Source organism: Helianthus annuus, chromosome 15 (assembly GCF_002127325.2).
Source record: "Helianthus annuus cultivar XRQ/B chromosome 15, HanXRQr2.0-SUNRISE, whole genome shotgun sequence".
NCBI lineage: Eukaryota > Viridiplantae > Streptophyta > Magnoliopsida > Asterales > Asteraceae > Helianthus > Helianthus annuus.
Genome location: NC_035447.2, coordinates 102,716,953 through 102,788,231, shown reverse-complemented (window position 1 = coordinate 102,788,231; position 71,279 = coordinate 102,716,953). Strand labels below are relative to the sequence as shown.

The 71,279-nt window shown below is 37.8% G+C and overlaps 5 protein-coding genes and 3 long non-coding RNA genes across 11 annotated transcripts; 6 read left to right on the top strand and 2 right to left on the bottom strand.

The window, feature by feature from the left end:
* Nucleotides 1-11,954: 11,954 nt before the first annotated feature.
* On the top strand, nt 11,955-14,760 carry LOC110895563 (histone-lysine N-methyltransferase NSD3). 2 transcript variants are annotated; one of them, XM_022142886.2, is made up of 7 exons: nt 11,955-12,045; nt 13,119-13,284; nt 13,535-13,629; nt 13,727-13,769; nt 13,865-13,921; nt 13,991-14,048; nt 14,139-14,760. In XM_022142886.2, exons 2-7 carry the CDS (start codon nt 13,135-13,137, stop codon nt 14,513-14,515), a joined length of 780 nt encoding a protein of 259 aa, XP_021998578.1. In that variant the 5' UTR covers nt 11,955-12,045; nt 13,119-13,134; the 3' UTR covers nt 14,516-14,760. The 2 variants fall into 2 exon arrangements, with proteins under 2 accessions (XP_021998578.1, XP_021998579.1); XM_022142887.2 differs by having other exon boundaries at nt 11,957-12,041.
* Nucleotides 14,761-17,418: 2,658 nt separating this feature from the next.
* Nucleotides 17,419-19,517, bottom strand: LOC110896967. Its single transcript, XR_002568322.2, has 5 exons — nt 19,044-19,517; nt 18,697-18,829; nt 18,511-18,588; nt 18,089-18,276; nt 17,419-17,722 (listed from the first exon to the last, which is right to left on the bottom strand). It is a non-coding gene; the product is annotated as an uncharacterized LOC110896967 (long non-coding RNA).
* Nucleotides 19,518-23,564: 4,047 nt separating this feature from the next.
* On the bottom strand, nt 23,565-24,535 carry LOC118487648. The gene is made up of 3 exons (XR_004882381.1): nt 24,263-24,535; nt 24,008-24,151; nt 23,565-23,895 (listed from the first exon to the last, which is right to left on the bottom strand). It is a non-coding gene; the product is annotated as an uncharacterized LOC118487648 (long non-coding RNA).
* Nucleotides 24,162-27,485, top strand: LOC110896968. Of its 2 annotated transcripts, XM_022143956.2 has the most exons (5): nt 24,162-24,313; nt 26,016-26,179; nt 26,268-26,705; nt 27,124-27,180; nt 27,295-27,485. In XM_022143956.2, the coding sequence occupies exons 2-5, from the start codon at nt 26,103-26,105 to the stop codon at nt 27,338-27,340; spliced, it is 618 nt and encodes a 205-aa protein (XP_021999648.1). In that variant the 5' UTR covers nt 24,162-24,313; nt 26,016-26,102; the 3' UTR covers nt 27,341-27,485. The 2 variants fall into 2 exon arrangements, with proteins under 2 accessions (XP_021999648.1, XP_035840629.1); XM_035984736.1 differs by lacking the exon at nt 24,162-24,313 and having other exon boundaries at nt 26,007-26,179.
* A 1,087-nt stretch (nt 27,486-28,572) lies between these two features.
* LOC110895564 lies at nt 28,573-34,026 on the top strand. 2 transcript variants are annotated; one of them, XR_002567244.2, is made up of 10 exons: nt 28,573-28,679; nt 30,490-30,638; nt 30,704-30,798; nt 31,209-31,251; nt 31,340-31,396; nt 31,474-31,531; nt 31,612-31,658; nt 31,774-31,911; nt 33,561-33,640; nt 33,750-34,026. XR_002567244.2 is itself a non-coding variant. In XM_022142888.1 (9 exons), the coding sequence occupies exons 2-9, from the start codon at nt 30,504-30,506 to the stop codon at nt 33,879-33,881; spliced, it is 705 nt and encodes a 234-aa protein (XP_021998580.1). In that variant the 5' UTR covers nt 28,574-28,679; nt 30,490-30,503; the 3' UTR covers nt 33,882-34,026. The 2 variants fall into 2 exon arrangements, 1 of the variants encoding a protein (XP_021998580.1); XM_022142888.1 differs by lacking the exon at nt 33,561-33,640 and having other exon boundaries at nt 28,574-28,679.
* A 1,352-nt stretch (nt 34,027-35,378) lies between these two features.
* On the top strand, nt 35,379-38,271 carry LOC110895565. Its single transcript, XR_002567245.2, has 3 exons — nt 35,379-35,540; nt 36,214-36,303; nt 38,012-38,271. It is a non-coding gene; the product is annotated as an uncharacterized LOC110895565 (long non-coding RNA).
* Nucleotides 38,272-42,322: 4,051 nt separating this feature from the next.
* On the top strand, nt 42,323-43,947 carry LOC110895566 (psbP domain-containing protein 2, chloroplastic). Its single transcript, XM_022142889.2, has 3 exons — nt 42,323-42,665; nt 42,732-42,887; nt 43,545-43,947. Exons 1-3 carry the CDS (start codon nt 42,378-42,380, stop codon nt 43,800-43,802), a joined length of 702 nt encoding a protein of 233 aa, XP_021998581.1. The 5' UTR covers nt 42,323-42,377; the 3' UTR covers nt 43,803-43,947.
* A 55-nt stretch (nt 43,948-44,002) lies between these two features.
* On the top strand, nt 44,003-45,368 carry LOC110895567. Its single transcript, XM_022142890.2, has 2 exons — nt 44,003-44,064; nt 44,543-45,368. Exons 1-2 carry the CDS (start codon nt 44,003-44,005, stop codon nt 44,937-44,939), a joined length of 459 nt encoding a protein of 152 aa, XP_021998582.1. The 3' UTR covers nt 44,940-45,368.
* The last annotated feature ends 25,911 nt before the right edge of the window (nt 45,369-71,279 follow it).

Genomic DNA, 71,279 nt, shown 5'->3' with positions numbered 1-71,279 from the left:
GATCATCAATCAGCTACAACTTCCAGAAGTTTATTCTTTGAGTTGTTTCATCGAGGGGTTGAAAGAAGACATCCAAACTAAGGTGAAAATGTTTAACCCTACAACTCTCTATCATGCTTATTGTTTAGCAAAATTAGAAGAGTTTGTTCAAGAATCTGTTAAAAAGTCACAACAATCTAAAGTTGATTACAACTCACAACAAGAACTTCCAACAGTTAGTACATCTTCAAAGGTGTGGACTTATGACCTTGGTAGATATGGATGTCCGAGTTTTAAGGCAAAAATTGCAAAGGAATTAGTGAAAAGTGGTGCTGAAAATAGATATATGGAAGATGTCTTTGAAGTCAAAACTGTGCAAGAACAAGTTCAAAAAAGTTCAATATATGAATTTATGGATACTCTTAGTGAGCCAGAAACAAGAGAAATTGAACTAAGTGAAATATATCAAAAGATAGTGATTTGTGTAGTTGACAATTCAAATGACAGTGACAACGTGGGAACCTCTGAAAGTATGGTGGATAATAAAGGGTTCATACCAGCAAATGTTGATGAGGTTATGAGTGAACAAAAGGAAGTTATGAAGAAATTTCATAGAAACTCTAATTTTGGGAACAACATATCAGTAAGTAAAGTTGCAAAAGTGGCATATGGAGCTAAAAAAACTAGCTTTGGAACCGTAGATTGTGTCTGCTACAATACAAAATTGGTTATAAGAAAACAAGTGGGGAATATGGGTTTCGATGTCAAGACTGTTGACTTTTTTATAAGTTAACCCAAACTTGAAAGTAACAGTATTCATATTCAGATGGAAATGTTCTTTACTATTTGGCTGCAAAATATTGAAGTAAAGTATCAAAAGAAAGATGTAAAAAGGTGGCTAGTTAAGTGGAAGTGGAAGTGGAAGGGGAAGGTCATTGGAAATATCCTTTGGCCAAAGATATAAATATCAGTGATGCAAAATTGTGGTTCAAAAGTTTTCTACATTTGATCCTTGGGGTCAAGGATCATCTTAACAGGAGGGTATTGATGTGTACTAATGAGTTGAGCTAATTGTTGTATTAGTAATAGTCAAAAAGTCAACGGTTAGTTGGATTAGTTGTGTTAGTTGAATGTTAGTATAGTTAGTTGGGTCTTTTGGGTATAAAAGAGACATGTTGTAATAGAATAGGGCATCTTGAAAATAATAACAAACTCTTCTTAGTCTCTCTTTCTCTCAACTGCCCTTAACGACCTTTCGAAGCTCATTCTTTCAATTGAGTTTCCTGAACGTTAATAGGACTTGACCATTGTTGATTCAATCTCAAGTCCATTCAAATTCAATCCGTATCAGTTTTCACCTCTAGCAGACAAGGGCGGTGGCTGGTAGTTGAAACTAGCAGCGGCGTATACGGAAACAGGCGGCGAAGCCCCCTTTCTGGTTCACGGTGGCGAGCGGTGGCTGCTTACACGGGGTGGCAATGATGGCTTACGGAGTTGAAGTGGTGTTTGATTTGAAGGGGAGTATTAGAGCATTCACATCCTAACCATCAAATTATGTGAGGAGGGGTTTTTATATTATAAAGGGTATAAAAAGTGGTTGTGAGTAGAGGAGAGAGAAAATGTTACTGTTCATCTGTATATTTGGGGGGACACTGTTCACCCGTTATAATTTTTTAATATATTTTGTAAGTGATTGTGAGTGGAAGTTAGAGAAAAGTGTAATAATAATATTATTTAATTGAAAGGAGAGAGAAAAAATATTTGTTTTTAGTGGAAATATATTAATATAGGAGTTGTTTTTTAGTGGAATGTATGTATAATTTGATGGATTGGATGTGAATGCTTTTAAAGATGAAGACTAAACTATATTTAATTAAGTTAATATTCCTTGTATATCTTATTTAAATTCCACGTATATCTCTGGTTTATAGTTGGAAGTTTATTACATATTCTTCATATCAATACAAAGTAAATCAAGGTTCCATGTATATCTCTATCAGTGAGTAACAATGGTGGCATATGTTAGAACATAAAGATGAGTTATTGTTATGTATATATATTAGTATGCGAAAGAACCAGATTTTGGGAAAATTAGAATGATTTTTAACGAGGTTTAATGAGATTTGTTTTTTCAAGAATAGTTGAAATTAATCTCTATTTTTATGGGATTTGATGGTGGTGATGGAATTCTTTAAATTACAATAATGGTGAAGGGGTGAAGGGTAAGTGGGTAATTTCATGAAAAAAGGGGAAATATGTAATTGATTTTATAATTTGTGTAAATCTTTCTATACTAATAAACAAAAATTCTTTTTAGACACGTGTCACTCTCTGGTAATTTCTCACCCTTATTTTCTTATTTATCTCTTTTATTAAATAATAATAATAATATTAAACATCAATTTAACTAAATCTATTTATCTCTTTTGTTTAATTGATTTATTTTTTAACTCTAAAGTTACAATCTTTGGCAATTTAAGTTTAAAGTTTCAATCTTTGGTATTTTAACCCCTTTGATTAATTTGATTTTTCACTTCTAATTCAAAAGTTTTAATCTTTTGCAATTTAACCCCTTTATTTTTTTACTTTCAATCCAAAACTTTTCATCTTTTGCAATTTAATCTCAACATTTTTTTTTACTTTCAACTTTAGTCTCTTATATATACTTTTCATTTTTCATAAGTTCTCCGTTTAACGTGCTGTTCTAAATTTCTGACTTAACACGCCGCAACGTGCGTGTTGGGTTCAACGTTTTTTCATCTATTTTTTCCTGTTTGACATGTTCGTCGCAGCACGTCTATTTTTCCCCATTTGATAGGTCTGTCGCAACGTGCGCGTTAGAGATCGACTTAGTTATTTTTTCCTTGGTTTTACACACAGGCTTGTGGTCATGTGAGAAACATTTGTCTTTCATCTAACATGATATGTCACACCCCCAAAATACCACCTAGGGAGTGTCCCTGTTAAGCGTGTGACAAACCAATAACGAGCCACTAATCATATTGAACCAATCACAAGTGTTGAATAAAATCATCAATTATTACTGAAAAGTACCGTCAATAAGTTTAAATGAAAACCAACATGTTCAGCGGAAGCAAATAAAAGAAAACATAGTTAAGTGTTTCAAATTAAATGTATGTAATCAATAAACCCATCATTCGTATCAAATCAGCACGACCCATGACTACTCCAGCTACTTCAGACAGCAAGTTCCAAATCCATATAATCTAACGACCTGCGAGCATGCAACAAGTGTATCAGACAACGCTGGTGAGTTCATAGTTTTACGAAAACGTTAATTACCAAGTGATTAGTTTATCCACTGAATTTAATTCCGAAAGTATGTTGAAAACAATGTTGATAATAACCCGAATACAAGACGGCTTCTGATTATTTTTCCCTTTCTCCAATGCTCCTATCAAAGCATTGGTCATGACTAGGTCATTAGTTCAACACCCGTCCTCCCAGGTACGGGGTGAGGTTGCCAAACCTAAGTAGCGCTACTAACTAATACCATGTTACCTCCTCGGTAACCAAACAACACGGAGGGACTTTAAAGGTGATAGGAAGAGTATATTATCCAACATTCCCGTTTTTACCCAAAAGACTTATCCCTCCCTAGGATACCCACTGACTGTCCCAACCACCGGGACACATGCTCAAGAGAGATGAACTCACCTTTGATTTGCTCGGTAAGATTATCTACTTAATTACCAGTTGAACAACCACGCCCTAAAAGGGTTACCGATAACAATCAGTCATATGCACATAAATCACATGTTTCACGTACAACAAGTCATGTATTCACTTATCACACAGTCAAGATATATGTAGCACACCCAATAACTTAAGCAAGCCCAACCTTGATGTAGTTCTTAACACTACTCGGCCTTTACAAGGATGTGGCCTATTATCATTATACTAATGAATTTCTTTAATACACAAATTTTATTATCTTAAGTATCCATTTTTTTATTAGCTTATCCCACACACTCTAGAACCAAACAAAAGTGAAACATGTAGTTCATGCAAAGCCTCACAACCATGTCATCATATACGTGTCATCACCATGCATTTCCCCTTCATCTATATATATAAATTTCATTTAATTCCTTACAAGATTGCAACCCATGCACCAATCCTATTTTACAAACCATACAAATAACAGTAACATAATAAACCTGCACATATACTACTCAACCATTCATGCAACCCAACAGTAACATATGCCGCCCATCAAGGTACCCAAACCATTCCGTTTCCGCTATCCAATCACAACCGTGGGCCACTAACCGACGTGCGACCCGACCCAAATTTCTGGCCCACAATGTCAACCCACAGCCTGCACGGCTGGAGTTAACTTCACAGCCCAGTTGCACCCTAGGCCCACCTGGATATGCGACCCAGTTTAAAACTGTATAGGAGAGGCCCAAAACATACTCCAAGTAATTTACAACTGCACCAGAATATTAATCTGTTCCTTTTCTTTTAAATCCCTTTAATAACTAATTCATATGTGATGACCTCAGGCTTTGCTACGCATACATATCAAAATAAACACATTAAGTATTAACATGCGCTGACCCTAAATCATCAGTCATTAACGTGAATCATGTTCCTAAACTTAACAATTCGTAATTAACATGGATTCTTTAAGAGCCTTACTATCATGCAAATATTATAAAAAAAATCTAAACCAAACCAAGACTCAAACATATCCAGATCTCCTGAAGTTCACGTATAACTCTAGGATCATGCTTCAATCTACACATTAACTACCCAATCACAAATCACCAAGGATCATTATGTGTTCACGTTAACAGTTAATTACATACACATAACTTTGGTTAATCCAGATTACACATAAATATAATCACTAATTAAAAGTTAACATAATTTCGAATCTACTAACCAGAACTTGGCTGATCCAGGTGCTATCTCGAACAGGGGGGTGGGGTTTCTCCTGCCGCACACAACTAGGAAGGAGGTAGGGTTTGTATGTGATAATATTGTGAGTTATCAAGAAAATATTACGTAACACTTAATATAGTGCCAAACAACTAAAGTGGGTCGGTGCTCATTAACTTGGACCGAGAGCAGGATTATAATACACAAAGTGTGTATTGGGCCGAGATGAGGAAAGCCCAACAGCCAGAAGTGTGTGCGAGAGACTCCAAGAAGTTTGTGGCTCAATTTATTTGGTAAAAAAAAGGTTCCTAAAATACTTATCCTACACATATAAACATTAACCATTCTATAGTAATTAACCATCACCCATAAATATTTAATAACTCAATTTTGAACCCAAACAATAAGTATTTCAATCACTCACATAACGCATACAGGTTACGACCAAAAAAAACGAATCGCGCCAGCAAGTTATATATAGAAACGAACCTTGAGATTTCGGGTCGTCACATCATCCCCAACTTGAACGAAATTTCGTCCCGGAATTCGCCAACGATGTCAGAAGTTGATTCCGCCGTTTTAATAAGTTGAGGACACCGAAGCTTCCTCTGATCATTGCGTTTAAGTAACAAAGAAATCCCAAACGTTCCATCGAACAAACACTACCTTAAATTCAAGACTTAAATGGCATTGTGCCCATTACCCAATTCGTCGGGTATCCCGAGTTTGTAAGTCACGTTATCTATTCTTCCCAGAGTGTTGTGTGGCTCAAAGTGACGTAGGATAAGCTCGCAACGCTTCCCAAGCATACCACAGCCTCACAAGGTGAGACTTTCAACATGATACGATGGCTTACAGCAATCTTCCTGCGTTTCCCCAAGTTTATCGGCTTTCCTGACGATCACGCGTTGCCGCCACACGACTCCCGATCCAAACAACCTTCCTAAGAGTTTCCTCAGTCCATCAACGATCACCCAGGTGATAATGTTTCCATTTCGAGTTGTAAGTAGACTAGTGACAAAATCCATGGCAGTATGTTCTCATTTCCATAAATGTGTTTCTGATTGCTAATATCCCACCTTGACTTTCCCCCTATGTCAAACTTCATGCTCATACGTGGCTATGTGGGCCTTCAGGCCCGGTCATTCGTACACGGTCTTCGAGTTTCAATACGTCCTATCAAAACTCAGATGATCAGGATATCGAGATCCGTGTGCTTTAGCTGCACCGGTTCCCAAATGTTGCTGTATAGTGAGGACCATATTCGTTCCACGAAGTAGCAAATATCTTCCGACCTGTCAAAGGTTGTTTCCCCATGCCCCACAGTGGTTAATCTTGAGAACTCTCTTCCTTCAGTTCTTCAGTTTGGGCAAGGCGAGTCTGATCAGGTATGTTAGAGTCGGTAGCAGGCTCCAAAGCTCGTGCACATCCCGGTTTCACGGTCGTATTCATCCAATAGCTCCATCCAGCGTTGCCATCACATGCTTTAGGTCCTTTCGAAACAACGATACACGGGAGGCCCTTGTGATCGGTCTAAGTAATGTATTTGGTACCGTCCAAGTAATGCCTCCAGCTCAAATCCGAGATCGTGGCTTCCACCCCAGGGTATGAGTCACGCAATGTTTTTTTTCCCTGTTAATCTACCACGTAAGCCATCTCCTTCTCATGTTGCATCGATGTGTAACTGGGACTCTGATTCAAACCATCATGGTATACCGCCAGATCATCGGTACCCTCGGGCAGAAGTGGATAGAAGTGATGTTCAGTGCGTTGCAGGGTTGGGTTTCAAAAGCTGAAAAGACGTTCCCCTGTTTCATTTTCCATGAATTCACAGCTCCCCATTGTGCAAAGGAGGTTGAAGTTGCACAATCCTCGAAAATTTCATGATGAATCTGCGATAGTATCCAGCGAACCCAAGGGATTGATGTATCCCAGAAGGAAATCAGGATTTTCATAAGGTCAATCTGAAATTCCACCTAACGATGTGGAAGTAAACCAGGTAACTCTTCAGAAGACACGTCAATTCACGAATAGCTGGAAGATACTCGATCTTCCTTTCTTAAAGTGGCGAATCGGTGACAAGAGCTAGTATAGCAGAGTAGCCCTTCCGTAGACACTTCTGGGCTTTCACGACTGAGACGATGCCAACAATGGCACCACTACGATGATCTTGAACAGATAAGGATTCCCCACTGGGGAGAGGGATACGCACGATTTTCTTTCGCAGAGAATTTCTGCTTGATACATAGATAACCAAGTCCATGTCAACGACCACGTCAAAACTTACAAGAGTATTGGGAAGTAGGTCAATGTCGAACACTTGACCCATGAGATCAAGTTTACAACCAAAAAGAACATGAGAAGCTTCTATCGATTTACTATCAGTTAATTCTACTACATGCTTATTTACAATAAGGGTGGGAGTCAGTCCTAGCTAACGATTGAACCCCAGAGACACATAACTCAAATCGGCACCAAAGTCGAATAAAATAGAAGCAAAAAGATCATTCAAAGAAGACGTACCGCTCTCAGCATTACCCTTCATTGCGAGCTTCCCCAACGCCAATAGTAAATACCCTTCCACTTGCCCCGTTCCCACCATGGTTCCCATTGTTGTTATTCCCTGCGTTGTTGTTGTTGCCAGCATTCTGGTTAAGCTGAGGGCAATCCCGCTTAAAATGACCCTCTTCACCACACTGAAAGCACCCCTTCTGATTTCCCCGATTCTGTTGTGGCTGTTGCCTCTCCTGTTGTTGTGGCTGCTGCTGCGGCTGCTTTGGAAGCCAGACCCTACAATCTTTAGCCATATGACCCACCTTGTTGCACCTATGACATACCCGGGTACACGGTCCGCGATGGTGGAACATACACCTATCACACTTTGGTAGTTTTCCCGCGTAAGAACCCTGATTTGAATTGTTGCTCTGATTCTGGTTCACAGAAGACGACTGGCTGAAACTACGGTGGATGTTGTTGTCTGCCCTTTTCTGAGATTGGCTGGCACTGGTTGCTTTGTCAGTGTCGTTCCATTTTCGCTTGTGATCACTAGCAGGTGTGGTAGCTGTAGCAGTCGAGGTAGTAGCAGAAACACGTGGCGGCAAGTTGCCACGTTCGACCTCTTGGTCAGTAATCTTATGTGCCAAACGGACAATACGGGGCAGATTATCTAGGTTTGCAGCAGTAACGTACCCCTTAACAGCTGGTGCTAAGCCCTTGAGATACAACTCAATTCGCCGAGGTGGGGGTCGAGACATGTTAGGGCACAAAGTTGCTAAATCATTAGACCTCCTAGTGTATGCTTCAATCTCAGATCCCTCCATTTTCAAATTGTAGAACTCGTTCTCCAGTTTCTGAATCTCATCACGAGGACAATGCTCCTCTCGCATCAACTCCTTGAAATCATCCCAAGTAGTGGCATTCGCCATCTCAATACCCAACATCTGAACCTGAGCATTCCACCATGTAAGGGCACCATCCTCGAGTGTGCCCGTAGCATACTTCACTCTGTCCCCAGCTGGACAGTTACACATTGCAAATACCGATTCTGCCTTCTCAAACCATCGCAGGAGTCCTACAGCCGCTTCAGTCCCACTGAAGGTCTGTGGCTTACAATCCATGAACATCTTGTACGTACAAACAGGTGGAGCAGGTGGATTGTTTTGATTCGCAGGTTGACCTAAAACGTAAGAACGTACAACGCACTGGTAAGATTCGAGTATACAACACAAGGATATAAAGTAATTGGCACATATCGTACCAGCCTGGTAGGCCGCTAGGGCTTCAGCTACACGAGTGTTGATCAGATTTGTCAACTCAGCCTGAGTCATAGCAATGTGTCCACGTCCATGGCCTCGTCCACTCATGATTCTATACAAGAAGAGGAAGGATTTAAAATGCAAGTTCGGGTAGGAGTCAAGTATTACTATGATCTCTATAGACTTCTGATTTCTAACATAAAGCCAATCAACAGAGCGGAACCCTTTTCACACTCGTTAAGCCTCACTAGGACTCACATGCACCTCACGTTATTATTATGTGTGCACCCATAATAATAAGGCAACCTGCATGCTTATCTCAGTGCCTCTCAACTTGCGCTAAAAGGTTCCCCACATTCAAATAGCAAACGAAAGGTTTTACAGGATCATGAATCACAATAGTCGAAGGGTAGTGTCACACTAACAGTTCACATAACGGGATTGATAACAAAGGGCTCATACTACAGTGTCAGGTGTGCATTCACGTGTAATGTTATTCATAAGCAAACACTAGATATGCTATGCAATAATAAACGAGAGACGAACCTTGCAGTCTGGAGCTGAGTGTCATGGTCGATTTCGGTACTGTTCGGTTATAGTCTGGTTTTATAAATACGTTTTAAAACCAAGTTCACTATAACCAGTGGCTCTGATACCAAACTGTCACACCCCCAAAATACCACCTAGGGAGTGTCCCTGTTAAGCGTGTGACAAACCAATAACGAGCCACTAATCATATTGAACCAATCACAAGTGTTGAATAAAATCATCAATTATTACTGAAAAGTATCGTCAATAAGTTTAAATGAAAACCAACATGTTCAGCGGAAGCAAATAAAAGAAAACATAGTTAAGTATTTCAAATTAAATGTATATAATCAATAAACCCATCATTCGTATCAAATCAGCACGACCCATGACTACTCCAGCTACTTCAGACAGCAAGTTCCAAATCCATATAATCTAACGACCTGCGAGCATGCAACAAGTGTATCAGACAACGCTGGTGAGTTCATAGTTTTACGAAAACGTTAATTACCAAGTGATTAGTTAATCCACTGAATTTAATTCCCAAAGTATGTTGAAAACAATGTTGATAATAACCCGAATACAAGACGGCTTCTGATTATTTTGCCCTTTCTCCAATGCTCCTATCAAAGCATTGGTCATGACTAGGTCATTAGTTCAACACCCGTCCTCCCAGGTACGGGGTGAGGTTGCCAAACCTAAGTAGCGCTACTAACTAATACCATGTTACCTCCTCGGTAACCAAACAACACGGAGGGACTTTAAAGGTGATAGGAAGAGTATATTATCCAACATTCCCGTTTTTACCCAAAAGACTTATCCCTCCCTAGGATACCCACTGACTGTCCCAACCACCGGGACGCATGCTCAAGAGAGATGAACTCACCTTTGATTTGCTCGGTAAGATTATCTACTTAATTACCAGTTGAACAACCACGCCCTAAAAGGGTTACCGATAACAATCAGTCATATGCACATAAATCACATGTTTTACGTACAAGAAGTCATGTATTCACTTCTCACACAGTCAAGATATATGTAGCACACCCAATAACTTAAGCAAGCCCAACCTTGATGTAGTTCTTAACACTACTCGGCCTTTACAAGGATGTGGCCTATTATCATTATACTAATGAATTTCTTTAATACACAAATTTTATTATCTTAAGTATCCATTTTTTTTATTAGCTTATCCCACACACTCTAGAACCAAACAAAAGTGAAACATGTAGTTCATGCAAAGCCTCACAACCATGTCATCATATACGTGTCATCACCATGCATTTCCCCTTCATCTATATATATAAATTTCATTTAATTCCTTACAAGATTGCAACCCATGCACCAATCCTATTTTACAAACCATACAAATAACAGTAACATAATAAACCTGCACATATACTACTCAACCATTCATGCAACCCAACAGTAACATATGCCGCCCATCAAGGTACCCAAACCATTCCGTTTCCGCTATCCAATCACAACCGTGGGCCACTGACCGGCGTGCGACCCGACCCAAATTTCTGGCCCACAATGTCAACCCACAGCCTGCACGGCTGGAGTTAACTTCACAGCCCAGTTGCACCCTAGGCCCACCTGGATATGCGACCCAGTTTAAAACTGTATAGGAGAGGCCCAAAACATACTCCAAGTAATTTACAACTGCACCAGAATATTAATTTGTTCCTTTTCTTTTAAATCCCTTTAATAACTAATTCATATGTGATGACCTCAGGCTTTGCTACGCATACATATCAAAATAAACACATTAAGTATTAACATGCGCTGACCCTAAATCATCAGTCATTAACGTGAATCATGTTCCTAAACTTAACAATTCGTAATTAACATGGATTCTTTAAGAGCCTTACTATCATGCAAATATTATAAAAAAATCTAAACCAAACCAAGACTCAAACATATCCAGATCTCCTGAAGTTCACGTATAACTCTAGGATCATGCTTCAATCTACACATTAACTACCCAATCACAAATCACCAAGGATCATTATGTGTTCACGTTAACAGTTAATTACATACACATAACTTTGGTTAATCCAGATTACACATAAATATAATCACTAATTAAAAGTTAACATAATTTCGAATCTACTAACCAGAACTTGGCTGATCCAGGTGCTATCTCGAACAGGGGGGTGGGGTTTCTCCTGCCGCACACAACTAGGAAGGAGGTAGGGTTTGTATGTGATAATATTGTGAGTTATCAAGAAAATATTACGTAACACTTAATATAGTGCCAAACAACTAAAGTGGGTCGGTGCTCATTAACTTGGACCGAGAGCAGGATTATAATACACAAAGTGTGTATTGGGCCGAGATGAGGAAAGCCCAACAGCCAGAAGTGAGTGCGAGAGACTCCAAGAAGTTTGTGGCTCAATTTATTTGGTAAAAAAAAAGGTTCCTAAAATACTTATCCTACACATATAAACATTAACCATTCTATAGTAATTAACCATCACCCATAAATATTTAATAACTCAATTTTGAACCCAAACAATAAATATTTCAATCACTCACATAACGCATACAGGTTACGACCAAAAAAAACGAATCGCGCCAGCAAGTTATATATAGAAACGAACCTTGAGATTTCGGGTCGTCACATGATATATAACTATTAAATCTCCCGCCACATTGCGGGAGGTGGTAAATCTAGTATGTAATAAAGGGAAATATGTAAAAGTCCCTTAAAAAAACTAAAAGTTTCACCGACAAGGACTATCCGTGCATTATATATATATAAAAAAAAAACTTAAACTTATGAGGTTAGTTGGGCTCAAGCTTAAGTCGTTTATACCACAATCTAGAACAAGCCTTTCTGGAAACAGCCACGGTTATCTTCTCATTGTATGTAAGTAGATTTCGTATCTTAACCTTTCTGAATCCCTCAACTACCTTCTTCTTGACCAATATATCCATATAAACGTTTAATTAGAACCAATATTGATATTTCTGTTATTTGGGTGTTTTCTTCGTAAATCAGGGCATGATATTCTGCAGTTCATAGAGTACAGTAGTGATTTCATAAACAATGTTTAGTATTTTAAGAAATTAAATATTGACTTAAGGTTAGGGTTTTGATGTCTATTTTTTTCTCATTACTAGTTTCCCTTAGTGACTAGATTATTAAGGGGCTGTTTGGCAACATGGTTAAGTGCTGAACCAGTAAGAAGAGGTCTGAATCATCAAGTGCTGAACCAATAAGAGGTCTGAACCATTAAGAGTCTGTGTAATTCTTAACTGTTTAGAGGCAAATGTCTGACCAATTCAGATCAGAGGTCTTAACCATTCAGACTCAGTATAATGCTTAACCATTCAGAGGCAAATGTCTGAACCATTCAGAAATCTGCTCGTGAAACAAACAGTCTGAACCATTAAGTGCTGAATGTCTGAACCATTAAGAGCCCCATTAAGAGCTAAACAAACAGCCCCTTCGTTTTGTTCCTGTTTTGATTCGATATGTCACTGTGTCACACTTTATGTTATTCGGATAGTGTACTTTACGTGTCCCAAAAAGGTTTTTGGAGACGGGTCTCAACAGGGATAGAAAGACCGCTTTCAGTGAGCCGCGTAGCTCCAAATCCATATCTAGACATAAAAGTCAAATATGATCACATAACAACATTGTCTTATATATAAAGTTTTTTGGTGCACCGAGCCACAAATCGTGCGTTTGGCAAGCTTCATACGTACGTTCTAATTTGGCAACATGATGGTGATTCATATTGGACTCCAACTAGCTAATGGGATTTGCGTTGTTATGTGCAGCCAATTTTTGTTTATATCATAGTGGGAAAATCGTATTTTGCTGATTTAAGTATTAACAATGAACTGATTTCAACGGTCTTAATATTTTGCTGATTTAATCTACATGAATTTGAACTCGTATTTTAACTTGTTTCATGGACACCTGATATCGTTCAGAGTCTAGAGATTAGTGATGGAGGAGGGTTTAACAGGCAAGACCAGTGGAAGTCGGGTTGAGAACAGAGTCGAGAAAGAAACCGTGAATGTTCAAACAAGAAGGAAGGTCAACGTTGGAGATCTGATATGGGTTAAGCTCAGTGAAGCGTCATGGTGGCCTGCACAGGTTTGTGTAAAGGAGACAAAGTTCAACTTTTATGATCAAACTTATTGTATCGCAAATTCAAATTTTAAAACGGGATTTGTAACTAATTAACATCAATGCTTTTAGTTTTACCCTCGGAATATATTACAAGTGTATGCATTTATCAACTTTCATGTAGAAAACGCGTGAAGTTCTTACGCATCACAGTCCTGTTTGACCTTAAAGGTCAAACTTTACTTCTTGTTAGTTTAATATGCTAATTTTGTTGCAGATTGCTGATGAGAATTTGGTAAGTTCAGCCAATAAACCTAGCCGTAAAGGTTTAAACAGTGTTATTCTTGCTCGGTTATATGGATCTTATATATAGTGAGTGATCACGATATACATTTTTCGACTTGACTTTTCACTTATTTTTGTGTTTTGATGTGGCATGACTCGTTCCTTTGTATGATTGTATCTACAGCAAGTATGTGGACATTTATCGTTCTAGTGCTGAGTTTAAGAGTGTAAGTCAACATCTTGTAGTCTTTCGGTTTTGACTCGTAGTTCAGTTATGGTTTGAACATTGAAGTGGACTCGTGTAATTTCGTCGTGCTTACAGATGCTAATAAAGAACAACTTCAGTTACTATGATATTCTAAAGAAGTCTTTGGAGCAGGTAATTAATCTTTTTTTTTCTAGTAATTTTCGGAATTGAAGTTCATAATTGAATATTCGCGCGCTATAGGATCTTCCTCGCTTAAGTTCCAGCAAATCAACGAAACGACAACAATCTAAATCCGAAGGTTAGATTGTGCTTTCCACTTGTAGTTTTGTACGCCTATAACACATAACTATAGTTAAATGACACTTATATTAGTCGTGTGGTTGTATAGCGGGTTGGGATGTTGCAAGGCATTCTCCGAAGTGGGTGACAGTGCCCGAAATGGTTCAACCTTTAAAACGGACAAAGAAATCCGCGTCCAATGAGTATAGTACGAGTGCTTTGGACCCACATTGTTACATTGACCTCGACAAGGAGGATGAGGAGGAAGTACCTGAAGAACCGCAACACCCGCCTGGGAGGAATGGATGGAAACAGACGTCGTTAACTTTACCCAAAGATGACAGTATAGACTCTTTAGCGGGTGAGTTGTCCCAGTTTAACGAGATACAATCGGAAAGAATTCTGTTGAAGGAAAAGTTAAGCCAAGAAGCGATCGAGAGGGAAGATTTTAAAATCCTGACTACTAAAACCGATCATCTTACGTGAGCGGTCATTCGAGTGGCAGGATTGTTGAAAGAAAATGTTGCAAAAAAAGATGTTTAGTAGTGTATATTATTATGTAATGTTTTTTATTATTAGTGTAAAGTTTTTATTTTTTTTATTTTTTATGGATTAGGTGAGATGTGGTCGTGTGTTGTGTCATAAGGGGTGTAGATTTACCTACACTTTAGGTGGACTTTGAGTGTGATTGTCTTACTACATGTATATGAATGTGTTGTTTTATAATGTTATACTTGCCTCCGCTTTACTGTGTTATGCTTCCACCATTTGTTTTGTCTTGGGAGGCTTACGAGTACCCTTTTAGTGTTGGTTGTTATAGAGCTGGGGGTCTCTCTAGAAGGAGCATCTCTAGCTTTGCTATTTGCGAGATTTACTGGCTACGGTTGTTGTTGTAAAGTTTTATTTAATGTTTTCCTTATATTTGGTAACAAATTGTTAGCAAATTAATAAAATATTATTTGTATTACAAGTGTTTTGGTCACACCTCATGTCATCTCAATACTCACCATCACATTTCACATAAACACTTGTTCCTCTTTCGTGAGATGGGTGTGACCCTCCTTCTCGTGGTCTAGACCATGGCGTTGCCGCACCATTTGAAACCATATGTCATTGAAGCAGTACTTATCAATGATGGATCCCTCATCGATGTTGATACGAATCATAAGATAACCGAAATTTCGGTCTTTAATACTTGTATCATATGTGGGAAATGGGAATGGTAGACTGCATGTAAGACTTCATTTAAGAAAAAAAAACGCAGTTTTGTCTTTTATAACATTTCGACATCAATTATAATGAAAACTAAGTGGTTTTTAAAAAAAATAATATTTCTGATGTTGTAAGTGGTTTTGACACGTGTTTGAATTGACATTTCGATGAGAAGTAATTGTTTAAAAAAGTAATATTAATTGTTAAAAATAATTAATAAAATGTATTAAAATGTACACTCACCAACCACATTTCACATGACCAAAATGTTAGTTTGGTCAAACGTTTAAATCGATATTTCAGATGATAAGTAATTGTTTAAAATATTCTATGCTAAATGTTTAAAACTAGTGTTTAACCCCCGCGTTGCGGGTGCGGGGGTCGTCAAACCATGCTAACTTGCTAAGCAGTAAATAAACGACGACCAAAACCGAGAAAATTTTAAAACAAAAACGTAAATTTATATCGTCACGTGACATAAATGATGCCAAAGATAAACATGAACTTATACCATTAAGTGGCATTAAATGTAGCCAAACTCAAATTTATAATGAAAGCTTTAACTCAAAAGACCCAAGAAAAAAAAAAGACAACTTTTTTAGTTCCAAAAATAAAGTATATAAGCATGAGGACTAAAATGTAAACTTAATATAAAAAAAACCAAAAAAGGACAAAAATAAAACAATCTGATTGTTATGCGGTGTCAAAGAAAATGAAATTGAAGTAATGGCACTATTGTAACTAGTTTAATACCCGTCCGTTGGACGGGTTGTTCATCGTCATAATCTCATAACTACACTTCCTTGTTTTTTAAATGAAAAGATCCATGTTAAATATGATATTAAGACATTTAACTAAGGTGGGGTTTGGTTTTTAAATGTAATGGTAATGGCAATGGCAATGTCTTCTTATTGTATTGTTTTGCATGGCAATCTCTTTGTCGACCTGTTACAACATGCCAAATTATCATCCTGTATAGTTGTATAGATAATTAGAACATTCTAAACAAATTACAGATTAACTTTATAATTCTCACCATAAAACTGGCTCATAATTGCTTTTCTATCATAAACATACATCGTAGTTTTCCATCAGCATGTATCTGTTTTAGCAAGAAAAATAATAATAAATAACTCACCTAATTATGTGTTTATAGACAATATTTGAAATATTATATATATATATATATAAGAGACAGGTCTAAGTAGTGACATAGAAGGTGTCAAAGTATAGTGTATGGATTGAATTGGGTAACATGTCAGTCAATTTGTTGAAGCTCATACAATATAAATAGTTTAGATATAAATTTCAAAATAAATAATAAGAAATTGCTGATAGTATTAAACAAAAAGGACTTACATATGCTTCATACCACCGATCTGTCCTACGTAAGCATGCAATTTCTTAGGTTCTTGCAGCAAACATAAGATGTCTGAAAAGTAATGGCAGGCTTATTATTAGACTAAACGGTATGGGGGCCGTCCCCATCTCGCCGCCCCGTCTTCCCCACCCCCTTGCTCCGGCGCCGGGCCAGGCCCGTCATCTCCGTCCTCCACAAGCCGGGTTCGACGCCCTTCACTCCCACAAACACACCTATACATACATACACACCTATACATACATACATACATATATATATATATATATATATATATATAAAGGGGTTAATCCCCCACCCCTTAGGTCTATCCCCTTTAGGCCCCCGCTTATGTGGCGGTGACGTGGCTGCCCATCCCCTTGGCCTTAGGGATGAGGCTCACCATACCGGTTAGTCTTATTACACAAGGATCTACAACAAAAACATTGTAAACTGACACAGGTGGAAAGCATATCTCACGTGTATTGAGAAAAGACATGGGATTGACAACAATGATAAGTTATACACAGATTTTCAGTTATTTCATGCTTTCTTTCTATAAAAAATAAACTTTTTGGTACCAGTATGGGTTTTTTTGTATGTGTATGAAAAAAGATTGGTGATGTTTGTGTTGTGTATCTGCAAGTCAAACTTTTAATTTTGTATTAGTTTTTACTTTTATTTTGAAGGGGAAACTAAATGTGTTAAAAATGAACAGAGTGGTGTATAAATAGCAGTAGTGATTTTGTAACGCTATGCACATGTGTTTCTTTCTATACACTTTATAAGCATAACAATTTTTTTTGTCTTGAACTTGCTAGGAGATAATAAATTTGATTGATCAGATCGAGTGTGTGAGTTAGTGAGTGGATAAAAGCGTAAAAATACCATCAGCTAAGGAGTTGTTAAGAAGGATTCATAAGCCGGAAGCACACCATGCTAACAATAACATCAAACAACAAATATCAAAGCTCAAACCTGAAAGGTCTAATTCTAATTCATAATAATCTCGAGCCAGCCACCAGCAAGTTATACTTTTGAAGGCCACTTTTGGTTCTGAATTGCTTCTTCGGGAATAGGCTCAGATGGTTCTACAGGCTCTTCAGGCAGTTTGTTAGGCTTCTCTACATGTTTAAACAATATGCATAATAAGTAGCTCACATGTTTATTAAAAACAAATACAACTATAATAATAAAAACTAATTACAATTTCATAATCTTTTTAATTAAAAATAATTTTAATGCATGATTTGGTTGAATACAGATCCATCAATGGTATATATACAATGATGTAATCTAGAGATGACAATCATGACTCATTAGGTCGTAAATGAATATTAAATGGGGTAAGCCAATCTATGAAAAAAGTTATTCTAAGTGTATTCAAATATGAAACAAATATTTATGCATTAGCTATTTATACAAAACAAAAGGTTGGTAGATATAGTGTTTAACGGCCGAGCCAACCGGGCTCGACCCATTTTGATTACCAAGTGAGTCAAGAGAGGGTTCATCGATTTTGGCATCAGTAAAAACCTCTGATAATGCAGCAACTACAGCTCTTCTCTGTGGCTCACCACTTGTACCTCTAGTTGCACCACCATTTTTGTTAAAATTGAGTTCAAGGCAACCAAGCTGAAGCACTTTGAGTTACACCACCATCTTCATTCCCATGGCCCTGTGTTAACACCAAAAGTCAGTAAAATGTACAACTGGCAAAACTGGTGGTTGCGGTCAGAAAATGGGTCAAATGGGGAGAGTATGGTCAGATAACTAACGGATAACACACCAATAGTGTTTATGGTTTTCTTCTCCAAATTATAACTTAAATGTCGCTGGAATTACCTAACCCAAAATTCAAAGTCGTGGATTCATAGTAACGGAATTCGCACAAAGAGTTTGTCAGCGTTACCTTTTCGTCGATGATAGTGATGGTTATGATCGTTTACGGTGTACGACGGTATCTACGTCTGCATCGTGACGGATAGGCCTGCACTATGCATATTAAATTAAACTATTTTGAAGTAAGAAATAAAAGAAATTATATGCAGGTGGCACACTCAATTTAACAACTTATGAGACAAGGCTAAAGGCTCACCTATGCCAGCTATGAAAGGATACAATGGTCCTAAATCACCCATGGGTCGGACAGCCTGAACCCATTCACCTACTTTCCACATTCGAATCCGATCAATCTTGCCCACAGGGAATGCTGGCAAACCCTCGACTTCCTATAAAAAGGGATATCAAAACATTATTTCTACAAGTGATCAATAATATGTATATGAATCTAAAAAAAAAAACAAAGTACATAATATTGACGTCGAGTTAGCACAACATTTCTTATCTCGCTACCAGTCGCCACATCTTGTATGTTTATCTCAAAAATGAAAATAAAGTAAGGTAACATTGCTACATCTGATTAAAAACTCGTGCCAAACTCACCTTTTTCTTCTTTTCATCGCCTTTCTCTTCTGTCCATGCAAAAAGCGATACCATGCTTTGATTTCTGGGTGGTCATCAATTGCTTAGAAATAAAGGTATCAAAACAGAGCTGGTAGAATACAGGTTTTAGAGAATTATTAAAAGGTTAACATGTAAAAAAATAAGAGCTTTAAAAACCCCTCACACATATGAAGCCTCATCTTGCACCTCGACTTTCCATATCCAAACGCTTTGAAACATCTCGCGACTCGGCTTTAAGAACAAATGTATCAAAACACCTCACACTTTTCAAAGCTATTGATTATAATTCCCAGTGCACAAGTCAAGGCCACATGAGTAGGGTATATGGTGTCGGGCACTTGGTCCAGATCCCTTACACCACATTTTATGCAAAAGACTATTTCCACAAGTCAAACTTGTGACCTCTAGGTCTCATACTAATAACCATGCAGTTGCTCCAATGTTTGCCCCAATATTAATCTTTTTTCATTAAAAATATCGTAAATAAAATAGAAGTAGATTCTTTTAACCTTTTTATCAGGTAGCAAAACCCAAAACAAATTGACATACATATTATTTAGTTAACTACAATTTACCACATAGTTGTGATTCTTTGTAAATGTGTCTAGCAAATACCAAAATAAAATATATGAAATAATTAAACATGACCAAAAAAAAATATACATACCTATTTCAGGATCGAGAGTTTTTTAAGTGCAGCCATAAGCCCATTAGCTATAATCCGCAACATGAATGTAATCACGAACCTGAAATTGATCTAGAAACATATAAAAAACAATATATACAGACATGTTGCATTACTATCAACATTAAGAACGAATCCTAACCAAAATTTTGGCAGCAAAAACATATCTATGTTCCATCTTTGGTTGAGAATACTTCGAGTGTGTGACAACCCTCACAAAACCAGGTATCCGTACGACTTAATTAGCTATTAACTGTTGCCTAATTACTGTGCTTAACTGAGAATTCTGATAAACTGCTACTTGATTGTTGGTACTTGTACATATCTGCATCATACTCTGATTCCCGTCACTACATTATTTATTTACTGAACTTTAGTGACAAACATGATGCACAAAAGCACAGTAGCATTTGAACGGATAACCTATTGAACATGCTGATGTAGCCAGCATCAGGCAAACACTGCCTCTAAAGGCCTGAATGAGCCAGAATTTATTTTACTACACCCATAGTGTGTGTAGAGATACAAGGGTTGTATAATTGCGTCTCTAGGAATAAGATACAGAGATTGGATGTGCCTAAAACGTACCTTAAGCACGAAACACAGCACTTTTATCAACACACTAGCTTCTAGCTAATTAATAAAGTGCCAAAATACAAAGAATTATTCCTGACACTTTGCTGAATAAGTTGTGTCGCTAAAAATATTACTTACGACGCTTAAAGGATATCTTAAGCATTTTAACGGATTCCTATCCGACCGAACAACCGGACAATACCCGGAACATAAAAATATTGCCAGGATTATTACTGGTATTTTTCTGAGCCAGTTAGGGTCCCTGATTACCCTAACACCCGCAATATAACACATTAAACAACTAACGGGGTTAGACCTTAAAGTAACCGACTTTAACTTAACTGAACTATAACTGAACAATCAAGACCCAACCGGGCGACCCCACCCCCCTTGGGCCGGTTCCATTGGGATGGAACTGGATGGTACATCCCTTTGATTATTTAATTCTTTTCGTGGATATCTAGAAGCCTCAAGATCCGATGGTCGATAACGCTTGGAAATCTCTATAAATGGAGCACTCTCTCACACACATAAACACACACTCAAGACCCTCACACTCACACTCTCTCTTGCCTCTCCCTCTCGGCCGAGATCACACCCAACCATCCATCCATTTTTCGGATCAAGTCTCTACATTCCAAGCATACTCTAGTGTCGGGGATCACGTACAACAAAGCCCGGAGCAAACGGAAGCTAAAGGACCTCGCGCAGTTGCTTTTATCCACACCGTTTTCGACTAGATTCTTCCCTAGCCTCGAGCTAGAGGTATATTGTCTAAAACTCGTTTTTAATCGTGTTTAAAGTGGTTAAAAGGATTTTTGACGGATAAAAGTCGGTAACCCACTTCTTGAATCATTAAAGTCTACTAAAATATGAATATCGTTGGTTAAAAGCACATAACGCGTGTAAATGTCATAGTATTTGAATATGTTGATTGTTAGAGCCCGATCTATGATGTGGTGGCTCTCATCATCGTTTAACCCGACTTTGTTAAGATCCCGAATCTTGACATACACTTGTTTCTTTTGTACAAGGGTTAAAAGGTGAAGCTCCACCACACGGGAAACATGAACTTGTGTAAAAGTGTTTTAACATGAAAAATAGTGTTTAAAACGAGCCGATCTACGTATGTACAAGTGGTATATTCGTAGAACCGGGTGTCGAGAAAATCATGTTTTGCCAAAAGTGGATAACATGTTAATAAAAGATGATTTCTATAAACTACAAGTATAAAAACACTTGTGAAACGAAAGGTCCGACAAAATAACAATTTTTACAAAAGATGTCGGGAAGTTGTAAAGAGTGATTTGTTCCAAAAACGGGGTTTTTGCAAGACTAAACTATTTTATACATAGATCCACTAAATATAACGAGATCTACATAATAGTTTTAGAAAAACTACAAGTTCATGTAATATTGTGATTTTACATAATAGTCTACGAGTTTAATGTGTTGAAACTAGTTTGAAGTATCGGAAATTGACTTGGTTGATTTGAAGAATTGTTGAAACGATTTTGTAAAAGAAAATGATACGCTTGAAAGCGTGGCCACCTCCAGTTACAGGGGAAACTCTGGCGAAATTTTTCTAAAATGTAACACTTAGAATTATTTACAAGTGTTAGACTACTTTTGACATGTTTTCAAACTATATTTCGCCATGACTTTATTTATTAAATAATCGGAGGTGGAATTTTCACAAAAATAAACGTGATAAATATTTATTCGATAAATATATTTTTTTCACAACACTGTTTATGATTATTTTGTGAAAGTGTATAAATATTATTTTTAGAGTAAAAATAATATTTACTAACTTGTCAAACCCAAAATAATACAAACGCTTATACGACAAGCATAAAAGTTACAACGGTAATTTCTATTACCACCTAATCATTAAAACGTAACTTACGCATTACGCGGAAATATTCACCAACACGTATGTTGTCAACGTATTATTTTGGAAAGTATTATGTAAAGAGAAAATATATTATTTTTGAGAAAAATAATTATATTTTGGAAAGAGAAATAAAAATATATTAAGTGGGACTTAATGAGATAGTATAAATACACATGTATTTAAATCCCCCATCCTTGGGAAGGAAAGTAAAATACCAAGTATGTACACGAAACGGTTGTCTAACCGTCTCCTAAAAATGTAAGTTATAAAGCTAAGGCACGGCCATCCGTCTAATAGAATTAGCACCTGTAGGTCGTTGCACAGCTTCGGATATTCGGATTACTTGGTAGAGATACGCATTCACTGTGAGTTCATGTCCCCCTTTTCTCTAACTGTTTTCAGTTTACCTAACTGCGGGGGTGAAATACATGTTACTATGATTTACGAGTACTTTACAACGGTATGTTTAACGTAAGGAGGTGTTATACGATCATGTGAGTGGATAGGAACAACATGGGGCCATTAGTCCTCATGGAGGGACCGAGGGACAGGAGCGGTAGATCTATCTGGGTGTAGCGAGCCCAGCCCCCGGCCAAACTAGAAACGGACCGTGGGGTGACTTTGTCCACATACTTTGCCGTGGCGAAATCTGCTAGGTTTGAGTCTCCCTATTTGCACTTCACATATGTCAGTGGCCTTGCAAACCATTGATGATCACAAGTCCTCTTACACTGCTACATACCACAACTATTTTTATACTCACAAATGTTTTACATACTCACCTACACGTGAACTCGCTCAACATTATTGTTGATTTTTCAACTCACATGTATTTCAGGAAATTAAACGGATCTGGCACGGTATGGAACGTTTTCCGCTGCACTGGTCATGAAGTCATCAGGGTTTAGGGTTGTGTCTCTTACCTGGACAAGACACAAACCCTAAATCACGTTTATGTTTTGTTATAAGTTGTAATGTTACTGAACAAGGTTATGGTTGCATGTTAAAAACAATGGTATTGCATGATGTTTTCAAAAACTTAATGGATGACTTGCATGGTTTTTAAATTCATATAGCTTTGTTATGATTAAGCTATGGTATTAAGAAGTCACACAAATTAACCACGCTTCCGCAAAGCCAGGGTGTGACAAAAGGTATAAGAATACTTCGAGTGCAGGTACCCTGCCAACAGCTACTCCAATTTAGTGACTTTGAGGATACCAATATCCAAGCAACCCATTTATTTATAAATCTTGGTAAAAGGGGTTTATTATGCATTTTGTTTTGGAACAAATTACATATGATATGATGGACAAAAGGCATAAGAATACTTCGAGTGCAGGTACCCTGCCAACAGCTACTCCAATTTAGTGACTTTGAGGATACCAATATCCAAGCAACCCATTTATTTATAAATCTTGGTAAAAGGGGTTTATTATGCATTTTGTTTTGGAACAAATTACATATGATATGATGGATTGATGATAAAATTTTAGAAACCAATCATGGAAATATATCTTCACCAACAAACTACCGTACCAGACATCATAAATTTGATCAGCAAATTCGTTATAAGGAATGGGATTCTTGACTGAAATGCATCAAAAAAGAGTTGTATAAAGAAAGCCCATTAAGCATAAATCACAATTTTAACTCTAGCAAATCCAATTTCCCTGCATTTTTTTTCTCAGAGGAATAAAATCAAACAGTTGGCATGCATCTCTTTAATATTTAAAAACAAAAGAATCAAACTTGTAATATAAAGTACTAAGACCGTGTATGTACCTTTTGGTGAAGAGTAATCCAGCACAAAACTACAGATACACAAGAAATGTGTGGATCTTTTAGATATAATGTTTCTTGAAGCTTGTTGGTTCTTCATGGTCGTTTTTTGTTTCATGAATCACCTAACCCCCGATTTTCTTCCCACTGAATAGGACTCATTCAACAAAACACATGAATCCAATTTCAGTAAAACAAATAATTTAAAATTTTAGTCAGAAGAACATAGAGAGAGGTCGGAGAATATAAACCTCTTACCTGTTGTCCCCGGGTGATTTCAATCCATTTCGGTTACCTGTTCCTCTTTAGGTTTGTCTTCCATCTCGATTTCATCTTCTTATAGTAGCAATTGCATTAGGAAAATGATAAAACAAATAGGTTTGTCGTCCGTCAACCTGTGGTGAACCAAAGGGAACTCGGCGTTGATGATGACGACGGGGAATTAGGGAGAGCGGTGGTGATGGTGGGGAGTTTATAACAGGGGGTGCAATTTTTTTTTTGCGAAATTAAGGGGAGGGACGTGGGGTGTAAAGCAGTTGTCCACCCAAAATTTGGTATGGCCAGAACTGTAAACAACTGCATAGTATAACGGTATAACCTTTGCAAACTGCTCCTTCTAGAAGAAAAATGTGAGTTTAAACGATCAGAATTAAAAGTTAGAGAGTTTGAATGGTCAAGATTAACTCAAAAAGCAGTTAGACTTAATGGGTTCCATATATATATATATATATAATTATGTCTAAAATGATGGTTTTTCTTATTACTGTAGACAAGAGTCTACCCTAAATGTTATTATGTATAATTATCTATATATAATTAAAAATTTAGTTATATGAACTATTTTACAACCTTCATTAATGAGACTCTTAAATACATGAGTCTCTTAAATACATTCTTTCTTCAAATTAATAAAATTAATATTATAATTGTAACAAATTATACTTAAAATAAAATTAAAGATAACGTAACTGAATTAATGGAATTAAATGAATTTTAAAGGAATTAAAGGAATAAAAAACTTTAAACATTTACTTTAAAATATACGTGTGTTATAGAATTAAAGGAATTTTAAGAACAACTCTTCATCTCCTTTTGTTAGACTTAAAATAAAATTAAAGATAACGTAACTGAATTAATGGAATTAAAGAAGAAATTATAATTACAATAATTAAAGATAACATAACTGAAATAATAGAATTAAAGTAACTGAATTAATAGAATTAAAGGAGAAATTAGAATTACAATAATTAAAGATAACATAACCGAAATAATAGAATTAAATGAATTTTAAGAACAACTCTTCATCTCCTTCCATCATTTGGTTGACCCCAAGTCTCAATATATATTCTTCCCATTCGATTTGGTTAATCCAGGTCAGGTTTGGTTAACCGCTTAAAAAGCCAAACCAGTACTGTATAAGAAAAAAATATACTCAATTTGGCTATTTGAGCAAAAAAAAAAAAAAAAAAAATAATAAAACCTCCTTTGAGTCAAATATGCTAAAAAGCTGGATGAATCAAATATGTCTGGATCTCATCTCATCTCTTTTTATAGTTGGTTTCTTTTGCAATTATCCTAAACTCATTTCAACCGGATCAAATGGTTTGAAAATCCTCATAACCGAGATACCGAAATATATTTTTTAATACGGAATTCACATTTATAGATATTTATAAATATTTTTAACAGTTATAAATATTTATAAATATTTTTAAATACCGAATTCACATTTTTAATACCGAAAAAAAGTAATGTTTCTTTTTAATACCGAATTCACTCACGTTTATAAATATTTATTGAAAACATAAAATGTAATTTAAATATTAGGTATGTACGTAGTCTGTGGCGAACCAAGCATATGTAAACGTTGGCCATTTTGGTTAACCTCAAATCAGGTTTGCATTAGAATGTAATATATACTTAGGATATGTTATTTTGGATAAGCACAATATTGGTTATCATTTTTTAATCAAATGGTTAAAATTTATAGTTACGCTGGTAATATATGCAGAGTGCTGAATTCACCTGTCGTGTTGAAGTCAAACGCATACGCAATAGCCAAGATTGGTTCAGGCTGACATGTGGCGGTGGGAATTGCATGAAAGGTGTGTCGCGTAAAGACAATAATATGTGGTGTGATGGGTGCGAAAACCCCGTTGTCTTCCCCAGAGCAAGGTTTGTTTATAAAAATGTTTAGTTGTCTTAATTTGTAGCCATTCTCATGCAGGCTTATAACTGAAAATAAAGTACAAACCTTGCACAGTTTCAGGGTAGAACTCGAGGTGTTTGACTCAACAGCCGAAGCTGTCGTTGTCTGCTTTGAAGACACCGCCCAACGCTTGACAAAGACCACTGCTCATAGTATACTCACAGCAGAGACTGGCCTATCACGCGTCTACAACCTTTATTCCACTGACATACAGGATAAGTTCACTCCGGTGATGGTAAGGAACGCTGATGGAAGCATTTCAACACTGCCCAGTTGTTTGCACTCTCTTGTGGGTAGCACTCAGACCCTCCAGCTTGATTCGTGTACATATTATGATCATGGCCATTTTGAATCCTTCAACTGCAAGAATGTCCTACTACATGGAGATGGTTGTAATCCCTTTGGTTCTTCCACACCTCCATCGATCCCCGCTAAAGACAAAGGGGTACTACCCATTCCGACACCAATTAAGCGCGTTGAACCGATCGTAAGGTATATATCGGCTTACACTTTATTCGTGCCCTGTTTAATAAACCATTTTAATTAAAGATGTGCTACTTACCTTTCTACTCGATCTGAAATGTTATTTACATACCTGGTATATGTTTACTATATTTTAAAATTATTAGGCTACCGCAGTCGGAAACTTGAGTTCGTAAATATAAAAGTGCATTGTTCTACATTAAAAAATATAGCAATAAAAAAACTTGGTACCGCATCACTTCGAATGTGTCAAGACATATAAGGGGAGAAGTGGGCTTTTAAAAAAAATCATCTTGGTGTCGTTATAAATGGAAAGGCAACAAAAAAACTTTCAACTATAATTGATTGATTTCCATAAACAATGTAATTGTGCATATTTATTTTTGGATAACCGTCTACATAAATGTTTCGTGATTTTCCTTCGCAGGCCTGCTTATGCATATTCGGATTCAGAAGAAACAGTTGACAGTGACCCATATGAAAGGTATACCGTCTGCACTTAGTATTAGTAATGAAAACCCGTATTACTTTTCGATGCATATATACGTAAACATAGTATACCATTTTTAATACTTTTCTTTTTGTTATTTCACTGCAGTCAGTTGGCTGGTGATGGGATTGGGGATGACGGTGGCATGCGTTAGCTAACGTTTGGTCTATGTGTTATCCAATAAGATAAGAAGGCGTGCGAGAGTTTATGCGTTTTTCTTTTTTCTGTTTCATGTTTTTTCCTTGGAAGACATCTTTTTACACTTCTTTTTGGCCGGCAAGTTTTGCAAACGAAACAACTTATGGTCCATGGTTTAATAAAGTTTAAGCACGCCCCTTTGTAGGCGTATTGTCTTACATGTTATGCACCGGCAGTGTAAAACGTCTTACCACAAACAAACAATAGCTATTATTCATGCCGTGCATCGCACGGGCTTTCTCCCTAGTCTTTTTAAACAATTAAAGGGATGAATTAAAAAATTAAGTACAAGATTGATTCACTTTCATACACGTTCATATAACCATTACATCATTTTGGAGTTTATGAGTTTTCAAAAAGCCAATAAGTCAATAAGTTGTTTAAAAAAGATTAGCCAAACATGCCCTAAATTAAAATTCAGTATCGGTTCACTCCAGTTTAAAACCATCCCATCCCATATTTTTCAATCACAACGTAAATTAAAATTCAGTATCGGTTCACTCCGGTTTAAAACCATCCCATCCCATCATAGTGTTTTGCTTAGGGGTGTAAAAAAGACAAGCCGAGCCCGACTAGACTTGAGCTTGGCTCATTATGCTTTTATGAAGCTTGAGCTCGGCTCTGTTTGAGCCTACTATTTTGAGATCGAGCTCGACCCAAAAGTAAAACCCAAGAGCTCGAGTTCGGCTCGAGGTAATTTAAGAACAATTTTAAACGAGCTAAAAGTTCCGCTCGAACTCGCTTCGATAACTTAAACGAGTTAAAGCTCGGCTCACCAATGTTAAATAGTAGGCACATTATATATAAAAAAACTAAAAAAATAAAATATGTTTGGGCTCGTTTAGGCTCTCAAGCCTAAATGAGCTTTGTATGTAAAGCTCGATATTTCAGGTTGAAGCTCGGGACTCGACTCGTTTTAACTTTTTACCGATCCGATCCCAAGTACCTCTCAAGCTGCTCCGCCTCGTTTACACCCCTATTTTTGCGCATGCCAAGTCTTATTATAAAAACCATCACTAGTGCTCTAGTGGTGGTCACGGGTATTTAAGTTTCACCCCAGATGAGTTTTCCCCTCCAGGTCTCAAGTTCGAGTCTAGATGATAGGGGTTTCTCATTGAGGGGTTTAAATTAGGGATCTATTTTGCGAGGGGGCTCTCTACTAGACCTTCCCGACATTTGCGAATAATTCACACATTTCAAAAAAAAAAAAAAAAAAAAAACCCATAAAATGGACAAACAACAACACTCTCTCCAACGTTTCAGCTGAACATACAGTGTCTCTCTTCTCATCGTCTGTAAGTAAATTTCATAACTTTACCTTTCTGAATCCCTTAAACTACCTTCTTCTTTCACTATTTGCTATCGGTGCCTGTAATTTCTCTGAAATTAGGGCACATTTCGCTTGTTTGACGAATTTATTCATGCAAAATGTTTAATTAGGGTTTCTTGTAGATCTGGACATGATATTCCGCAGCTTATAGATTACTGATTTCACCAACATTGTTAGGTGTTTTAAGAAATGATTATTAGGTTGAAATTAGGGTTTTGATTATCATTTATTTTTTTATCTTTTTGGTTTTCCTTTGTGGTTTGATTATTGATTTGTGAATTTAAGTTTAATATGTGTGAAAGTATGAATCTTGTTTGAATAATATGTGTGGGTGGTTGTTAAACACAGAAGGTAAATATTTTAGTGATTATGTAAGAACATGGTTTTATCATTTATGTATTATAGCAAGTCGTTTGTTTGGCGAGCTTTAATTTGGTAATATGATGGTTATCTTGGTTAAAAAATGCGAGCATCAGGCGCGCATAATGCGCGGTGCTGGAAACACATGGTTGCAGTTGATGCGATTCCATGATGCGCAACTGTGAATGTGACTAGTATTTGAACAAATTAGGGGTTGTTTGTTTACCTCTTAATGGGACTCTTAATGGTTTAGACCTGTTAATGGTTCAGCACTTAATGGTTCAGACTGTTTGTTTCGCGAGCACATGTCTGAATGGTTCAGACATTTGCCTCTGAATGGTTAAGCATTATACTAAGTCTGAATGGTTAAGACCTCTAATCCGAATTGGTCAGACATTTGCCTCTAAACGGTTAAGCATTATACTGGCTCTTAATGGTTCAGATCTCTTACTGGTTCAGCACTTAATGGTTCAGACCTCTTACTGGATCAGCACTTAACCATTCAGAAGTTGCCAAACGGCCCCTTAATTTGGTAATATGATGGTTATCTTGGTTAAAAAATGCGAGCATCAGGCGCGCATAATGCGCGGTGCTGGAAACACATGGTTGCAGTTGATGCGATTCCATGATGCGCAATTGTGAATGTGACTAGTATTTGAACAATTTAGAGCATTCACATCCATTCCACCATATTTTCACCCTAAATTACATTAAAAACACTACATTTTCTTTCTCCTTTTCAATTAAATAATATTTTTTATACCTTTATCATTATCTTTTCTCTCTCTTCCACTCACAATCACTTTCAAAATATATTAAAAAATTATAGGGGGTGAACGATGCCCCCACAAATATACAAATGAATAGTAACATTTTCTCTTTCCTCCACTCACAACCACTTTTTATACTCTTTATACTATAAAAACTCCACTCACAACATTTGGTGGAATGAATGTGAATGCTCTTAGACTATCTATTGCAATGGGTCTATGTTTTTTTTTTTTTTTTCAAATCTGATTGAACAAATCTAACCATTGAGTGAATGAGTTTGAGTATTTGAACACATTAGACCATTGATTGAACAAGTCTCATTAGAGATGATGAGAATATCTTATATTATAGTGTTTATTAAAAGTTAACAAGTTAAAATATTATCTGTAAATAATTTTGTATTTTTTTAATAATGAACGCCTCGCATACGTGATGCGCGCAGAGCGCCTCGCACATTTTAAAACCAAGATGGTGATTCAGACTAGATTCCATCTAGCTAATGGGATTTGCACTGTTATGTGCAACTATTTTCTCTCTATATCATGGTGGGAATATCTGTTAATTTCACACTGATAATGACCTGACTACATGGAATGCAAACTCATATTCTAACTTGTTTCATCGACAACTGATGTCGTTCATAGTCTAGAGATAAGAGATGGGAGGTACAACAGGCGAAACAAACGGAAGTTTGGCTGAGAACAAAGCTGCGAATGTTCAAACAAGCAAGGGCGTAAACATTGGAGAACTGCTATGGGTTAAGCTCAACGAAACTTCATGGTGGCCTGCACAGGTTTGTAAAAAGGGGACAAAGGTCAAAGTTTTACTTGCTAGTTTAATTAACTAATTTTGTTGCAGATTGTTGACGAGAACTTGGTAAGTTCAGTCAATAAACCTAGCAGTAAAGGTTCAAGCAGCGACCTTCTTGTTCGGTTATATGGATCATATATATAGTGAGTGATTAATATGCTATACTTCTTTTGACTTCACTTTCACTTAATTTTTTAGTAAAATGCCATTTTCGTCCCTGACCAGTTTTGCGACTTTCGTCCAAAGGTTTGTTTTTTCGCATCAGGATCTAAAAGGTTTGAAATCTTGCCGTTTTCATCCGGCTCGCTAACTCCATCCATTTTTCTCCGTTAAGTCGAAAATACCCCTGACGTAACGAAGAAAAATGGACGGAGTTAACGAGCCGGGTGATAATGGCAAGATTTTAAACCTTTTGGATCCAGATGCGGAAAAACAAACCTTTGGATGGAAGTCGCAAAACTGGCCAAACCTCTGGGACGAAAATGGCATTTTACTCGTTAATTTTTTGTTTCGATGTGGAATTAATCGTTCCTTTGTATGATTGTTTCTACAGCAAGTATGTAGACATTCATACTTCCAGTGCTGAGTTTAAGACCGTAAGTCAACATCCCGTGGTCTTTGAGTTTTGACTTCTAGTTCAATTGTGGTTTGAAGTGGACTCGTATAATTTCATTGTGCTTACAGATGATTATAAAGAACAACTTTAATTACCATGATATAGTAAAGAAGTCAATCGAGCAGGTAATTAATTTTTTTAGTATTTCGTAAATAAAGACTTTGTGTATTTGGGTATTATTTCATTATTGGATGTGCTATAGGATCTTCCGAGCTTACGTTCCAGCAAATCAAGGAAACGACAACAGTCGAAATCCAAAGGTTAGACTGTGCTTTCCACTTGTAGTTTAATCTATGATCCTTGGCTTCATTATTTAACAATTTTTCTGTTAATCTCACAGGAAAAGTCGTGACCGATGCTTCTCAAAACGGATCTGATAAATCCCCGGTAATTGTTGATGCCTCGACTTATGATATGATTGTATGCTAAAATATACATATAACCATGGTCATTAATAATCAAATATGTTGATTTTTTGCTTTATTTTTTTTGCTATACAAAGGTTTCAAGCAAAAAGAGAAAGCAAGAAAAACCAAAAACTGCTGGATCTCATTCCCAAACTCCAGAAATCAAAACCAAAAACTCAAAACCGACTCTGGATCGGGTACACCATGACACTGATCCATCTTCTCCAAATACTGTGAGTGACATCTCTTATTCTCTTTCATGTAGGGGTGCAAACGGGCCGAGCTGAGCCCGAGCTCGACCAGACTTGAGCTCGAGCTCGATAAACATATGAGAGCTCGGCTTGGTTCGAGCTTTATTTTCAAAGCTCGAGCTCGGCTCGTTGGTAGTTTCTTAAGCTAGAACGCGGCTCGGGCTCGGCTGGTTTATTATCTAACTAGGTTAGAACCCCGTGTATTACACGGGTTGAATAAATGTAATTTTATATATTGAATGATAAAAAGTTATATTTTTATGAATCCCGTATATGTACGGGTTAAATAAATGTAATTTTACATATCAAATAATAAAAAAATTATATCTTTAAAAACCATGTGTGTTACACAGATTAAATAAATGTAATTTTGTATACTAAATACTAAAAACGTTGTATCGTTAAAAAAACCCGTGTATAATCGAGTTGAATAAATCTACCAAATAATAAAAAAATTACATCCTTAAAAACCCCGTATGTTACACGCGTTGAATAGAACTAGAAAGAGTTATATCTTTAAAAACCATGTGTATATTAAATAAATGTAATTTTGTATATTAAATGCTAAAAACGTTGTATCTTTAGAAAACCCGTGTATAATTGGGTTGAAAAATATACCAAATAATAAAAACATTATATCCTTAAAAACCCCGTGTATTACACGTGTTGAATAAATCTAATTTTACATAGCAAATGATAAAAAGTTATATCTTTAAATACTTCGTGTATTACACGGGTTATATAAATGTAATTTTGAATAGTAAATAATAAAAAAGTTATATTTTTTTAAAACCCCTCATTTTACACGGGTGGAATAAATATAATTTTGTATACAAATTATTTAAAAGTTATATTTTTAATAAATTAGGATAACATTTAATATTAATTTATTATTTATATATTTAATATAAGATAAGTAGGAAATAGAGGTATTTGTTTTAAAAATATATTAAATTAACAATTTACATTTGAGGATAATATTTTATTAAAAAGTGATAAGATTTAATATTAATTTATTATTTATTTAGTTAATATAAAATAAATATAAATTTGAGGATACCTCAATGAATGACACGTGTTCAAAACTTGGTTTCTTTTATTATAGTAGATAGACTATATATCTCAAATAAAAGTAACATAAATAATAGACTCGTTTAGGCTTGTGAGCTCGATAAGTGAAGCTTGGGCTCGGGCTCGTTTACTAAACAAGCTTATGTATAGGTTCGGGCTCGGCTCGTAGACAAGTTTATATAAGCTTGGCTCGGCTCGTTTGCTAGACAATTTTAAATAAGGGGTAAATGTTATTAAAGATTAATGAAAACTAATATTACACTATGGCTCAATAAGGCTCGACGAGCCTGACGAGCTTCACATGCAAGGCTCGAGCCCAACTCGATAATAACTGAGCTTTACCTTAGGCTCAAGCTCGACAAGGCTTGGCTCGTTTTGAGCTTTTTCTTGAGCCGATCTCGAGCAGCTCGTGAGCCGCTCGGCTCGTTTGCACCTCTACTTTCATGTATGCCTGCATATATGTATGTATAATAATAGTACATCTATGTGTGCAGTTTTAAGTAAAGAACTGTGAGAATCGCATAAACACTTGTAACTGTTGCTTTACGTGTGATATATAGGACGGTCATGTAAACGCATAAGCATAATCCTACCTTCCATTATATGTGCCAACATTGCTTATGCGGTTTTCTACTTGCTGGTACTACATTGAAACACGCACCAATATTCGTATGTATGACGATGCTATATTATATATAATATAATATAATGGCTCTAAATCTTGTGTTCTTTTCTTGAACTGCGTGCAGGCTACTAGGAGACCTCAAGAATTAAGTGCGCGCCGAGTGAAGGTGATGCAAAGTCTTGGTTTAGTGGCTCCTTTAGGGTCACCCTTCCCTCGTAACCAAGTCGTTCCGGCTAACCCAACGGTGTTGAATTAGGTTTTCATCATCTTCGATTCGCTTGATAACTAAAACATTATCATGATTGGTGATTCGCTTTTGGCTACTTTATGCAAGCAGACTTTGTTCAGTCAAATTGTGGTTTTGATGCCCCAATTAATTAGAATTAATGACACTTAAAATATTGACATTGAAAAAAGTTACATATTAACAGTTAATGGTTAAGTATAAAAACAAATTTTTACTATAAAACTTCAAATTTTAATAAAAAACCGAAAGTTATATATGTTATTGATGACGGGGGTAGCCCGAGACCAAATAAAATGACCAAGTATGTAAACACCTAAAAGGTTAAAAGGTTCAATGCTTGAAAAAGCTGGGGAGATGGAGTAAAGTAACACGGGAACAGTGAACAAGTCACATCCCCAAACAGTCTCACCAACCACAGCCGTAAAAGCAATGCAGGTTCACAGAGTACACGCTATTATCCGGGGGTCAAAAGGCTTCAACCCCCGAAAGGGTAAGCCCCTCACTGCAAGCTGGTTCACTAATCAAATGAATACTCCTTTGGGACATGTCTTTGCCTATATAATGACACTTCATTCATTAACAAAGACATCTCAGATCAGCTTTGTTCTCTCGAACTCTGATCATTCACATCGTACATTCACTTCACTCAAAGTGTCCCTCACTCACATTCACATTACGCTTATTCTTTCTGTTCCTCAATCCTTTTCTGAATAACACTTCAGAATTGGATCTTCAAACAAGAAACATAAATTAGTTAACCTCCTTCCACGTCTTGCAAACGTGGGGGGACCCCACGACCTGCGTTAGGCAAGGTTAAACCCTTTAACCCTTCTGCCTAACCACCCTTGCTACTATCCTCGGTCTGTATTTTGTTGTCTCAACAAGTTGGCGCCCACCGTGGGGCTACGCCGCTATTTCTCCTCAAAAAGACCTAGTAGTGTAGCTCTTCTCTCTTAAAGTTGTCATGTCTGAAAGTGGATCCCCAGGTGAAGTGAACCAGATACCAAACGCCTCAACTCCGGGCAGTAGTCAAGCCCATGTGGCTATCCCAACTTCTTTTTCAACTCCGGGGAGCACACCCGAGTTTCATACCTTTAACACTCCAACTCCTTCTAGATCCGGAGTTCCTTCCTGTAACACCCCGAAAACAGGTTTGGTAATCAGGCTCCGTTAATACTAAAAGACGGGTAAAATACCATTAGTAGTAAAAATAACCTGGTAAATATTTGGATTTAAATAAGAAATCCTAATATTAAATACAAACGAATCAAAGGTTTAAGGAATTGAGTTTATAAGAGCCTGAGTTAACGGGACTTAAAATAAACCGGGTTATAACTCCCGGGACCCACTAAGTAACTAGGAATATCAACCTAGTTAGTTAAGTGTTTTAAGAATAATAAGAAAACTTGGTTAAAACACCCTTTATAAAACTTGAATAAGTGAGGGACCAAAGTTGACAAAGAACTTAAATGGTTTTTAATTTATTAAAAATAAAACACTACAACACACACTATAGTGTGTGTTCTGGTCGAGATTTCCACAGGAGAAAAAGGGGTTCTCTACATTGAACCCTAGCATACACAAAATCAATCAAATTGAAGGCCAAATCAGGCTCGAATCAAAGGCACGAATACATACAAATGATCACCAAGTCGAGGGGATCAAGAGGTATGTAAAATTTTGTTGTTACATGAAGTTGTAAAAATTGGATGAACATCACTATATGCGATTTTGGTATGAATCTTAGAAATTAGGACTGAATTAGTGATGTATACATGTTTAGTAACAAAACCCTAAGTGAAAATCATGCATAACATGATATGAATTGAATGATTGAATGAATTCCCACACTAGGCTAAGTGGGTATTAGTCATAAGATGGATTTGATGATATGATTATGATTAGAATCATCATGCATGTTAAGTAATCAAGAAATACTTAAACAATTTGCAAGTTTGAGTATTTGATCATAAGTGATAGTGGTTGAATTTTAATGTTAATCTTCGTAAAAATGACTAGTTATGAACTAGTTAGCAAATGTGTAGAATTATGCCCATTAGGTGTTTGTTAAAATGCCTAAATGAGAAGTAAAGTGTTGAAATTCAAGTGAAACGCATAATTGGCAAGCTTGACTAATTACATGAGATGTGGGATAAAACGGGTCCTAATCATAATGTTGATTTGCCTTAATCATGCATATTATATGATTAAAGGTAGTTGACTTTAGAAAGTCAAACAAACCTATGATGAAGTCGAATAGAAGTTTCGACATAAAGTCCGTAAGATGAACTAGTCATAATAATGATGACTAATCTAACCATCTTACGAATTATGATGCTAGTTTGACTCTTGACAAGCTAGATGGAGGCTTGGGGAAAGAAGCGGGTCAAACGGATCGTATACGCGGAAAAGAGCATAATCCGGATACAAGGTAAGTTAAAGCTTACACCTTTTATTAACAACTATTGGTTTTATAGATTATGAATAATCAAAAGTCATATTTGACTTATGATGTTTTGACCCGTCATGTGCGGTTCGGAACAAAAGACATTAATGATAAACCATGTTGAATGATTAAAAAGAGCTAATAAGATCATTTAGTCATGCAATGACTAATAAATAACTAGTTCTGAATGATTACCTTGTAAGGTAAATCAATACAATTAATAAGGGTAAAACGGTAAGGTGGTCACTAGTTGACGATAACCGTTAGTTTTGAAGGACACTTTATGGCGTAAGATATAGAGGGGTCAAAATGATCAAGAAATAGATTTATAAGGAAAATTGACCGTACGGTGTAAACCGGTACAAGTCATGTAGACGAGATGATGATAAATCCATCTCGCAAAAGTAAACGGTTATTTAGACCAAACGGGTCAAAAGGTGAAAATATCACCCTTTGACAATATCGACTAATGGTTTGTCGAGTTGTATGATTACATGAATAAATATCGATTGAATGTTGACATCGCTATTACTTAGCGGCTACTAAGGCAAGGTATCAAAACGGGTCAATATATTGATCCGAGCCAGGTTTGTATAATGATTCAACTCGTCATGTAGAACTTGAGGTTCTATGAGAGTTAGACAAGGATAAATTATAGATATTCGGTTATCATTAAGGTAAACCGAATAAATTGGGTCATGATTATGGTATTTTAGAAATATAATGGTTTCTAAACAAGATTATAGTTTTAAAAGTGGGATTTTGGTCGAACATGGCTTTAAAGGTCCTTCGTCGTAATAGGAGGGGTAAAAGTGACCAAAATGCCCTTATAAGTGAAATTAAGCAAACGACCCCTAAAGTTTGCTTAGAAATGAGTTTTGTGACCAAATAGATACTTGTATTAAGTATAAAAAGTGAAATATGCGAATCTTTGGGTCAAATGACTCTATATGAGTCTTTGCCGTAAAATGATAATCCGAGGGGTAAAACTCGAAATAAATAGATCTCCACATTAAATCCTCCACACATATAGTTGTGGTGGAAGATAAATTGATAAATAATATGGAAGTACAATGCTAGAAGTGAATGGGTATGAATTATGCGCTAAAAGTGCTTAAATACCCTTAACGGGTCAAAATAAGCTTCTAAGTCAAAACGGGTTAAAGAAGGTATACAAACCCGTGATTTTGAGCCTAATATAATAGGAGATATTGAAATTATGAAGTTCATGGGTTTAAAGATCAAATAGGCATGTTTGTTTGATAAAATCACGAACGGGTCAAAATTTGGTAAAAAGGGTAATAAGCCAAAGATTTAAAAGTCTTAAATTTTGTTAATTCGGATGTCGGATTTTAACTCCATATGATGGAGAATTAAATTACGGACGCGTAGGAAAAAGAATCGTGTAAAACGGATTAAAAACGAGAGAGTTATGTCCGTTTCGGTAAGAACTAATGGCTGAGAAAAGTGCAGAGTTGACACGGGCGGGTGACCTTTTGACACGGCCGGGTGACTGAGCTGTGAAAAATATATGTTAAGCTGATACGGCCGGGTGATCCTTTTGACACGGCCGGGTGAAGGGGCTGAAAACAAAACAAAAATAATTTCTTGTTTTGTTATGTTAAGCCCGGAACTTGTTTATACTCGATTATTAAAGTGTCAAAACTAATTATTTACATGGTTTTGACCGTAGGTGAAGATGGACCTAATCCGAATGAAGATCAAGCGGCGAGCAAGAACCGAACACACGTTAAATGAAGCTTCCGCGTCAAATCTTGATTTGTGTTGTTATAAGTGAATTATGTAAACACTTATAAATTGTTTTTTTTGAAATGTTGTAATCATTTGGGAATGTTGGTATAACAAGTTTTGTAAAGACACATTTTAGCATAAAAATGTGTATCTTATTATTAAAATATTAATAAAACCAGACGGGCGTTACACTTCCCCTAACGTCGGTATCACAGATACCCCCACACGTATTGAACTCACCCCCGAGGGAGTTGCTAATAATTTTCTTGAATTGAGGACCCTCCTCAACCAGTATGTGAACAAGGAAAAAGACAAGGGAGTGAGGATTCGTCTAGACTACGACGAACCTGAACCAACACTGTCTCCCGGACCTCCCATTCCACCTTTTGCAACCAGGAATGAGGCTGGGCCCAGTAACCCTCCAAACCCCGTTCCATATTTATCCACCATGACAAATCCTACAGCATATCCCCTCTTTTCATCCCAACCAGTTACAAGTGGTGCTCCTCTAGGCCATGAGCTGACTTTGGATCAGCTCCTCCATTCCCCAGTATCAAGCTTTCCAGCTTCAACTTCCACTTCTTGTGAACAAACCCTGTCAGTGCTTCCATTGGCACGGAGTGCGGTAATGAGCACCCCACTTGGAGTTAGCTGTCCGATCACGTCCGAAAGCCTCCAAGGCTTCAACCCTATGTCCCAGATGATGACCCAGATGATGGCCAGTTTCCCGTGGCAACACTTCATCAATCAAGTGCCAGCCACTTAAGGGAACAACAATGGCAATAATAATATGGGTACAAGGGTCGAAGAGGACTTGGCTAAACCCTACAAGCCGAGTAACCTTTCATGCTTCTCACAGCAAATAGCCGATTATGATTTTCAAACAAAGATCAAGATGCCGTCCCACATCAGAACGTACGATGGGTCTGAAGACCCAGAGGATCATCTTCAGATCTTTACCGGTGCAGCAAAGATAGAAAAATGGTCAAACGCTGAATGTTGTTTAATGTTCATGCAAACCCTTATCGGATCTGCCAGGATCTGGTTCAACGATTTACCTTCTCGAAGCATTCGAAGCTTTGACGACCTTAGCAAGGGTTTTTTGGCCAACTTCTCCCAGCAAAGACGATATGTCAAAGATGCAACCGTTCTTTTTCAAATAAAACAGCGAGACAATGAAAGTCTTCGTGAGTTTATTGAACGATACAAGAAGGAAGGTCTAACCTACGTAGGGGCAGATGAGAAAATGAGGGTAGCCGGTTTCATGAACGCTATCACCTCAAAATAACTCACAAGAGATTTCAACAAGTCCCTGCATAAGACCTTGGAGGAGGCCCTTGAAAGAGCAGAACCCCACATTCGGAGAGAGGAAGCAGTTGACATCAAGGAACAAAGGAAGAGAGGGTCTAGCTGGCGAAGTAATAGCCCAATCAGACTTTGTTTAGTCAAATTGTGGTTTTGATGCCCCAATTAAGTAGAATTAATGACACTTAAAATATTGACATTGAAAAAAGTTACATATTAACAGTTAATGGTTAAGTATAAAAACAAATTTTTACTATAAAACTTCAAATTTAAAAAAAAAAAACAAAAGTTATGTATGTTATGATAAGCAAATTGGTTTGGTTTAGATGGTTTAGTTTACCGTTTGAAAAACCAGGTTTATGATGAAGCTATTGAAATATATACCTTTGTTATATATTATTTGTCATTATTGAATTATACAATTGTGATTATGTGTAACGTTACACAAACTAATGTTTTGAATTAAAAAAGGTTCAAAATGCTCAAACATATAACAGAACATCATAATATTAAAGTGATATAACCGAATAAACTGCTAAAATGGTCCTTGAGGTTTGGTCATTTTGACCACTTTAGTATAAAACTCAAATCTTTTGAATATGGTTTCCTATGGTTTCAATTTTGTTGCCATTTTCATCCAAAAGCAAAATCTGGTCAAATTTTTTCGGTTAACATTAAGCTTTTTCAGTTAAAATTTGGTCAGATTTTCTTAAATTGTTATAATAAAACGTTAAAAAATCATTTTTCCCTTCATTAAAAATGAGGAAAAAGAGAAAAAGTTGGATGTTAACTGAAAAAAACTAACCAGATTTTGATTTTGGATGAGAAGGTGGGCAAAAGCTGTTGGCTGGTCATCCTAACCCGTCCCCAAATGGCATGTTTCGACCACAACAGTTTTTGACCCACCTAAAAGTGTCGGTGGGTCAACCTAACCCGACTAGTCCATGTACTTAATGGTGTTGTGATGATGGTAAAGTTGAATGTGGACTACTTCTGATAATTATGGCACTTGGGAATTTTACAGACCCGTCGGAGGGGAGATCCACCCTACGCCCAGCTGACGTGCTAGTTTTTGCTTGGGAGGGCGGGAAACATGCTTGTGTCGATCTTACAGGTGTATCCCCACTAGCCGGGTTCCGGGAAAATGGATTTGTGGCGGGGCAAGCGGTACTGAAAGCAGAGTTAAAGAAGGTGGAAAAGCATGCGAAAGCTTGTGAGGATAATCAACATGCCTTTGTCCCCCTGGCGTTTGACACGTTCGGCTCCTTGGCGCCGGAGGCAGTTCGGTTCTTGTCTAGAGTTTAGCGTGTGGTCCATAGCAACTTTTCGACCCCTCAGGGGCGAGGCTTTGTTTTTAGTAGATTAGTGTTTTCTATTCAAAAAGGGATGGCGGCGCAGTTTGTTGCTTGTCTACCTGCTATCCTTATGTAATTTGCCCTGATGATTCGAATGAAATTGCTTTAAAAAAAAAAAATGTAGACTCTTCTTCTGAAATTCCGGTTCAACGCAAAGATGAAAAGAGGTAAAAGCAAGAGTGACTTAACTCTGGTATTTTGATACTTTACTTTCTTACCCTTCTCATTCTGATTTGTATTTTCAAGTTTGGTTTTCATAAACATTTAGCTGAAAACTCTTCAAAACAATTTATTGTGGTACAATAAACGGCTTAATAATAAAAAGGTGTAGCGCTCCGATGTGTACTATTTTATACCAACTTGTAATTGATATATAGATCCTGCATATCTTGAATTACTTACTTGTCTTTGTTTCAAAGCTTGTTGAGAACAGAGATGCAATTGGAAAGAAAGGGAGCTGAGTGAGCTGGTCAACCTTTAGATCTTTGTCGTTTTAGCTGTTTGCTCAATGAGCGATTGGAGTATTGTTGATGGTTTATTGCTGCATTTAAGTGGCTTACTTCCTAGATCATGTTTGTACTAAATTTTGTATATATGTTTGTGTGTATATTTTATAAGCATTCCGGTTTGGTTAGCCGGTCTTTGTGTAACATCATTCATAAGCTGAAACACATAATACAGACTCTCAACTTTCCCGGACTACGTAATCGATCCACACTGTGTTGTTAACCTTTTTTGATGTTATGTTTAGTGTTAACTTTTTTTGATGTTATGTTTAATGTTAACTTTTTTTGATGTTATGTTTAGTGGTTATTTGGATTGAAGAAGACAGTGTAAAGGGTTGAAGAGGCTGAGGTTTCGCCTCAATGCTACTGAAAAATTTATACTTTTTCAAAAATATAAAGGTCATTGGGTTGCGGTGCAACTTGCTTAATACTAAGTTATAATTTAGTGTTGATGGCCCCGCCGTAACGTGGGGGTGCTTAATACTAGTTATAATTATTTGCAACATGCTCGATATTGAGATGACACGTGGATTATTCATCATTCATCTAAGATGGTAAATGTTATTACTTATTAGTTCATCTCAATAGCACCCCAAACACCGATTCGAGGGCGTTGTGGAGGGGGCTTTGCCAAGCAGATAATGAGCACCAAATGGATGGTTTAGGGCTATCAGATATAATTTTTAGAGTTAAATGCCATATTAGGCCCCGTGGTGTGTGTCATTTTACCAGTTTAGTCCAAATGTTTCATTTTTCTCCTGTAGACTCAAAAAGGTTTTATCCTTATCATTTTAGTCAACTGGGTTAACTTCATCAATTTTTTTCTGTTAACCAGAATGGCAATTCGGTCATTTTATATGTATTTCTGTTAACTAGAAAGACAATTCAGCCATATAAAATGACCGAATCGCTCTTCTCGTTAACAAAAATAATGGATGAAGTTAACCCAGTGAAATAAAATTGCAACAGTGAAACCTTTTTGAATCCACAGACGAAAAATAAAACCTTTAAAGTAAACTGCGAAAATGACCCAAATCACAAGAATAAAATGATATTTAACTCTAATTTTTATTTCCTTTTTTATATAGTTAAGATAGATAATAGCCACTACCAAAATCCTCCTCCTCCACACGGAAGATAGATGATAATGTGGGCGGCGGCGTCGTCGTCTTCTTCTTGCTCCGTCAAAATGAACAACCCCCAAAACCCAACAGCAACACCGAAACGGATACTCCTCCAACCACCAAATGGCCTGGCGATCCAACCCACCAGCAGAAGAAGAATGTTGACGGTGTCTATATTATCCTCAACAAGCATCCTCCTCCTATCTCCCTCTATTAGCAACACCTGGGCTGAAACCGAGGAGCTCCGAAGGTACACCGACATGAACGAGGGCTTTACCCTCCTCCTACCTAAATCATGGATAAAGGTTCGTCTGTCTAACTTGAATAATGGGATTGGAGTTTGTGTTTGATAAGTATTGTTTGTTTCAAAGGTGGAGAAAGCAGGGGCCACATTGCTTTTCCAGGATCCGGTTCAAGGAAGCAACAATGTGGGGGTTGTTGTAACACCGGTTCGTCTCACCACTCTTGCAGATTTTGGAGATCCCCAATTTGTTGCAGACAAACTTATTCAAGCTGAGAAACGCAAGGTAGGTTGCTTGCTTGGTTTATATTTCGTTTGGTTCTAAACTTTCTGAGTTAACGCACCGCAACGCAACGTGAGTGTGAGGTTCAACATTTTTTCGTATACTTTTTTTCCCGTATGATTGGCCAGTCGCGTCACATCTATTTTTCTGGGTTTGACAAGTTCGTCCAACACGCGGTTCCAGAATGGACTTAGTTATTTTTTTCTATATTTTACGTTTCGGTTTAACATTTTTTCGTATATTTTTTTCCCGTTTGATTGGCCCTTCGCGTCACATCTATTTTTCTGCGTTTGACAAATTCGTCCAACACGCGGGTCCTGGATGGACTTAGTTATTTTTTTCTATATTTTACGTTTCGGTTTAATTTGAGCTTTAGTAAGCCTATCCTGCTAACATCCTATCGCCTGCCTGACCTGCTCAGCAACGAGCGTGCATAATTCAAAGATTTTACGTCTGTTTTTCGCTCGGCGTTATTTTTTACCCATTTTTATTTATTTTGTTTTTACGAGATTTTCCGGTGTTGGTGGTTGCTGACAATGGTATAGTATTGCTACTACTTAACAAAGTTTTATTACAACCGCTGCAACGCAGGGGCCTAATACTAGTATATATATACTTTTCTTCTTAGGAGGTTAAATTTATTTGTTGTTGCTGGTACAGGAAAGCACAAAAGATGTACAACTAGTGTCTTCCACGGAGAGACAAAAGGGAGATATACAAGTATACGAGTTTGAATACAAATTAGATAGCACAAGAGGAGGTCTAAAGACAATATTCTCGGCCGCATTTGTCGCCTCAAAGAAGCTTTACCTTTTAAACATAGCTCACTCTCAACAACCGCCTTTATCCGATACTAAAAGAATGATGTTGGAAAAAGTTGTTCATTCATTCGATGTACCTTCTTCGACAAATCATTAACCGCTATTATAATTTGTATTTTAGTTCCAAGACCACTAGACATACAAGAATATATATTTGTAACACATGTTATTTTTCGGGGTGGATGTGACCACCATGGAGGTGGTGACAGTTTGTGAACCGTTCGGATGGAAGTTCGTTTGCATTCGTTCGTTTAATAATGAAAGAGCACGAACAGGAAATTTCGTTTGTTTAGTTAAATGAACGAACATGAACAGAGGTCGTGTTCGACCGTTCGTTCGTTTATGTTCGTGAACGTTCGGTAATTTGTTCATTTATGTTCGATATTTCGTTAGTGTTTTTAAATTTATATTTTCTTAAATACTTCAAAATCCCGACAAATAAAACATTTAATAAGTTTCATTTTATTATATATTTTGTTCATGAACACTTGTTTGTGTTCGTTTGTTTTCATTTGTGTTCATGAACATTAGTTTGTGTTTGTTTGTATTCATGAATGTTTGTTTGCATTCGTTACCTAAAATTAACAAACGAACAATGAACATGTTCATTTCCTTAATGAACGAACACGGACAGAAAATCTCGTTCGGTAAGTCTTCATGAACATTTTGTGAACACATATATTACCATAACAAACGAACACGCACAGGGTCTTGTTCATGTTCGTTCGGTTTGTATGCAGGACTGATTAAAAGCGTCTGATTTACCATCAAATTTGCAGGATTTTTTGTTAGTAAGTTGCTAAACACCTCATATTTCTTTCTTGTTACATTATGCAGGCAACATTATCTACAATGTGCACCAGGAGTGCTAAATAAGCATTATCAAAAGTTGATCAACTGCGATACGCGACTTAACTTACTTAGCCAACAGGCAGACGCATCGTCAGACGCGCAGCCCGCAGCAAAAGATCCCGTCAAAGATCCAAATATGTCAAACAATAACGGCTCTAACCAACTAGAAAGCGGGGGCACTCATGGGTATGTGGAAAGTTGGGGTCTCGTGCGGTCAAAGGCTATCGGGCTGGTCAATGCACCGTGCCCCCTGCGAACAATGTCCATATCCGATATCGTAAACCACAGTGCACAGTGTTTCCGAGCAAAACCAAAACCCTGCTCGGGTCAACGAAGTCAACCACAATCAGTTGGTCAAGAATATTTCCGAGATTCTGCTTAACAACAACACACAGTTGACCACACCTTCGGATGAGAAAAGTCCAATGTCAGGAGTCAACTCACTATGCAGTCTTCTTCAGGACGGAAACAAGTCGAATGACTATTCTGACCCTGACGCGGGTAACCATAACGTACAAGAATGGGCTGATGGAAATGACCATTTTATCCCTTCGGGTAATCTGACACCCGAGAATGACAAAGGGATGTCAAGAGACGACTCGTTTACTGATCTGGTAGATCAGCTTCCGCAAATCGAAACGCTCCCGAGGCTTTTCTTTGACACCTCGCAGGATCGTGATATCGTTGACTTTTGAGCACTGTTGAAGCTGTAAATACGACTCGGGTTTCGGGGAAGTATATATGGAAGTGGAAATGTGCATATAATGACATTAGTTTCTGTTAATATATGAATTCATTTTGGATTTGACTATTGTTGATGCAACAAACACGGGACCAAGGATGGTAGCTAAGCTGGTTAGGCAAAAAGGCTGAAGGGTTCAGTTTTGCCTAACGCAGGTTGCGGGGTCCCTCCACGTTTGCAAAACGTGGAAGGAGGTTCACTAGTATGTACTCGTTATTCGCTTTGAGGTTCTTTCTCCGAGGCCAGCTCGAATCCAGAAAAGAAAGCAAATAGAATGAAAGTGATGAAGAGTTGTTTGGAAGTGACAAAGAACTCTTTGAATGACTAGAGATTAAGGAATCTCTGCCTTTTTCGGAATGTCTTAGAAGTGAACATGAGCTGTCTTCTTATAGGGGAAGACATCTCCTGAAATGGTATAAACAAGACTAGCGAAACCTGTTTGCAATGGAGGGTTTCCCCTTTTGGGGTTGAAGGCTTTGGACCCCTGGTTAATAGAGTGTGCCTGTGCAGACCTGCTCTGACTTTGTGAGTTGGTGAGCATGAGTTGGTGAGACGAGTCCTTGGACATGACTGATTACTGTTTCTCGATTTCCTCATTTTACAGCTTTTCATCCGATGAACCTTTCAACCTTTTAAGCTCTTTGCATATTAATCATTTTATTTATCCTTGGGCTACCCCCGTCGTCAGCCCCCCAAGTCAGAGGTTTTTGGGGTAGTATGCTCAAAGACTTCTGACTTTTATGCATGTCTTTTAAAGGTTTCAAGGATTCGTTGCTTGGAGGCTTGAAAGGTTTGAGGCAGTTACTTTTTTTGAATTTTGAATTTGAAACGATTTGACAGTTGATTTGATTGACATGTGTCAGGCGGCGGTTTTGCAGGAACCATTTATTTACCTTTATTACCCCTGCTTTAATATCTTATTTATTTTAAAGTTGTAAAATTTCTTCATTTTACTTACAATCATTCACAGTTTCCTTCCTCAGGTTAGTTTCTCTTCTCCATTTTCGTTTTTACTTTGTTCAATCATGGGTGCCCTTAAGGATTTAGCGAGGTCATTCTCTCGAATGACACAAGAGGAAGTAGACCTATTTTGTCTTGAATATGGTATTGATAAAAAATTTAATCCAACTGCCCCTGCTTGCGATGTTTCTGTTGACAAACCAAATCCTGGTTCGATTGCTTTGTATTGTCGTCACTTTCAGTGGTCTAATCTTCGTTACCCTTTTTCGTTTTTCGTTTTGAACTTGCTTGAGTATTATCGTGTTTCTTTTGGGCAAGTTCATCCGAAGGGGATGGCTAGGGTTTTGCACTTTGAAATGTTGTGTCGTGCTCTTGGGTATGATCCCTCTTTGTTGCTTTTTCGGAGATTTTTTCGTTTAGCCAAAAATGGTGATTGGTTCACCTTTGAGACATCAAAGGTTGATACTTGTCTTATTTCATCCATGGTTACAACGCTTGGGTCCTGGAAGGATCGGTTTTTCTGGGTTTCTGACTCTATCGTTCCTTTCAAAATGGTGTGGAGGCGTCCGGATGCTGTTCTTAATGATCCGGAGCCTTCTGAATCAGAGTTGAACGATGCCTTTCTTTCAGCCATTCGGGGGTGCCCTTCGAGGGTTCGTCTCTTTCCCGAACATTTGTTAGTGCTTTTAGGGGTTAGTAATATTTGGGGAAAAGCCGATCGGGATCCGGTGTTAATGAGAAATGGCATTGGTATGCATTTTTTCCCTTATGCCTTTTCTTATTTTACTTTGCTTATGCCTTATTTTCTTTTGTTTTGTTTTTACCAGTTATGTCTGCTTTGGACTTTATCAAGAGTGACGACACGTCCGATGTTGTGTTTGAGGATGCCCCGTCTGTTCCGGGTGAGAATGTTGTGGTTAGGACTTCCGAGCTAAGGTTTGAGGGCACGGGTTATGTTAGTGTTGCCAACGTTAAGGGTTTTACCAAGTCTAATGCCCCCAAGTCTTCAAGTCGCCGATCTTCTCGTCGTTTGCTGAAAGCTGGTCCTCAATCCACTTCTACTGAGCCAGTGGATTTGACTGATGATATTGAAGTTTCGGAGGATCAAGTTGAAGCGGGTGTTGAACAGGACAAGGAGTTGGTTGTTCATGGCAAGAAGGTTCGAGGCAAGAAGGTTGTTCCTGTTCAGGAATCTTCAAGCAGGGACGCTGAAGGGTTGGACCCTGAAGGTATTTATGTGCCTGCTTGGCAAGTGAAGAATGATGATACCTTCAAGGATGCTGCTGTTTGTGAGGATGCTCTTAGTCATCTTGCTCCTCCCTCTGTTCGTGAAACCATTGCTGAGATGGACGATGACTTTATGTTATCTCGCATGGTTTTAACCACCTGTAACCTTGCTGCCATGCTTCCCCAAGGGATTACTCGGTTTCGCCAAAGGATGCGGGAGTATGAGGATTTCTCTAAGAAGAAGGATAAGATGAAATCCTCCCTAGCATCAATGAAGAAGGAAATAGCTGGGTTTGCAGAGAAGGAAGCAGCGTGGAAGAAGGAGGTTGATGGTTTGAAAAAGATGCATGATATTGAGATGGGTGACCTGAGGAAGAGCTTTGAAGCTAACTTGTTGAAGTTGAAGGCTGATCGAGAGGCCTTAGCTGTCCAGCAGCAGGCTTTTCGTGAAGAAAAGGAAGGGTTGAAAGCTTCATTTGGTCAAGTGACTGCGGACAATCAATGGTTAATCGAGCATGGTTTCCAGCAGGTTGTGACTTATCTTTTGCATTCCAAGGAATTTAACTCTGCCCTTGGTGATGTTTACACCAAGCTTTTGAACTTGGGGAAGCATCAAGGCCTTACTGCTGGCTACAAACTTCATGAGTCTGGACAACCCTTGGAGAAGTCACCCATGTTTCGCCCCGAGCCTTCTGATATCTTCAAGGCTTCTGTTGAGCAGATGGAGAGGCTAACTTACCCTTTCATTCATGAAGTATCATCTTGCTTTGGTAAGCCTTTGTCTGTTTTACAGGAATTGAAGCCTGAGGGGTTGAATGAGAAATTTTGTGCTGAGGTTTTGGGTTCCTTGTCAAGGAAGAGGTCCTACTCTGGGGATAGTGATGATACCCTCTCGAGTTTGCCTGAAGCTTCAAAGGATGCTGGTTTAGAGACCTCTGCGGTTGGTGGTGAAGAAGGTGCTAAGATGAAGAAGACTAAGAAAGCCAAAAAGTCTAAGGCTGAAGGTTCCAAGCCTTCTGTTAACTGATATTTATTCGTAGCTTTCTTAGCAAACACTTAATGTCTGTAATGTTTTAAACAATGTTAGGTTTTTGGGAACCCTTAAGGTTCCTGTGGTTGGTTAGGCCTGTATGGCCATTGAACACTAGTTTTATTTGCAAGTCACTAGGGCTTGCTTTGACTACCTTCTGAAGGTCTTTTATGGCCTTCCTAACTATGATATGATGGTTGCTATGTTGTTGGTGTTATTTTTGTTTGCTCCATTTGCTTGGTTTGCCTTGTGAGGTTTCAACCCTTCAGGCTTTTTGTGTAGATGTTAATGGGTTGAAGCCTTTAACCTTTCAAGCTTATTTTCTGTTGGCTTGAAATTTGGGTAGCTTTTGGTTTGGTTTGTATGTTTAGTTGATAAGTTCGTTTATCTTTATCCCTTATTTTTATTTTCTTGCCTTGTCTTTGTTTACTTTGTCTTTATGTTTTTTACACTTTAAAGGGTTCAGTGCTGCAGTCACTTTACCTTAGTGTTTATCATCAAGACGTAGTATCTATCCTTTTCTTTATTTCGTTGTAGTTTGTTTGATTTCGTAAGTCTATTTATTGAGTATGTTTTTTAGACTTAAGGAACGATTAGTGTAGGCTGTTCAAACCTGTCTATGAGACATTCTTGTTTTTTCTTAACAAATCTCATGGAGTTGTATTGATCTAGGAACTCACCCCTTATATAGGTCCATTCAACCCTTGAACCTATTGAGCGATATGGCCTGGGAGCTCATCCCCTTACATGGCCCTTGCCATGGAGTTTTTTGCTAGGTTCTCAACCTGATATTAGGATAGAAAGACAAGTTTGATAAAATGACTTCATTCATTCAAGCAATATCCGCTTTTACAAAAGGTTTTTCTTTTGATACAAACCAAACTTTCTAAACATAGAACTTTCTCAAGGTTTTTCCGTTCCAGTGCCTTGGGAGCCTTTTGCCTTCTAGATCTCCCAGCTTGTAGGACCCTCCTTTGTGTGCTTCGAGGATGGTGTATGGACCTTCCCATTTTGGGCCTAGTTTCCCTTGATTTTCTTTTTTGCTTGCTTCATTGTTTCTGAGGACTAGATCCCCTGGCCTGAATCGTTCGTTCTTGACCTTCTTGTTGTAGTAGCTTTCCATCCTTTGCTTGTATTTGGCTTCCTGTATTGCTGCTTGATCCCGGGCCTCCTCTAGAAGTTGTAAGTTCAACATGGTCTCTTGTGTGTTTACCTCGGGATCCATGTTGACAATTCGTTGGGTTACAACTCCTATTTCAGCGGGGATTACGGCTTCGGATCCAAATACCAAGCTGTAAGGTGTCTTTTTGTGACTTGCTTTTTCTGTTGTTCTGATTGCCCATAGAACGCTAGGCAATTCTTCCAGCCAATTACTTTCATACCTCCCCAATCTTGTTTTGATGCCTTCCACTATGCTTCTGTTGGTCCTTTCAACCTGGCCGTTTGACTGCGGGTAAGCCACTAAACTGAAGATTTGGTTGATCCTGTACTCCTTGCACCAAAGGCTGAAGGGTTTCTCGGCGAATTGTTTCCCATTATCGGTGACAATTACCCCTGGCAGCCCATAGCGGCACATGATATTTTCCCAAACAAAGTCTATGACTTGCTTTCCTGTGATCTTGGCAAGGGGTTTAACCTCTGGCCATTTGCTGAAGTAGTCAATTGCTACCAACAAGAATTTTACTCCCCCTTTGCTTGGAGGGAATGGTCCAACAATGTCCATTCCCCATTTATGGAATGGCCATGCTGAGGTTATGGGGACCAAGTCATGTTTGGGACTTTTTGGTATTGGGGAGTGGATTTGACAGGCATCACATTTCTTCAATTGCTCGACGGTGTCACGATGCATTGAAGGCCAGAAATATCCCAGGTTCATGAGCTTTGCAACCACCGACCTAGCTCCAAAATGAGCTCCGCATATTCCTTCATGCACTTCCTTAACCAAATATTTGCTTTGTTCAGGGCCCACACACCTTAGCAATGGTGCAAGGTAACCTTTTTTATAGAGAGTTTCTCCTTGCAACACATATTGTCTTGCTTTGATCTTTACCCTTTCAGCTTCCGTTTGATCATTAGGCAGTTCATTGTCTTGAAGGAATTTTTTGATAGGAGTCATCCAATTTGGATCTTCCTCGGTGACCACATCTTGCACTTCCAATTCATCAGTTGACCGGGCCTTTAACACTTCAACCAACACCTTTTTCGTGAGGTGGGCGAACGTGAGAGATGCCAATTTGCTCAAGGCATCGGCCTTTTTGTTTTGGGATCTTGGAATCTGTTTGATGTTGCATGCCTGGAAGGTGTTCATTAACTCCTTAGATTTTTCTTTGTACTTTCTCATGTTGGGCTCCTTGGCGACATAGCTGTCATTAACTTGGCTTGATACTAGTAGTGAATTAGTGAACACTTCAAGCTTTTTGACTTTCATTTCTTTGGCCAGCCGTAGACCGGCGATCAGTGCTTCGTATTCAGCCTCGTTATTGGTGGTCTGAAAATTAAAACGAAGAGCATACGTGAATTCTAGCCCCTCAGGGTTGATTAGGACTAAACCAGCTCCTGACCCTTCAACGCTTGAAGCCCCGTCAGTGAATAATTTCCAGGCTTCAGGGTTGGAGGGTTCAGCGGTTGTGGTGTTTACTTCTTCAATTGTTTGGCTTGGGACTTCGACTAGGAAATCAGCCAGGACCTGAGCTTTGATGGCTTTTCGTGGGACGTAGGTGATGTTATGTTCACCTAGTTCCACTGCCCATTTTGCCAACCTTCCTGAGTTCTCAGGTTTTTCAAGCACATTCTTGACAGGTTGGTCAGTGACCACTTGTATAGGATGTGCTTGGAAGTATCTTCTAAGCCTTCTGGCTGTTTGGACCAGGGCTAGAGCGAGTTTTTCAAGGGGAGGATATTTGGTTTCAGCTAGTTTTAGAGTTTTGCTGAAAAAATAAACGGGTACCTGAGCCTTGTCTCTTTCAATAGTGAGAACTGCACTGATGGCTTCGTCGGCAACTGAAAGGTACACCGATATGAGCTCCACAGTTTCTGGTGCTGCGATATCAGGTAGGGAAGCTAATGCTGCTTCATTTGATTGAAAGCTTCTTCAGCTTCATCGGTCCATCTGAAATCTTTTTTATCTGAGCAGTTCTTGAGCGTTTTGTAGAATGGTAGAGACCTTTCGGCCAGCTTTGAGGTAAAACGCTTCAAGGCTGCAAGCTTCCCGTTCAAGCTTTCAACCTCCTTCTTGGTTCTCGGTGGTTTAGCTTCAAGGACAGCTTTTACCTTGTTAGGGTTGGCTTTGATACTTTGCTTTCCAACGATGTGACCCAGGAATTTTCCTTCATCAAATCCAAACGAGCATTTTTCCGGGTTAAGCTTCATGTTGATCTTTCTAAGGTTTTTGAAGGTTTCTTGGATATCGTCAAGCATTTGGTATTCCGTTTTGCTTTTGATCACTAGGTCATCGACATATGCCTCCATGTTTCTACCAATTTGGTTTTCAAAGGCCTTATCGACGAGTCGTTGGTAGGTGGCACCCGCATTCTTGAGGCCAAAAGGCATCTTTTGGTAACAAAAAATGCCCTTGTCTGTGTGGAAAGCTGTCTTTTCTTCATCCTCCTTCTTCATGAGGATTTGGTGATAACCTTTGTATGCATCGAGAAAGCATTTAAACGGGTACCCTGTGAGAGAATCAACCTTGAGATCAATTTCTGGGAGCGGGTAGCAATCCTTGGGACAAGCCTTGTTAAGATCTTTAAAATCTATGCACATTCTCCAAGAGTTGTCGGGTTTTCTGACCATAACAGGATTTGCAATCCATGATTGGTACTTGACCTCTCGGAGAATGCCAGCTGATACAAGCTTTTCAACCTCTTGGCAAGCTGCCAGGCTTCTCTCGGGTGCCAGGCTTCTTTTCTTTTGAACCACCGGCTTGACATTGGGTGGTATCCTTAACTCGTGTTCAGCAATGTTTCGAGGGATCCCAGTCATATCTTCAGGAGACCAGGCGAACACATCACTGTGATGCTTCAGCAGCTTTTCAAGGTATGAAAGGGTCTCTTGGGAAAGGTTGGGGTTGACCCTTATTCGTTGCTCAGGGTATTTAGGGTTGATGACTAACCCTTGCTTGTCCTTCTCACCATTCGAACTTTCCCCTTCGATTAGATAAGCTTCCTGAGAGGGTTGAAGGGTTGCAATTCCTCTTTCAGTGGGAAATTTGACAGTGCCATGGCCAACGGACACTGCCATGTAGAATGCACATTGTCCGGGCCTCCCTATGATTACGTCATAGTTGGAAGGGATGTTGATAACCACGAAGGTTAGTGATCGGGTTCTTTCCTTTGATCCCTCCTTAAAACAGACATCAAGGGTTATTTGCCCCAAAGGCTCCAGGGTTATATCGGCGATACCTTTTATGGAGGTCCCGGAGGGTTGAAGCCTTGAACGTTCCTCATCACTTAATTGGTTGAAAAATTTCTCAAACATGATTTCAGTGGCTGCTCCCGTGTCTATGTATGCTTTACACGTTTGTAAGGTGCCCACGGTGGCTTCAACCACAAGGGGACCAGGAAGTGGGTCCTTCCTTGTTGGGGGGAAGCAGACGCACTGAAGCTCCCAATCTTCCAACCGTCGCTTCTTGTAAGGGACCTTTTCATCAGAATACACCATGTTTACTTCCTTCCCTTTGCCTTCAGCCATCTTGTCTCGAACCCCTTTTACCAAATGGGCGAGTTCTCCTGACTTAACAGCCTCTTCAATTCTCTTTTTCAGTTGGAAGCAGTCATTGGTGTGATGTCCCTTTTCTTCATGGAATTCACAGAACTTTGTGGAGTTCTCATTTTTTCGACTCTTGGGAAGAGGTCTGGGAGGTCTAAAGTTTTGCTTGACTTCTTCCGTTTCCAGGATTTCTTGAGGGGTTTTGGTGAGGGGAGTGAAACTCATGCCTTTATCTCTGCTTAAAGGGTTTCGCCCTTCAACCCTTCGAGGGTCTGAACCCTTTGAGCGTCTGTCGTAAGAGTTAAAGTTTCCTCTCTTTCTGGCTGGGCTACTGCTTCGCCAGCCAGGACCCCTTTTTCTTTGTTCTTTGATGTCCACAGCTTCCTCTCCCCGAATGTGAGCCTCGGCTCTTTCAAGGGCTTCTTCCAAGGTTTTGGGCAGAGATTTGTTGAAATCTCGTGTGAGATACTTGGAGGTTATGGCGTTCATAAAACCGGCCACTCTCATTTTCTCATCAGCCCCCACATAGGTTAGCCCTTCTTTCTTGTATCGTTCAATGAATGCCCGTAGGCTTTCATCATCGCGTTGTTTTATCTGGAAGATTACTGTTGCGTCTTTAACGTACCTCCTTTGTTGGGAGAAGTTTGCCAGAAAACCTCTGCTGAGATCATCAAAGCTTCGAATGCTTTGAGCAGGTAGGTCGTTGAACCAGATTCTAGCGGACCCAATAAGAGTCTGCATGAACATCAGGCAGCATTCAGCATTTGACCATTTTTCTATTCGAGCAGCACCAGTGAAGATCTGAAGATGATCTTCGGGATCTTCGGTCCCATCATACGTTCTGATGTGAGCTGGCATTTTGATTTTAGACTGAAAATCATAATCAGCTATCTGTCTTGAAAAGCATGAAAGGTTACTTGGCTTGTAAGGTTTAGCCAAGTCTTCTTCAGGTCTCGTACCTACGTTGTTGTTATTGCCATGGTTTCCCTGGGTGGCAAGCACTTGGTTGATGAAGTGTTGCCAGGGGAAGTTGGCCATCATCTGAGACATCATGTTGGGTATGAAATTGAAACCTTGAAGGCTTCCCGGACCAACTGAGCAACTTACCCCGAGAGGGGTGCTAGCAACAGCACTTCGTGCTAAAGGGAGCACGGACAGGGCTTGCTCCCATGTGGTAGTTAGAGAAGTGGGACAACTGGTCACCGGGGACTGTAGGAGTTGGTCGAGTGTTAACTCGTGTCCCAGAGGAGTGCCACTAGCAGTTGGTTGGGAAGAGAGAATAGGATGAACAGTGGGGTTTGTCATAGTGGATAGATAAGGATGAGGGTTTGAAGGGTTGCTGGGACCAGCCTCGCCTCTTGTAACAAAGGGTGGTAGAGGTGGCCCAGGAGACAACGTTGGCTCAGGTTCGTCGTAATCTAGACGAATCCTTATCCCTTTTTCCCTTTCTCTGTTCACATGTTGGTTAAGAAGTGACCTTAGCTCAAGGAAGTTATTAGCGACCCCCTCGGGGGTAAGTTCAACACGTGCCGGAGTGTCTGACACACCAACGTTGGGAGACGGAGCTCCAGATCTGGATGGGGTTGGTGTGTTGAAGGTAAGGAACTCGGGTGTACTCCCCGGAGTTGAAAAAGGCGTTGTTATTGTTGTGTGAGCTTGACCACTTCCCGGGGTAGAGGTGTTAGGGATCTGGTTTACCTCTCCCGGAGATCCACTTTCTGACATGGTGGTTTTGAGCGAAAGGAGCTACACTTACCAGGTCTCTTTTGAGGAGAAACAGCGGCGTAGCCCCACGGTGGGCGCCAACTTGTTGATGCAACAAACACGGGACCAAGGATGGTAGCTAAGCTGGTTAGGCAAAAAGGCTGAAGGGTTCAGTTTTGCCTAACGCAGGTCGCGGGGTCCCTCCACGTTTGCAAAACGTGGAAGGAGGTTCACTAGTATGTACTCGTTATTCGCTTTGAGGTTCTTTCTCCGAGGCCAGCTCGAATCCAGAAAAGAAAGCAAATAGAATGAAAGTGATGAAGAGTTGTTTGGAAGTGACAAAGAACTCTTTGAATGACTAGAGATTAAGGAATCTCTGCCTTTTTCGGAATGTCTTAGAAGTGAACATGAGCTGTCTTCTTATAGGGGAAGACATCTCCTGAAATGGTATAAACAAGACTAGCGAAACCTGTTTGCAATGGAGGGTTTCCCCTTTTGGGGTTGAAGGCTTTGGACCCCTGGTTAATAGAGTGTGTCTGTGCAGACCTGCTCTGACTTTGTGAGTTGGTGAGCATGAGTTGGTGAGACGAGTCCTTGGACATGACTGATTACTTTTTCTCGATTTCCTCATTTTACAGCTTTTCATCCGATGAACCTTTCAACCTTTTAAGCTCTTTGCATATTAATCATTTTATTTATCCTTGGGCTACCCCCGTCGTCAACTATAGATGTTAATTTTGTGACCCAAAACCATACAGTAAAACTTCGATAAATAAGTAATATTCGTTACGTGATGTTATTTATTTACGGACAGTATTATAAGTTTGTTTGCGCATTATCAAGGTTAAACCGTACATGTTAGGTTAATCTCAACTGTTGATATTTGTTTTATTTGATCTAATGTACAAAAATGTTCTTTTGTTACCAAAGTTGCATGATCCTGCCAATGAACTTGTAAACATCATCAACATCATACTCAATAAATCCCACCAATAGCAAAGCTAAGGCAGGGTCTTAGAAGGGTAGATGTAGACAGCCTTACCTCTACCCCGTAGGAATAGAGAGGCTGCTTCCAGTGAGACCCCCCGACTCGATTGTAGTTTTGTATCAAGCCTTGGACCTAAGACACATAACACTCAAACAATCGGGATAGAGACTAATTGGTGCATGTACCCCCGTGTCTTTCAGCTATCAACATCACACATGATGCATGATTAACCATCCGCCGTTTTTAACGTTATTTTCACGAAATTAGTAAAATAACGTTAAACTTAGTACCATTTCACTTTTGCCCCCCGAGCGCCCACATATATATACATTATATGTGCACACCGCAAGTGGGGCACTAAATAACTTTTGGCAATTATGTGCTTAGACTGCGGGGTATGGGGCGGGAGTTTGGGCGTGGGTAGGGGGAAAACGGCCAAGCCACCACCCCGGGTGGGCATGGGTTTCGGCGTGGCCCTTGGGGCATGGGTTTCAAGCCGGGCGTGGGGCGGTTTGGCCATCCTAGTTGGCTGAATATCATTGGCTCACCCGCCACGTCATAGCGGGCCATCCCAAAAGTTTTGAATTTTTAAATTCAAACCGTTGGCTTGGCCAACCGGTCACCCCAACCGGTCACCCAAACCCCAAGCTCGAGCGTTTCAAAGCTTACTACGAAGCCGTTCCCGGGGGCGAGTTAAGCCACGAGGACCGGGTGGCGGTGGCGAACATAGAGTTTCGCGGCAAGGAAAAAAAGGCGTCCGACAAGATCGACCTTTTTGAAATTTATTTAACGCTTTAGGTTTCTTATTTTGTAATTTTTAGGTTTATGTAATTTTATAAATATTAATGAAGTTGTATTTTTTTTATAAATGTTTGTGTGATTTTTTGAGTTAATTACACAAATGGGTCCTGCGGTTTATACTTAATTTCGCCTTTGGGTACTAACTTTATTTTTTAACAGGTTTAGGTTCTATGGTTTCAATTTTGTAACACCTTTGGGTACTAACACCAAAATTAGTTAATTAATGACTAAAATACCCTTGCATTTTTTTAAGTTTATCAATGTAACACATTTGGGTACTAACACCTAATTTTATTTAAGTTTAAATCAATTTTACAAAATCTATTCATTTTTTTTATTTTCATCTTTTTATTATATCTCTTAATTAACATAAACTCTATTTATTTTTTTTATTTTCATATTTTTATTAAATTTCTTATTTAACATAAAATCTATTTGTTACACCAGTATTTTTTTTTAAAAAAATCTACTAGCTATATAGTTTTATGTAAATTAAATTTCTTACTCGTTTTAAATAATGTAAACCTTACTCGTTTTCAATTTTGGATTGAAATGATTGATAATAATAAATATCTTTCATGTAAAAAAATTTAAGCCTTTTTTTAACTCGTTTTTTTTTCATTTACATTTTACTATTTTAGAAAGATATTTAATTTACATAAAATTATATAGCTAGATATTTTAAATAAAACTATATAGCTAGGTATTTTAGATAAAACTAAAAAAATTTAAGCCTTTTTTAACTAGTTTTTTTGTAAAAAACATATTTAATTACATAAAACTATATAGCTAGTAGATTTTACTGGTGCAACTAGTAGATTTTATGTAAATTAAATATCTTTCTAAAATAGTAAAATGTAAATGAACAAAAAAAACAAGTTAAAAATGGCTTAATTTTTTTTACATGAAAGATATTTATTATTATTATTATTATTATTATTATTATTATTATTATTATCAATCATATATATCCAAAATTGAAAACAAGTAAGGTTTACATTATTTAAAACTAGTACGAAATTTAATTTACGTAAAACTATATAGCTAGTAGATTTTATTTAAAAAATACTGGTGTAACAAGTAGATTTTATGTTAAATAAGAAATTTAATAAAAATATGAAAATAAAAAAAATAAATAGACTTTATGTTAATTAAGAGATATAATAAAAAGATGAAAAAATAAAAAATAAATATATTTTGTAAAATTGATTTAAACTTAAATAAAATTAGGTGTTAGTACCCAAATGTGTTACATTGATAAACTTACAAAAAATGGAAGGGTATTTTAGTCATTAATTAACTAATTTTTGTGTTAGTACCCAAAGGTGTTACAAAATTGAAACCATAGAACCTAAATCTGTTAAAAAATAAAGTTAGTACCCAAAGGCGAAATTAGGTATAAACCACAGGGCCTATTTGTGTAATTAACTCTGATTTTTTTAAATTTTGTATATATATATTTTTTTTAAACTATCCTGCCACGCGGTGCACCCAACCCAAGCCCAACCCACGCCCCACCATACCCTGCGGACACGTACCAGGCAGTGGGGGGGGGGGGGGGGGCTCCCATTCCACGTGTCAGCACCCGACCCAACCCAAGCCCCACCATACCCTGCAGTCTTAAATTTAATAATTAAACTTGTATCTGACATAAAAAGATATTAGAACAGTTAGTTAACTGTTAATTATAAATACTCGAAAAGGGTATCAAATCACCTATTAGAAAATGATCTAAGATTTGGCATGGAAGATATTATCACTTAACATCCGTCGAAAGTTTTCACACGTTAAACAACCCGACATTAATTACAAGTACTCATTAATCTGTGCAGAAATATAAACAGTTTTCAGTTTCTTAGAAAGAGGAATCAAGGCATGCTCAAACAAAGAACACATTGTGGAACATTAGATTCTGCCGACATTGCATACTTTGAGCATTCAGTATGGATGACATGACCACATGGCAGAATGTCGACAGCCGGAAGATGTAGAGGTATGAATTTAACGCGGTATTTGTATTCGTCATCTGCACGATCCACATCGTTTGGTGAACATGAAAGATCTTTGGCGCATAATATGCACTTCTCCCTGGATTGCTTACGTTCCACACAATCACATGTCAATACAAAACATTAAACAAACAGACAAACGTACTCAGTAATATCCCACTCATAAAAAGGAACATTATCGTTACATAGACAACTAAAAATGATGATGGGTGTTAATTAACATGTTGTTCGCTCGTAAACATAAACAACCCCATCCCATTTTGATATGTTACCCAACCGACCCATCTACCATGTATGACATTTGGGGTCATGACATGATACGAAATTACTTTAAGAGCTAGCAGACTTATACTTAGACAACCTAGGTAGAGGTAAACATGTAAGAAATTAAATACCTGACTTAAAAGCAATGTTTTAAATACAGGCATGAACCGGTCGGTTATACCGGTTAAATCGAATATCGGACTCGGGTCCGGTACGATAAAGACCAGTTAAACTCAAATACGGTATGTCTTATGTACCGGCGGTAAATCCGGTTCTACTGGTTCAAACCGTTGAACCGGTTTGCATTATCTTAAAATTTGATTTTTTTAAATTTTAATAAAATAAGATATTAAGGTAATATTGACCTTCCATATGTCCGGTAATTAGCATAGTGTCTTCCATTCCAATATTCCATCTTTGGTGAATCTGTTACTCACCTCGTCCATTATAATATTGTTTATAAGTAATAAAATTGCTCTTAAAATGCTTAATATTTTAGAAGAAAATAGTTATTTTTTAGATAAAACCATGATCAGTTACATAAATCCTTATTGAGATTAGATTATTTTTTGAGATGAATTTGTATTTTATGGTTTTGTAGGGTTAAAATCCGGTGCTATTTTATAGTTGAACTAGGATTTCTACCCTTTTGGTAATTTTACATTGTGCAACTGATCATGGCTTTATTTAAAAATAGGGGTGATTTTGCATGTTTGTATTTTTGAATTATCAATAGAGTAAACTACCTTATTAAGTAAACTAGGTTTTCTTAACAATACCACAAGAATGGTTCGGTTATCAGGTTAAATATGTAGCTTTGAAAACCCGAAAAACCTAAAACCCGATTAAAAAACCCGAAAAACACCCCTATGTACAAGCATCCTAATTCTTATTCATGTATTTTAAACCAAACGAATTCGGTTTGTTATGTTAGAATGGGTTGATTTTAGTTTAGAATATATAAAACGGTTTGGCTCGCAGTTCGCACCAAAATATTATGAACAATTGAGGGTCTTATAACTCCGTTTATCAAACAATTAATAAAGTTAAACGTATCAAGTTTATTTTTATCTATAAACTAGATTAGTGCCCGCCGCGCGTTGCGCCGGCTGGACAAAGCATTAAATCGCAAACAAAACTCATTGTTAAGTGAATTCAAATCCATTTCGCAACAATAGATAAGCTAACCAATTTGTTAAAAAAACAACCAATCTTTCTAGACAGCGTGCCAATAACATAACAACCTAATATAAGGTTAGTTATGTTCACACGTACAATACTTTCTTTCAAAAGTATAACCTCCCATTAGACATATTTCACTTATTGCTATTAAAAAAATCTATTCAACCTGTTAAGAAAATAGCAAGTTGAAGGATTATTAAATACCAACTTATAGACAAACCTATAGCAAGTTTACATCAGAAGTTTTGCAAAATTTAACACACCTGTGATGCTCGATCCTATATAAAGAGTGCTTGTAGCAACCTCCGCGCCCTCTGAGTTGTGATTTCGTCCACCTACATATTTTAATACCACTATGTGAACCAATGGTCTTATAGCTCCGAATATTTACGACCCACATTAATAATTTGTTATATTTATAGTTTTTGCGCCTTAATCACAACCGGGTTTGGCAGGTTGCAAAATATGTGATTGTTTTGTGGCTAGAACTTCGCCGGTCTCTAATGTTTATGTGTGTTGTGAAAGTTATTATTTCTGTCACAAATTAATCACTAACTTTTGAAAGTTTATTCACTCACAATTGCGGAGCTTTCTATTAGTGAATTTTGTTGGCGTACCAGAGCTTATGTTACTCGCGCTGAGAGGAACTCCATGATCAGCTCCAAGAACTCCTCCACCCAGAAAAACCCCCTAAAAGGAAAAGAGCAATATGAAATCAACACATAAATCTTTGAAAAGTACCAACAATATGTATATTAATGTAGCTTAACAATTGCATTATCTAATAAATAATGGTCACATGATATGTGTCGGAGAAGAAGCACTGTGGCATGCTCATCATCGCTCACCTCCTCGGCCACTATATCTCTCTCCCTCTATCCAATGGAGTCCAAAAAGGTATAGCGGCGGTGGACACAACAACAAACACGCGCCAGGGTAGATCTATTTACTAAGCCTAAAACTTAAAGTACAACAATCACTTGCTATGAACACTTGTAGTGCACTATGTATAACTCCTATATGCACACTTTAGTTGCTAATTAATAATAATTAATAATAACTAAGCAGCTCGAATACTATCTGAAAAAAAAACAATACAAAAAAGATGTCACGTATACAAAGTGTGCAAATTCCATAGTAGACATCTGAAACTGTTTATGTGATATTACCTGTTAAATAATCACAATCGGATAAAGTCTTACCTCTGCACTTTTTTCAGGTAGCAACATGCAATGTAGTAAACCGGACTTCTCTGGCAGCATAAGAATAGCTGGGTCAGCCTCGAACAGCAATTTTACAACCTCACAACTAACACCTTTCTGATCGATGTCGTAAGGTCGGTCAAAAATAAAGTTAAAAGTGTCCTATTCACCTTTTACTAGTAAAGGGCAAGTAGGGTGTCGAATCCACGGGGAATCAGTGGAAAGTATGAAAGTTCGTTGCTTTAATTACCATTTACGTCTAAACTAATTGCTTTTTGCAGTTTTTAGAATGATTGTGAAAACAAAATAAATTAGATTTGTAAACAATTGTGAGAAGAGGGACCAATCTCCGGGTTTTCAGGTTGTGTAGAAACACGGGTAACCTAATTACTACCAATTGGAAATCACATAGACATGATTTGCTAACTACTTGTTTTGATAAATAATTAACAGATAATATATTTGATTGCAATGATCCACGATCGAAACCGAAAGATTGATGCAACTGAATAGTAACCTAGATAATTACCAATCCTAGATTTCATAAACATGAACAAGTTCAATGGTTAAAGGTTGAAGACAATGACAACTTAGAATTTAATCCCAATTGTTGATGACAAAACCAAATAACTGATGAACAAGTATGCAAATGATAATCCAACAATGTTTAATCAAAAACAAATAAACAATAAAGATAAACTAACCGAATGATTAGTCAAATCTCAATCCAAAAGTTTGTAAAACTAAGTTAACCCGGTTCCTAACACAAACCCTAGTCCCGGAGATGATCACGGGTGGTTTAGCCGCTCATGTTCTTGATTTGATCTTCAATCTTGATGAGGAATTGCATGATTGATGATTGGATTGAGGTTTGGAACTCCAAAATTCGTCCTTGGGAAGTGGAAAACGGCTAGGGTTTATGATCCTTTCGTTTGGGGAATGTTTGTGCTTAAATATGGTGGGAAAACAAGAAATCCGCGAGTCATATCTGGCAGTCAGCGCCCAGTGCGCTGAAATCAGCGCCTAGTGCGCTGAACTATGATTTCCTTCTGTGGTGCGCTGAAATCAGCACCTAGTGGCGCCGATTGCTACCGAACTTCCTGTTTTTCATATTTTGGCCTTCCAACTTGTGTGTATGCTTCCAATACTCCATAATGCTTCCCGAAAACCTTCCGTCAAGCTCCAAAAGCCATCCGTTATGCTCCGAGTACCTGTAAATCAAAATCAACCCAAAATAAACCGTTTCCATACACAAAATCATATAAAGCCTCATAATTAAACACTTTAAAACACGATTAAACACCCTCACATCACATCCCCACACTTACCCTTTGCTTGACCCCAAGCAAACCAATACGGAACTACGGACCATAGTAACAACACCTCTAAGCCGCTTAACCAGTTCAACAATTTAAGTCCCAAGTCATACCCGTCCCATAGACTAACACAATCGAGATTGACAGTCCGACAAGCAATTGGTGCAATTTCTAAAACTTAAGACTTGTTTACTCAGAACTAACATGCTTAGGATTACAACACATGCTACACGCCCCTCACAATAAACTCTCCTCTCGGTTTAAAAACTGAACTAGCGTGTAATGTGCTAGTATGTATAACACTCAAAACCAATCATGAAATTCTGTAAATCATAAGCTTGTATGACAATCACACCTCCACTGTATCATATAACACGACACATATCAAAAGGACTTTCGGTTTTGGGCTTTGGCTACAGGTAGGAGATTTTTTTGCTTATATTTATATTTTTATGTGGCGAACAAACAAACGACCAAACCGTGACAACTTTATTTGCAAACATAACATACTTTTGGGTTGGTTTCTACCCAAGAACATAAACGATATTCACAACACTTATATTTTTTCCTTTTTTATTTTTTTTATATATTTTTTTTTTCTTTTTTTTTTGTTTTCTCTTTTTTTTTTCTTTTTCAGTTGTTCATAATTTGTCGTTCACGGTCGGTATCAAACAATTCACATTAGGTGGACAAACGAAAAGGTAACTAGGCTCAACAGGGCTACTAAGGGTGATAACTAGGTAAACATAAAACGAACAAACAGGTGTACGGGATATCCTGATGCCTTTATCATTTACATGCACATGTTAAACCACAGTCTCAGCATGCATCAAATCATACAAGTTCTAACACAGAATAACATGCGGCCTGCTCTCAACAAATGAATTCAATATGTAAAGCATTCTATCATTCTACAGGCTCAAAATCTCACCAAGAAAGGGTAAAAGGGTTGCCGACATGTAGCATATGCAATCTAAAGCATGTTACCCCTAAATAAACATCTCTTTTCACTTCTTTTATCCTTAAAACACCTGTCAGACCTACTCTCATGAAACTTAAAGGAACGACCATGACAAGGGACTATGTTAGTTTACTACCGGCAAGGAACTCATTAATGATTGAAACATTCGGTTTTCATATCCATTTAGTTCACTTAAGGCGATAAAATTTTTTTGAATTTTCAAAATTTTCAATTTTTTTCGCTTTTCATCGTTTTCAATCACTTTCAACCTCTTTCAAACTCTTGTCCCAACCTTTCCCTTCCCGGGTTTCCGTATCCCCACACTTGGGTGACATTGTCCCCAATGTATAGTGCTTTTAAAACAAACCCGAGAATACAACCAAACATCCCATGAGCGACCATTCCTAAGAAAAATAGTTTAAACACATTCCCTAAACATAACATAGTTTAACACCACCAAGAACACAAATAGAAAAAAAAAACAATAATAAGAGTGGAACAGACTCCCCTGGTTTAACGTAGAATCCTCGTGCGCCATGTTCCACCACGACCGTATAGCATTTCATTCGCGGCCGTGTCCACAAGTACTCGGGTCAATCTCTACAATTAGTGTTCAGATCATCCCCGTCCAAATGGAGATTGAGTATGGACAGCTCTGACTGAACTCTAATTTGTGCATTGTCCGCCACTACAACTAGAACATGTTGGGACTTCACCAAACATCCCCACACTTGGACCATTGCATCCGTAGAGATTAATAACCTGATAACCTGAAAAAATAATCACGCAAAAACAAAACAAATACACACTACTCTACATCCTCGGGCTGCCTCCCGAGAGCGCTAAGTTTATAGGTCTTCAGCCAGACCGTACCTGACGTTCGTTCATGGGGGTCGAAGTGAACATTTACCCACCGAGTTTCCTGCATATGCTCGGTAATTGACACTCCAAATTCCTATCTGCTCTCTTCTGCCAACGATATTTGTCGAATCAAATCGGAACAAGTGAAATCCACACTTGCCTACCGAATTTCCAAGGTGTGCTCGATAGTTGACCTGTCGAGTCTTCACCTTCTTCCCTATCATGAGTATGTATGTTGGATCATTGCTTAGCCGCTTCAATATACCATGCCCAAGATCTTCTCTACTCACCTTTCTCTTATTCCCACTCGAGCCATCATCCCCGACTTTGTTAGTTGGAGCAATCAAAATATGTTGCGGTTCGGGATAAACTTGGACTACATCAGTCTCTAGTTCTTCAGTAGGTGCTAAGTCTTCATGTGAGTTTAAACATATAACTTCAAGTTCAGGAAGACTTTCAACCTCTTCTTCATCTTCATCAACTAAGACAGGTATTTCTTGTGTTTTTTCAACAAATGCAGGAATGGATGTGGTATTATCCTCCACAACCTTCAATCTTGCAATTTGTTCGTCTATTTGATTCGATCGTTGGACCATAGCCTCAGTTCTCAACCTGCTCTCTTGTGCCACCTCCTTCATAAAATCCATGATTTCATCAAGTTTAGAATTTTGGTGTTTACCTTGACAATCATTTTGACTTTCGTAATGCTGATCTGAACTCCCTTGGTAATTACCATGATTACACCATTGATTACGCATATTAAAATCATTGTATGTTGACTCAGAGTAATCATGGTAAAGACCATTATAATATTCTTGGTATCTTGAGAAGGGCATCATCTCGGATTCGTAATCAACATAATCCAACTTTTGCTCATACTTGTAGTTGACATTTGACTGATAGTGTCCCTGATATGAAGGTGCCTTGTACCCAGACATCAATTTTTCTTTCCAAAACACTGGGTCTGTCCAAAACACTAGGCAATCTTCATCTGTGTGAATTTTCCCACAACAAGGGCATGACTCATGAGCTCTATCCATGATCCAAAGATTTCACTTCCTGCATAAACAAACTAAAACACCCGCGTAGAAAACTAACATAAAAAAAAACTAAAAACTAAAAGAAATATTTTTGGGTTTTTGGTATTTTTCTAATTTTTTTTTATTTTTTTCTAAGAAAAACAACTTACTAAACACAAAGCGCACCGATTCCCCGGCAACGGCGCCATTTTGATCGATGTCGTAAGGTCGGTCAAAAATAAAGTTAAAAGTGTCCTATTCACCTTTTACTAGTAAAGGGCAAGTAGGGTGTCGAATCCACGGGGAATCAGTGGAAAGTATGAAAGTTCGTTGCTTTAATTACCATTTACGTCTAAACTAATTGCTTTTTGCAGTTTTTAGAATGATTGTGAAAACAAAATAAATTAGATTTGTAAACAATTGTGAGAAGAGGGACCAATCTCCGGGTTTTCAGGTTGTGTAGAAACACGGGTAACCTAATTACTACCAATTGGAAATCACATAGACATGATTTGCTAACTACTTGTTTTGATAAATAATTAACAGATAATATATTTGATTGCAATGATCCACGATCGAAACCGAAAGATTGATGCAACTGAATAGTAACCTAGATAATTACCAATCCTAGATTTCATAAACATGAACAAGTTCAATGGTTAAAGGTTGAAGACAATGACAACTTAGAATTTAATCCCAATTGTTGATGACAAAACCAAATAACTGATGAACAAGTATGCAAATGATAATCCAACAATGTTTAATCAAAAACAAATAAACAATAAAGATAAACTAACCGAATGATTAGTCAAATCTCAATCCAAAAGTTTGTAAAACTAAGTTAAGCCGGTTCCTAACACAAACCCTAGTCCCGGAGATGATCACGGGTGGTTTAGCCGCTCATGTTCTTGATTTGATCTTCAATCTTGATGAGGAATTGCATGATTGATGATTGGATTGAGGTTTGGAACTCCAAAATTCGTCCTTGGGAAGTGGAAAACGGTTAGGGTTTATGATCCTTTCGTTTGGGGAATGTTTGTGCTTAAATATGGTGGGAAAACAAGAAATTCGCGAGTCATATCTGGCAGTCAGCGCCCAGTGCGCTGAAATCAGCGCCTAGTGCGCTGAACTATGATTTCCTTCTGTGGTGCGCTGAAATCAGCACCTAGTGGCGCCGATTGCTACCGAACTTCCTGTTTTTCATATTTTGGCCTTCCAACTTGTGTGTATGCTTCCAATACTCCATAATGCTTCCCGAAAACCTTCCGTCAAGCTCCAAAAGCCATCCGTTATGCTCCGAGTACCTGTAAATCAAAATCAACCCAAAATAAACCGTTTCCATACACAAAATCATATAAAGCCTCATAATTAAACATTTTAAAACACGATTAAACACCCTCACATCACATTCACAACCATATGTAATATGTTAATGTCAAGCCCGGACATTAGTTAGTACAAATAAAAAATGATGGTATTTGAATCACAAAGATCGTATAAGTATTAAATTCAATTTTCTAGGATTTGACCTTAAAAGTCAAATTGAAAGCTTATGCATACCTCACCAGCCATCAATCCCCGTACATTTTCGGCATATAGTTTTGGGTTATCTTTCTCTTCTTGTGACGGGTAATCAACTCGTAACCTTGTTACTGTCATATAATTTACAAATTGACACAGTAGCAGTACCAGTTTAAACCTCCCACAGTAGCAGTACGAAATTCATCACCAGACCAACACTTAACAACTGATCCCTACACCATTTAAATTTACAGATTTGCAAATGCGGTGGGAAATCGAACTAATAGTAGCAGTACCAGTTTCACCACCAGACCAACACTCACTGTTAAAACCTCCAACTAAAGATATTATGCCAAAATTTTACCTCGATTTCCGACTATGCAGATGTAGATACAGAACTGTCGGTCGTAGACGGTGGTGAACTAACCGCCGCCGCTGCATCCTTTTCTTTTGCCGATAATTATTTCGAATCCTAAAACCGAATACAAATGTCAAGCTCACACAATTACAAACACTAACCGTCGTAAATCATCGAAAAAAGTGGACACAAATCTACGATTAAACCTTGTTCGCCGGAACCGAATGGCCGGTCGGAGGCAATGGAGACAAACCTTAACCATTGCACTTCCAACTCTCTCTAACTCTCTCTAGGGTTTGGTGTTGTATGGGTAAATTGAAAACAAAAAGAAGAAAAAAAGTAGATGAAAATGATCAGGGTGATAGGATATGGCAAAAAGGTGCAGCAACAATTTGTACGTACAACCTGACAAAGCACGCACCACAAGCTAAGCACAACATACAAACCCTTATGCATAGAAATGTTAGAAATTAAAGTATTATATAATATATAATTGGGTTAAAATGTTTCTTTTTTGTCAACATTGTTAAAAGTATCAAGTTTATTTTTATCTATAAATTGGGTTAAAATGTATTTTTATCAACAATATATAGTAACAAGTAAATGAGGGTTGTAGTATGTGTATAAGAAAATTATTAAGGTTAAAAGTAAAATATTTTATAAATATAAGGTTAATTTTCCATAAGTAACATATTAATAACCAAAGGTTGGTAACCTAGCGACATTGAGATGAAATGTGTGAGTTATCCATTTAAAAAACATGTGTTATAGTGTTTGATAAATAAGTATTTTATATATGCACTTATAACTCTTTATAAATTAAGATAGTGATTCCATTTTAATCTAATTAAACCCCCCCCCCCCTTTTTTTTTTACTAAAATGGATTTGAATACCTATATGAAACCCTGATCTACATGTGCAGGTAAAATCAGAAACCTTAATTTTGGTGGGGAATCCTAAAGAGATGCTTTGCAACGCTAGTCTTGTTGTATATAGCTCTATTCACCATCGTAACCGTGGTTGGGATAGTTTGGCTGACCGTACGGATATTCAGCCTGAGGATACGGTTCCCCTCCTGTGTCGTGTGTACGAGTCTTCCACAGGGACATTCAAGTCCAGCTGCACCGTATTGTCACGATAACGAATGCCAGTATAACCTCCTCGTCCCTTGTGTTGGAAGGGATCGGTATATCGTACGTGGTAGAAATAGCGGTTCTCTTGTAAGAATCTGGAACAACGTACTCCTCAGAGTATTCACCGAAAAGATAGTTGCTAAACCACGACATTGCAATCACTGAAAAAAATGCTCTACTCTACAAAATTTTCACAGTTCAAAACAAAAAAAACCCAACAGAATATAACTTTCGTTTTTGAATACGTAAACGTGCCATGCATTCTGGCTCTTAAATGCAACAGAAATAGGGGTCGAAGCGTCGCACTTTGTCCAAAGCGCGGCACTTTAGGGTTAACGCATGACACTTTCCACAACCTCGTATAGAATATAACATCGTATCAATGTCTCATCACCCTTTGTCTGAGAAAGAACCCTAAACGGGGCGCTTTGGGTACATAACAGGACCTCGTACCACTGTCACATCACCTTTTATCTGAAAAGCAAAAAGCGGGATGCTTTCGAGGTGTGGAAAGAAGAAATGAGTGTGTGAATATCATGATCCAAAAATAATTTACCAGCACATATATAGAAACTTTATTAAATTAGTATGAATCAATTTTAGTATTTATGAATACTTTATAAATTAGAAAGTGTTGTTTTTAAATCTATTACGCCCCGCTTGTGGTATGCGTATATAATGTATATATGTGTGGGCCATCGGGGGGCAAAAGTAAAAGTGCACTAATTTTAACGTTATTTTACTAATTTCGTGAAAATAAAGTTAAAAGCTGAGGACGGTTAATCATGCGTCATGCGGTGGCGTTGATAGCTGAAATACAAAAGGGTACATGCACTAATCGGCCTTTGTCCCGATTGCTGAGTGTTATTTGCCTTATGTCCAAGGCTTGATGCAAAACTACTATCGAGCCGGGGTCTAACTGGAAGCAGCCTCTCTATTCCTATGGGATAGAGGTAAGGTTGTCTACATCTTACCCTCAGACCCTACCTTTGCTTTGCTATTGGTGAGATTTACTGAGTATGATGATGATGATATTTTTAAATCCATCATATTGCTCGTATATATGTTAAGGATTAAGGAAGTCATGAATTTTGTTTATTTATATTATTAAGATTAAGACGTTGATAAGGTGTGGTCATAACCCTTATTACTATCATGACCCTTCATATTAGTGTCATGTCACTCATCTCTAATCCATCATTTAAAACCATTACCCTAAGGGTGTGGTCATGACCCAAACCACTAGCCCCTTATTTATTTTAATTTATTTTTGTGTAAAGAAAAATAAAATGATTTCTTAAAAAATGGAAAGGAGGACCATGGTTGTCATGGTTTAATCCATGCAAACCATGATGGATCAAGCAAGGGGTGGTGTAGCCTTCCATTCATGTTCCTAGTTGGCGAATAATCTCCCAACCATGACCCTCACACCCTTTAAGTTATGTTATGTTATATTATAAATTTAAAAATAAAAAAGTTAAAGATAGTGAATAAATGGGTAATAAATATTTCAAATTAATCATCGTCAAAAAAGTGTTTATTTCTTGCAATGAGACAACTAAATTATGACCTTATATTTTGTTTTTTTTGAATGTCTAACAATGTTCGGCCACTCGGGTACATCTACTGACAAAAAGTCTGTCATCAATTCCAGATAAAATTCACCGTCTGAAGACCCATTATGATAAAACTCCTAGTTTGTGCATGATATTTTATCATGAACCAAGACTCCAACTGATGACCTCCCTAGATAAAATCATGAGAGTACCGCTAGAGCATTGTCCTTTGATTTTATACTAAAGTTAGTATTTGTTACTTTAATTGAAAACCAAAACCATGTTGTTCCTCCTCCAAAATCTTGAAATTGCATATATGTTCTTGTGATTTTCAAAACACTAATATATATATAGGGTTAGGATATAGTGAGAAGTTGTGTTTTTATAAGAAACCACCCTATTTTGCTGCGAATTCATCAATACTTTCTGTCTCACCCATCTTCAATCCATCTAATTCGCTTCTTAGCATTTGAAGACAGGCTTTCTGAGTTCTTTCTGCGCTAAGATAACGAACTCTTAGTGCTTCCCAAACATCTTCGATTCTGAAAACTTTGCCATCGGAAGCATCACATCTTCAGGTAGGGTTTGGAAAATAACACATAAGGCCATAAACTTCTTTCTTTCTTCAATTCATGTCCCTTTTTCTTTATCAATCGCATCTTGCAAACCGTTCGCTCCCAAAACAATTTTCATCGTAACTGACCATTGCTGGTCGAAGTTAACTTTGATGCCTGCAAAACAAAACCACCTAATGATTCCTTCACTGTTTCTGAGTTCCCTAAATTCCCATCTTTATTACCTGTCATTATTTGCCTTTCAATTTAATTGGTGGGTACAAACAAACCTGAACGACATCTTGACACTTTTTTTTTCGATTGATCACGATCTCATAAAAAAATCACTTTCTTTGGTCCATGTGAACTCCAAGAAAACAAGTCAAAAGCTATTTCTTTACCTGAATGCGTAGACACAACACCAAATAAAATTCATTACTTCTTCTTTGAATGACGCAAGCAACAAACTAAGGCTACATAGAAGAGAGGATGATTCGTCAGTAGGCGCCACATCATAGTCATTCAAAGGATGATCCATCCCACAAAACTAGTGGAAATGGAAAGATGGTCCTAGATGATCCTACCCCACCACTTTTATATTTTATATTTTTTTTAATCTTCCACTTTTT

Bases quoted from the DNA above. Each gene is read 5' to 3' on its own strand.
- LOC110895563 (XM_022142886.2), top strand. From the start codon at position 13,135: ATGGAGGAGGGTTTAACAGGCAAGACCAGTGGAAGTCGGGTTGAGAAC. The intron at 13,285-13,534 runs GTTTGTGTAAAG...ATTTTGTTGCAG, and splicing joins CGTCATGGTGGCCTGCACAG to ATTGCTGATGAGAATTTGGT. The intron at 14,049-14,138 runs GTTAGATTGTGC...GTGGTTGTATAG, and splicing joins ACAACAATCTAAATCCGAAG to CGGGTTGGGATGTTGCAAGG.
- LOC110896968 (XM_035984736.1), top strand. From the start codon at position 26,010: ATGCAGAGTGCTGAATTCACCTGTCGTGTTGAAGTCAAACGCATACGC. The intron at 26,180-26,267 runs GTTTGTTTATAA...AACCTTGCACAG, and splicing joins GTTGTCTTCCCCAGAGCAAG to TTTCAGGGTAGAACTCGAGG. The intron at 27,181-27,294 runs GTATACCGTCTG...ATTTCACTGCAG, and splicing joins GACAGTGACCCATATGAAAG to TCAGTTGGCTGGTGATGGGA.
- LOC110895564 (XM_022142888.1), top strand. From the start codon at position 30,504: ATGGGAGGTACAACAGGCGAAACAAACGGAAGTTTGGCTGAGAACAAA. The intron at 30,799-31,208 runs GTGAGTGATTAA...TTGTTTCTACAG, and splicing joins TTATATGGATCATATATATA to CAAGTATGTAGACATTCATA. The intron at 31,912-33,749 runs GTGAGTGACATC...AACTGCGTGCAG, and splicing joins ATCCATCTTCTCCAAATACT to GCTACTAGGAGACCTCAAGA.
- LOC110895566 (XM_022142889.2), top strand. From the start codon at position 42,378: ATGATAATGTGGGCGGCGGCGTCGTCGTCTTCTTCTTGCTCCGTCAAA. The intron at 42,666-42,731 runs GTTCGTCTGTCT...TTTGTTTCAAAG, and splicing joins TACCTAAATCATGGATAAAG to GTGGAGAAAGCAGGGGCCAC. The intron at 42,888-43,544 runs GTAGGTTGCTTG...TTGCTGGTACAG, and splicing joins TTCAAGCTGAGAAACGCAAG to GAAAGCACAAAAGATGTACA.
- LOC110895567 (XM_022142890.2), top strand. From the start codon at position 44,003: ATGAACGAACATGAACAGAGGTCGTGTTCGACCGTTCGTTCGTTTATG. The intron at 44,065-44,542 runs GTAATTTGTTCA...TACATTATGCAG, and splicing joins TTTATGTTCGTGAACGTTCG to GCAACATTATCTACAATGTG.